Here is a 72,089-nt window from a genome sequence, read left to right as displayed (position 1 = left end):
CGCACAGGTGTATAAGGTACTAGGAGATCAGATATGTAATTGGGAGACAGGCCATGTAGAGCTTTAAAAGTAATCAGAAGAATCATTCCATGTAAATGCACTGTGGTGTAATCCGTGACTAGTGTAAGTCCAGCTGGTAGTGGTGGTGACGTACTCTGTAGAATGCTTGTTCCAGGAGGGATCGCTCAGTGCCTGGTGTGCAGAATCCTTCGGTGATGCCTACACAGCGGAAGCCCAGGGCTTGGTAAAGGCGGTGCGGTGCTGCCGTATATGTCGTGGTACCCAGGACTACTGAGGTAGTAGCTGATGAAGAGGAGTGGGCATGAAGACGGGCAAACCTGAGGACCTGCTGGCCAAGTGCAACCCCAACCCGCTGGCGCTGAAAGTGGGAATCCACAGACATGCGGTTCAGCTCCATATTGCCATCCTGAAGGCAGTGGACTGCAACCAGCCCAACTACTGTCCTTCCGATCTCCGCAACCCAGAGATAGTGCTCTAAGATTTGGGAGAGCAAGTAAGCACATATCATCATGCTTGCACATTCTACTGTATGCCATTTCTCTACTGAAGCGTATTTCCCAACTCTTTATCTTTCAGACATTACTACCCTGTATGTTACATAGGTTTCTATGCTATACAATATACAACATAATGTGTACAGATGTACTGTGAATATCTAGAAGACATACAACAGTTAAATAAGGACAGTTGACAAAGTTATTTCACCGGAGGATTCCATGTAGTTCTGGTCAATGTCATGCATGTCCTGCGCCCGTTCCAGGTACCCATTCACCACTTTCCAACTGTAGTAGTATCGCACACCCAACACTAGTGGCAGTATGCAACAGGCCAACCATATTGATCCAGTGAACACATAAAATGTCACTGAAAATGAAGCAAGACATTGACAGATGAACAAAAATAGAAATAAGAAAGTAGAAGTAAGAAATGTTATTTGAATGAATAATGTTAAAATAAATGACATTACATTATATGAAGTTATTAATTACACGGCTCTTCAGAGTGCTGCAGGAAGTTCCATTCACATGAATGGGCCTTCCCAACAGAGAGGGTTCAAGCGGAGCGAGAGGCGCAAACGTTCGTCAATTTCCGCGTTCGATTATTGCAAGGGGGAGGGGGGAAAATCCCCCTTTATGCAGACCAGAGTAAGCCCTTGCTGCACTAATGTCAATGGAGACTTGTGGAATTTTACCAATAAATTGGTCATTTTGTCTTCTGGATTTGTTGAGGGTTTTTTGGAAAATTGTGTCATAATCTGTAAGTGTTTGGGATCATTTCAAGCCTAATAGTGTATTTTTTTAGTGTTCGGATTTGTAATAAAATAACTTAATATTAGACCATGCTGCTGCCAGTTACTGTCCGGTTGTTAGCATGCTAGCTAGCCTCTTAGCTAAGGTAACATTTTAAACGGAGAAGTGTAATTTCTTTGAAATGACAACTAGCTGAATAACACTACTGACATTAGTTAAAGTGGATAGTTTATACTCAAGCGAATTTGCAACAGTATATTAAGTTTAAGCGAAGTCCTTCAACTACTAGTCACTTGTTAGCGCATAGCTGTATTGCCATAGCTACTACCATCCACTTGTATAGCATTTTAAGCTAGCGTTAGCTAGCTAGCTAGCTCGGTTCACATGACTAATTAAATTATTCATATAATTTCCTTAAGAATGATTCATTGGTATCATACATGATTATGGACAATAATACTGTGAACACAATTATGTTTATCTGTTGTTATTGCTTATTAAGAGAGAAAGTTTATTTAGTGACGTAGGGTGACACTCCCACTTATGCAGACCGGAACTGTCCCGTTTTGCTCCCATAGTAACGAATTACGTTGCTCTATCTTGCTAGTAATCAAGGATCTTTGTTCCCAACGTTCGGGCCTATGTTAAGTAAGGGATAATGTATAGAACGCCGGTCATTATGGGGAAAATAAGTCCCGACAGGGCGAACCGGATCCCGACGCGCCAGCGGAGGGGTCTGTTTCGACCTGAAGGGACTTATTTTCACATAATGGCCGGCGTTCTATACATTATCCCGCTTATTATACGGCTACCTGCCAAAACGAAAAAATAAACTCCACGATATGTCTCTTTACACTTATTTGTTACCGTTTCGTCGTGGCTTTTGCTGAGAAACAAATAGTTCGCAACACACGCTGAACTTGAATCAAACACATCTGATCAACTGTCTGCTTTCACTTTTGAATGAAGTTCCAATGCAAGAAGTGACCGGAATACTTGCGGAGTGGTATGATCAGCAGCACAAAACCCGTTGCCATTGACAGCGGTAATTATGTTTGCAGCGGTAATAGCAAAGATCCTTGATTACTAGCTCCGCTTGAACCCTCTCTGGTAATAGAGTCCCAAAGTGTGACGTAGCGTTTCCATGACGGTAGAATCACTGGATCTAAACAAACCTTCGAAGTGGCATAAATAGCATTGAATGTAGACATGTGGCATCATTTCTAGCTAATAAAAATAAATATATCCATTTAAACGTGTTTTACCTGCTAGGCAGCAGCTTAGCCACATAACACGAATTCCATGGCAGGTGTAATAGAAAGAAAGAAAATTCCAGTGGATATTTCACGTCTTCTCAAAGACTGGCGGCTGTTAAGAGCAACGTTTTTTGCCAAAAAAATAAAGGCAAAACACGTCCGTGAATTTAAGGATTTTAACCGCATGCTGTGAAGTTACATGCAGGTCTCTTTTACGGAGAAAACCCATGCTAAAATAAAACTCTGTAGTCACGAATTTGATCGTGTTGGTATGAATATATGTTGTAGTATGTGATTCCTACAGTGTAAAAAAAATATACTAACGTCTTAGAAACGTTGTAAAATTATTGAAATAGATTAAGAAAGCCACCCTCTTGGTGCTTCTTGATCTGAGTGCAGCATTTGACACCATTGACCATAACATCCTATTAAAACGCTTGGAGGATGAAGTTGGTCTCCAGGGTTCTGTTCTGCAATGGTTCTCTTCTTATCTTAGTGATAGATCATTTTCAGTTAGTTTAGGCAATTTCTCCTCTTCCTCTGCCCTTATAAAGTGTGGTGTTCCTCAGGGTTCCATTTTGATGACTACCGGCGGACAATACATTATCCCTTACTTAACCTTTCTGCCAACAGAAGACTTGAAAGATAAATAACTTAGCCTACCTGTTATAGCAGAGTACAGGAGTTGACTTTCCGGGTGATGCAGTAAGCCACGGAAAGCAGTGTCAGTCACCATTTCCATCATACCCTCATGGAAGATGCGCAGGACTTCTCTATTATCTGAAGGAGTATACCTACGAACAACCACTGTTCTATCCTCTTTCAAGATTGCATAAGGCTCATGTCCCATTGTTTTCTTATCTAAGGCTGTCATGCAGGGGAACTTCTTTTACTAAATGAATGGTTGTCAGATGGATCGCAGATGAAGCAACAATGGGCTAATTGCACAATCAGTCACAATCGCTTCCGCGGTTTTTTTCGGTGTGGGTGTCATGATGAGTATGCTACCTGAGTAGCAATGTAGTAAAGACGGTGTGCTTTATCTAGATTTCATTCACATTAGCTAATAGTGAGGTTAACTTTGACAGTGTTGTCTGTGAACCGTAATGTTATGTCTAACTAACGTTAACTCACGTGAGGTAGTTCAATCGTGTAACGGCTGTTTAGCTTGCTGCTACTTGTAGGATGTGTTGACGTGAATGATGCATAGCAGTTGATACACAGGTTATCACCAATGACCCATAACGCTAACAACTTAATCTGTTATTTTATAGTGTCCAATAAAGACAGGATGACAGGGCAAGTTGGCGTCAGATCATTGTGCTACAGGTCTATGCTGAAGTCTGAGATGCCACATCGTTTAAGTGTAAGCAGGAGCTCCAGCTTTATTCATCCTAACCCTCCCCCATGTTGCCTAATGTTAATGTAATGATAGTTTTGTATGTAATGAATGTAATCAACATTGAATAGGGTGAGAAAGTTTATGGTCTAAGCATTCAGCAGTTTAGGTTTTTGCATATGTTAAATAACACCACGGTTTTCTTTTTTTTTTTTAAAGCAGGCTGACTTCTTTCTTTCTCTTTCTTCTCAGATTACACTTGGTGATTCAACGCCAGTGGTAATGACACAGAAGACATGTTCCTGTGTGGCAGGCACTGCTTTATGCAGCCACATAGTGGCCCTGCTTTATCAAACGGCACACTATTCACAACTTGAAATACCAGTGGTACCCCCTGTTCATAGCTGCACAGAGTCAGAACAGCAATGGCACAAGCCAAGAACTATGGTAATTTTAAGGAGATTGAAGTTTTTTTTCATTGATCATTGCTTTGATTTGAAGTGATCCCACTCTCAGTAATTGTATTTGTCTGATAGGGTGTGAAGCCTGGACCCATCAACGCCATGGTCTTCACCAAGCCAGTACCAAAGCGAAGGGTACAGACTGGAGTAAGGTAATAAGAGATGATTTCCCCCCTAGGAAATAATCCCAGGTCCAGGCATAATTGATCACCACACCTGTAGATATATCTAAATCCCATGTGCCACACCCAGTGCGATACTCCTCCAAGTGGCTTAAATAAGTAATAGCTGAATAAGTCTTAATAAAAGGTAGATATAAATTGCTTGTACAATCAACATTGCTTGATGACATCGGATATTCGCCAATTATGCTTATTGGTCCAATTCTTCATCAATGCGCTCATTAACTCCTTACCAATTTTCTGTGTGGTAAAGGGTAGTCTTTAAGTTTTCATCAACAACACCTTTATTGTCTGAAAACAGTGTAGAATGTCATTTGATAAAGGAAGTTGTTGCCATTTTTTCATTAAGCTGTATTCCTCCCTTATTAACACGATGTATCTATATATTTTTAGGAGTGGATTCTACAGAGGCCTGGTCGGTCCATTACCTGATCCCTGCATGTTCCGAATATCAGAAGCATACAGTCGCTTTAGCCTTGAGGATCAGCCACTTGTAACCACCATGAACATGAGGTCTGACCAGCCCCTTGTGGAAATTGGCATCGGGTTAGTGCAAAAGGGAAGTGTATTGTCCTATCAACAGCCTGCACAGAAGACCCGGTACATCACACATATTCATGACACGCCACCAACACCACACTTGCCGCTGGATGGACATGATTGCACACCATCAGATTGTGCATTTGTATGTACCAAGGAGCAGCAGCTTCACCTAAACAGTTTGTCCGTGTCCATGGAAATGGCAAACAAAATTGAAATAGCTACACGAGAACAAAGTTGTTGCCCTGAATGGTTTGAGCTCCGAAAGCCGCGGGTGACCGCCTCTAGGTTTCGGGAGATCTGCCATGTCAAAGGCCAGAGCTCTGCTGAGTAAGCTTGCAGACCGAATATTTAAGGGAACAAGACAAACGGCAGACATGAAGAGGGGGGCTGAGATGGAGTCAGAAGTGGCAGCTGAATATAGTAAGTTAGTCCATGTCAACTATGCACCCAGTGGTCTAGTTATTCATCCAACCACCCCCTGGCTTGCTGCTTCTCCAGATGGTGTTGTTTATGATCCAAACGCAAACCCCCAATTCGGCCTTGTTGAATTCAAATGCCCTAATGTCAAAAACTTTGTAGACTGCAAATACGTAAAAATTGAAAATGGTTCCCCATCCTCACAGGGATGCAGTGGTGCGATTTTGTTGTGTGGGCACAGGAGGACTATCTTGTGCAACGGATTTACATAGACACTGAGGTGCAAAAATCAATCAGAGAGAAAGCTGATTATTTCTTTTTCTATGTCTACATGCCACGATACCTACAAATGAAAAATGAGCTCTAAAAACATGATCAAAATATAACTTATTCAATCCAATACAAATAATCATCATAAAAAAGAAAAAAAAAATAGACCAATATATTGTAATAGTTGTTCATTTTTACAAATCCAATGTATTATAACTGTTCATTTTTACAAATCTATACAAAGGGGCTTAATGATTGTTGTTCATTTTTACAAATCTATACAAAGGGGTTTAATGACTGTTAATTTTTTACAAATCTATGCATGGCTTACTGTATCCAGCTGCCACTTCTGACTCCATCTGCCACTTCTGAGTTGTTCATTTTTACAAATCTATACAAAGGGGTTTAATGACTGTTCATTTTTACAAATCTATACAAAGGACCCTATTGATTGTTGTAATGTACTGTCACTGCCTCTGTATAATCCACTCCTAAAAAATAACACTAATTATTGAGTCAAAGACATGATGGACAAAAATATGGTTCAAATGTGTTATAGATTTTTTTTGTAAACAATAAATAATGTATATATATTAGGTAGGTAGTTTTGCAATTTCAGAGAAAATTTTTTTTTATTTATGTGATATTCATGCGTAGAGTACCCACTGTTTTACTTTTGAACTAATGTATGTTATACTATTGTGATGTATCTAATTTTACATTAAAATGTATGTACAAGTAATATTATTTCTGTGTTGACATGATATGTAGTTATTTATTTAAGCCAGGCCTTCACTAATGCCTTGTTCTGATAATTAGATAACAGACATGCCACTGTGAACATTTGGCTGATATTTACAGTCTGAGTTAGTGGAATGATGCCATCGAAGAACTTGTTTTCTTTGATCCTCCTGATTACTCTTTCCACGTGTACTCTGAGACGTGCTATGGCTTGTGTTGCAATTACATGATGTGTAGGCATCTGACTCTTCCTGGACAAAAATGGTGGACAGTACACCTTGCAATTCACACAGTCGCTAATTAAGAAACCCTTGTCCACCATCACTGCCATCTCCTCTGTATGTAGCTCTGCTAGCCCTGATCTTTTGAACAACTCTTTATCACTCACTGACCCTGCATATAATGAGGAGACAAAAGTCACTGCACCATGTGGAGCAATGACTTTTGTAGCGTGAGTACATTTCACTCTGCAGCAACAGTGAGGACGGAGTCTGGCATTTAAATTCAGTGCAATCTATGATCACCTGTGTGTCAGGGAAGTCGCTGAAAACTGCTGGGAGATTTGCCTTAACTTCCTCAGGTGACAGCCAAATGCATACAGACCCAAGGAGGGTGTATAGGTAGTTTGTCCATGATGACACTACTCTGCTGACTGTCGAGGAATGAATTCCAAACCGATGTCCTAAGTCTCTCTCCTTCAGACCAACAGAAAGATGGACAAGGAATAGGAAGAACTCATCTATTGGCTGCAGTACCTGCCTCTGTGGATTTGATAGACATATTGTAAATTTGTCTCAATCCACAAACCCAAATGGCTGACTTAACATAATAATAATAATAATAATAATAATAATAATAATAATAATAATACATAGTGTTTATAGCCTAGCTATTAAAGCTAACTCTGACACCTACCCCTGACACACATGAACGGGTCACCTCTTCATTTTTCTTAGCTGCTGCTCTGGCTCTTGTGATTCTAACCATTTTGTGGACTGATGGCTCAGTGAGCCACCAGAAGGCCATTGAATGATCATAACTTGGGAATCTAGTGGAGCAAAAATACATTTGATTGATTTTACATGTAAATATGTACTTTATAATTTTTATAGACGAATAGGCCTAAACTAATTGGCCTAGTGTATGTTTATCCTCTGTTGAGGTTTTTGTAGGGTGGGGGTTAAAGGAAAGGAGGACGTTATTATGCCTGCCATCGGTACCAGAAGACTGAAAATATTTGCAATCTGCATAGCTTCTAGCCTACCTAGTGTAAAACCGTATATCCTCATCGGATCCTGCAAACCGCTGCAGTCCGAAATTTCGCTGCAGCCGTAATTCTTGCAGCTGCTTTTTTAACTCCTCCACTTCACATGCCAAATCCTCGTTTGCCGCACAGCTCAAATCTAAAGACGACGGCTCTGGAATAGCACAGTAATCATGATCGGCTGACACTTCGGTGTCTGACTCTAAAGGAAGAGATAACTCCGGTTCCTCTGGCCTTTCTCTCCTCTCCCACACACTGGGTCGTGTTGTGAGCCTGTAGGCATTCCACTCAAAGAGCATAGGTATTGCTCCTTTAGCCAGACGTCTTCGACCTCCTTCTTTTGGCTCAACTAGGTCGCTTTCCATGAAGTGTCTGCTGCAGACCTTAGTGTGGGATGTTATATTAAAACTATCCCGACGAATGTTTGCCACCCACCTTCGTCGCAGATCGGGCTGGGTTGGGAAACTATGAAAGCTTAAGACGTAAATACGTAACAAAGCCGAGTGCAAGTAGCGAATTCTGAGTTAGAATTGTATCATTTGAAAAAATATTTCATAAAATATTTGAGGAAAATACAGATGCCCTGTTGAAAGAAACTAAGGAAATACTCTGTTATAAATGCAAAGCCAATCAGCATTTCAGCCAAGGTGAGCCAACAGTGCAAGTTTCCATTCCATACTGTCAGAAGAGTGCATTTCTGTTGAAGATTGCCTGGTGCCTGATGCTTTTGGCTGCAGCATGGTAAGCCACACCCCCTGGATATTTCACAGTTTTAAAAATGAACGTTAAGGGTGGTTTAAAGGACATGTTTGTGCATACCCGTAGCCAGCCAGTCAAAGGCGATAGGCCTATAGGCCAATGGAACGGAATTACCCTATAAGGCAGGGGTCTCAAACTCAAATGAGCTGGGGGCCAATTCTACCAACGTCATCTGATTGGAGGGCCGGCTATATCTGAAAATACAATGTTCTTTTTTTCAAATACCACACAAAACTGCAAACAGAAAGTGCAAGTGTTTTTATCTAGTTTTAGACACCTGTGCTAGCAACCTTAGCTTATAAATAAAATAATGATAAAATAAATATTAATACAAATTATAAAATAAATAAAAACATTAAAAAAAATTCCGGAATTGGGCAGGACGCGGGCCGGATTTGGCCCGCGGGCCGGGTGTTTGAGACCCCTGCTATAAGGGCATGAGAGACAGAAGAAGAACCTGAACAACTGGAACAGCAGTCGGGTAAACTTTGTTCAGTTCATTATGTTCTTTGTCCCAAAAGTGCAATTTGTGTACAGCAGGAATGTATCACATAAAAAAGGAACACACACACACACAGACATACACATATTCACACACACACACACACACACACAATATGCACACTAACTCTCACACCCCATGCAGATACACACACACACACCATATACACAGACACACACACATACACATATTCACACACACACACACATATTCACACACACAGACAAACACACAATATGTACACTAACTCTCACACCCCATGCAGATACACGCACACACACCATACTGTTGTGCCTGCCCGGCTCAAGGCAAACACAACATAAAAGGGGAGACCACACGCTGCTCAAAATTAAGAAGATATTTATTAAATAAATGAACTATGTACAAAAGTCAGTGAATGAAGAGTAAAGCAAGACTGTAGTGTATGTCAGCATAGTGAGGTGAAGTGCAAAACCAAAAGAAAAGAACAGGGCGCAACGACAGCACCCCGCAACTCTGGAACCAGCAGTCAGCGGAAGCGGAGAGGGAGAGAGAGAGAGAGAGAGATTGAAGCAGGCTCCCGGGACCCGCTTATATCCTGCCCTAATCGGTTGGCACAATTAGCCCACGCCATTCTCCCTGTAGGCCACACACAGAACAGCAGCAGAGCCAACACAGACAAAGAGCAAGAAGCGCGACAAGATCCAGCACTGACCAGCTGGGGTGTCACAATACACTAACTCTCACAGTTACATGCAAACATACACTCGCGCGTACAGGCATACACCCTCAGGGTTCTATTTTACCGAGCCGAAGCTCCTGGTAAATAAACAATGTTAACATATTTTTCATATTGTTGCCATTGTCTCAGTGTTCATATCAGTGTGGAAAGTCCTGTCAGAATACCCTTATTTTAACAAAAAAACTATTTGAGCAACCTTTAATTGAGTATACGCATATTATCCCCGGTCACAATTGTGACCGATAATAAAACACACTTTTTCCATCTACTTTTCTACATTTTTAAAAAAATAATAATTCTTGATTATTTCAAAGGGTTGCTAATAACACATGATTTGCATATTTGCATGTCTGGGAAAATTATGGGCTTAAATGGGTTAATAATAATAATAATAATAATAATAATAATAATAATAATAAAGATAAATAAAGGGGGGTCACTATATATACATGGGCTATCACCTCCTCTTAGCAGAGACTCTTAGCTGAGTAGGGGCAGCCGTGGCCCACTGGTTAGCACTCTGGACTTGTAACCGGAGGGTTGCCGGTTCGAGCCCCGACCAGTGGGCCGCAGCTGAAGTACCCTTGAGCAAAGCATCTAACCCCTCACTGCTCCCCGAGCGCCACCGTTGAAGCAGGCAGCTCACTGCGCCGGGATTAGTGTGTGCTTCACCTCACTGTGTGTTCACTGTGCTGTTTGTGTAATTCACCGATTGGGTTAAATGCAGAGACCAAATTTCCCTCACAGGATCAAAAAAGTATATATACTTATATATAGTTGATTGCCTGAATAGAAAGAGGAATAAAACAGTTTTTGTATCTGTGTTTAAAACCCTTTAACTGGCATATCATGGTATGTGATGTGATGAATTTTTTTTTTGTTTTATCTTGCTCTATTAGGCTGTAGTATAAAAAAATCTGTGATTTATTTTTTCAAAAGACCCTCCTAGTTAGCTAATGTTAAAGAAGCCCTATGCAGGTCTGGTTATTCCTTTGCTGTTTCTAGGTTTTCGCCTGATTTGGGCTTGCATTTTTCACGACATAGCTCTCCCTGCAGCTTCCTAAACCCCCACTAACTAGCGAGCTAGCCATCAAGAAACCAAGCTAAACACATACAGGGCTCACAATAAAACATTCGAGCAAACACATTGTTCAAGAGACTATCAAACCACATTACAAAAACGAACTTCACCCAAGGGTAGGCTACTTACAATTTCAACAGCAAGTCGGGGTCCGTTTTGCAGTCTTCTTAGAAACTACAATCTGACTACATTTTCGAGGCGAGAATGGATACTTCCGCTGAGTTACATCCGGATGTATTCTGACCGCGACCAGAAAGTTGCATATTCGGTTTTTCCGCGGAGAAGCACTAGGGGGACACGAAGCACCCACCAAACGACCCAAAAGTGTTGTAGAACCATCAGAACGACTCTCAACCTGCATAATTAAGGTAATTTTTGCTAAAATTGTTGCATAGGGCTTCTTTAAGAGCCATGTTCTCCATACAGAGGGTGAGTGGTGTCCTTGCAAACAGACATGGCTTTTTTAAACATCTGTTTGTTTAAAGTAATGCTAATGAACGTGTAGATATACTGGAAGTAAAAATCGGAGCAGCATAAAGTTTATAGCTATTACTACATCTGTGCTGCTCCGAATTTTTACTTCCAGTATATCTACACGGTCCGCTCTTCGTCTGATGCACCAGATGTGATGCTGCAGAAGCGCGGTGGATCCACTCTTTTGTGTAATGCTACTTAACTTCACACCCACTATCTTGCTGGCCATATTTACCATTTTTAAAAGTGCATTTTTGTCCTTGATAGTGAGGTTTCCATATCAGCAGATGATAGAAAATGCCAGGACAGCCTCAATAAAAGCTCTGTAAAACAAAATCATTAATGTTTTGTCCTCGAATTTGGCAAGTTTCCTGAGTGCAAAGAGTCGTTGTTGGTTTCTCTTACACACAGCAGTGTTCAGGTAGAATTTAAGACGGTGCCCAGCTATTTGTAGTATGGCATCATGTCTACGTATGTCCTGGCCCTTGATAACACTACAGGGGGCATTGGGAGGACGTCTGGAATCAATTGACATATCCTTAGTTTTTGTGATGTTAAGATGAAGGAAAGCATTCTCACACCAGGTAATAAAATCATCAATCACTGGACCATGATAATTTTCATGTGCACTGAGTAGGCCAGTGGTCCCCAAACTTTTTCTTCCGAGGGCCAGATTACTATGCCTGGCTCTAAGAGAGGGCCAGAGACTCGGAGTATATCAGTAACCATAAATAGCTTAGTGCTGTGAACAACAGCAGTCTACCTTAGTTGAATATTCCATTACATTTAATCTATAGGCTATTGCAATTTAATACCATTGTTAGCTGTGTTTATATTGCCATCATGCCATATCAGTGTAAAACGTAACTCAAATTAAATAATACTAATAAAAAGACTTTTGCATTCCCCAAAGTATATTTTATTAAAAATGTGTGAACTCTGAAAATGGATTGTGAGCATGCGCGAGTGAGTGAGCAGCAGGTGATGTCGGGTGGCAAACTTTATTAAAATATGGGAGAGTTATAAGTATTTTTTCGCGGATTGAAGGTAGAATTCAATTAAGAAACTTTTGTGATTTTGAATGGGCCAAATTTAAGTTGGCGTCACGCTCCAGTGGCACACTTTGGATCCGATTGTTTGATTGATGGCGTCTGACGCAACAGAGACGCCCGGAGTTTCAAACAAAAAAAAATCTGAGCCCCCAAACAAACGACCTAACTCGGAATTAGACAGCAGTCCGGATAATTCTTTTTCACTTACGCCAGATATGGAGGGAATCTTGAGCGATATAAATGAGAAATTAAAAAAACTTGACAAGTTGGACTCAATGTCGGACGATATCAAAGCTTTAAAAGAGACTGTGATTGCAAATGGGATATCACTGGAGCAGACACGCAAGGATCTTCAGTCTGTGAAAGAAAAGGTTAAGAAGGTGCAGAGGTCTGTCAGAGATGTTACCAGGGAAAACCTCAAGCTGAAGGAGAAAATGCTGGAGATGACCACGCGGTCAATGCGAGACAACTTGATATTCAGCGGTAGCCTATCCCCGAGAAGAAGGATGAGAATGTGAGAGATGTGCTCAAAGCCTTTTTTACCAACGAGCTGGGTATCAAGGAAGAGATTGTTCAGCGGATTGCTTTCCTCAGAGTGCACAGACTCGGACCAGCAAGACCCAAGAAAAGTTCCTATTCGAATGCTGCGGCGGTGGCGGAGCAGGCCAAACCAAGAGCCATCATCGCCTGCTTCGAGCAGTACACGTACAGAGAGATGGTCTTCGGGCTAGGGCCAAAGCTTAAGGGGAAACACTTTGGCATTAACCAGCAGTACCCTGTGGAGATTGTGGACAGACGCAAAGCACTAACTTCCCATATTTAAAGAAGAGAAAAAGGACAAAAAAGAAAAGGGCAGGGTAAGACTTGTTGCTGATACACTCTATATCGACGGCGAATTATACAAAGACATAACAATCACACCTTTTTATTGGAGCCGAATGATGATGATAACTTAGCCTAAATTAAGGTGAATCGAAATTAATTTGAATTGATCTCCCTGGAATAAGTTTTGTTATTGTTGCCACTGACTGACATGGCCTACTCTGTGGTCTTTTAATATGTCAATGGTATGGTATGTTCCTTTTAATTCTTTTTTGTTTTTTCTTGTGTTTTGTTTTCTGTTTGTTTGTGCATACATAACATTTCGTTTTCAGAATAAGGCCACTAAGAATAATAAAACTCTAATGGCAGGAAAGCTAATTAATGATTTAAAGCATTATGAGCCTTGAATCCCTGTGTATTGCCAGCTATAATTGTAATGGACTGGCTAATGACACGAAAAGAAGTGAAATATTTACTTGGTTAGCTGAAAAAAAGGATTTGGATATAATTTGTTTACAAGAATGTCATTCTACTCAGGATGTTGACGAGAGACGAAAATGGAAGGGGTCTATTTACTTTAATCATGGAGCAAGAAACCAAAAAGGAGTATTGATATTGTTTAGAAAGCATCTTGAAACTTGTGTGCATAAAATAGAACGTGATATGGATGGTAGTATAATTATTTTAGATGTTGAAATTGAAAGTAAACGTTTCTGTTTGGCCAATATTTATGCTCCAAATGATAATGATCCAACTTTTTTTGATGTTTATAATATGATTAGAAATTATGATATTCCTGTCATTCAAGCTGGAGACTATAATATTGCCCTCCAACCTTCTAAAGACAGGGCTGGAGAGGGCAGGGACTAGCCTAGAAATCTAGACGCGCCCCTAGCGGCTAGTCTAGCAACTCTCCGTTGGCTTGTTAGCTCCAGAAATCGAAACGTAATCAGGCCAATGAAATCGTGTATAGAGTCGTTAGGTGGGCTTAACATAATGATTGATGGCAGAGTTGCAACGGTTTGGCTTGAATTCCCTGCTACTTGAAAACAAATAAGATGGATGTTGCTGCTGGCGAACAGTGTGACACGAGTTAAGCTTTTATTAAAGTTGGCAAACGTTTGAACTAGCTCCGCTGGTGGGAAACGCATGGGACTCATAGCCCTGCCGCTGTCCTATTGCTTGCAGAGGGAATTTGAAACTGATTATCCCGACCCTCGGACTGAGCACTGCGAACGGTGAGTGCCCAGACCCTACATTTTAATGTGGGTCTGGCTCGTCAGGCTAGACAGGGACTGTTATGGACAGAAAAGACATGCTCTTACATCTATGATGTCTGCAATGGATCTTTTTGATGTTTGGAGATTAAAAAAAATCCAGATTTCATTAGATATACTTGGCGGCTGAATGCTTCTGCAAGTAGAATAGACCTTTTCTTGATTTCTTTCTCTCTTATAGCAAAAGCTATTCAAGTAATAATTGCGGAAAGATTTAGATCTGATCATCATCTTATTATATTAAAATTTAAGTTTGCAGACACTGACAGGGGTAAAAGCTATTGGAAATTTAATCAATCATTGTTAGAAGATGGAAATGTAATTGTTAAAACAAAGCAATTTATCTCAGATTTTTTTCTTTTTAACATTGACTCAGCAAATCCACATATTGTATGGGATACATTCAAATGTGCTTTTCGAGGCCATGCTATAAAGTTCTCCTCATGGAAGTACAAACAAACCTGTAACAGAGAAAGAATTGTATTAAATGAGGTGCAAAACATTAAAAATCGCTTGGATGCAAATAGATCTGATTGCATTGAACAAGATCTCCAAATATTAGACTTAGAATCTCTCTAATTCTTTTTCTATCAGAATAAAATCAAAGGAATTATATATAGAAGTAAAGCTAAATGGATGGAACGGGATGAAAAATGTAATAAGTATTTTCTGCAACTTCAAAATAGAAATTATCCCAGAAAGAATATATCAATCATTTTGAAAGATGATGGAACAAATGTTATTTCAACTAATGGCATCTTGAAAACATTGATGGAGTATTATAATGGGATTTTTAACGAAGAGGCACATCATTCATCTCATCTTTCACTGGCTGAGCATATGGAAATGTATCCCCACCCAGAACTTACCAATGCTCAACAAAAATTATGTGAAGGTCTTATTACTGAGGGAGAGTTATATGATGCCATTTGTTCCTTTCAAAATGGAAAAGCACCAGGTCTAGATGGAATACCAGTGGAGGTATACAAAATATTCTTTATTGAAATTAAAGTCCCTTTGTTGGCATGCTATAACTATTCTTTTGAGATTGATTGTCAATCAAATACTCAGAAAGAAGGTTTAATTTCATTACTTTTGAAACATGATGCAGAGGGCCAGGAAAAAGACCCTGTGAAATTAAAAAATTGGAGACCTCTTACACTCTTATGTTGTGATGCACGTTTTTTGGCCAAATGTTTAGCACTTAGACTAAAGTCATTCAGGACTTAATACATCCTGATTAAACTGTTTTTTTAAAAGGACGCTTTATAGGTGATGACATCAGACGCCTGCTTGAAATAATGGATTATTATGATAAAGAAAAATTGCCCGGCCTGATATTCATAGCTGACTTTGAGAAGGCATTTGATACAATAAATTGGAATTTTATATATCAATGTCTAAATGTGTTTAACTTTGGTGAGCGCTTTATTAAATGGACTCATGTGTTGTATCAAAATCCTTGTAGTAAAATAATTAATAATGGGCACATTTCTGATACAATTATACCCTATCCAAAAGGAGTGAGGCAAGGCTGCCCCCTTTCAGCATATCTATTTATTCTTTCAATTGAAATGCTGGCCATTAGAATAAGAAATAATACAACTATTAAAGGATTAGAAATAAATGGGTTAGAATCAAAGTCTTCCTTTTATGCTGATGATGCTTCATTTTATATTAAACCAGATGTTCTGTCATTAAACTCTCTTATCGCAGAACTGATCCTTTGCTTTACTTTCGGGATTAAAACCAAATTACGACAAATGCTCTATTCTTAGAATTGGATCGCTACAAAATTTAAATCATATTTCCTGTAAGGTGCCTATAAAATGTTCAGATGGATCTTTTAGGGATATATATACCAGAAGATAAAAAACTCCTTGTAAAGATCAATTTTGAGCTAAAATTTCAGAAAATGAATAAGATACTTCAGGCCTGGAGAGGTAAATATCTCTCAATATTTGGAAAGGTAACGGTAATTAATTCATTAATACCGTCACAATTTACATACTTATTGCAAGCCTTACCTTCACCTGATACAATGTTCATAAAAACATACGAAAAAGTAATTTTTAATTTAATCTGGAATGGTAAAACTGATCAAATAAAACGCAAATATGTGTATAATACATGTGACAATGGAGGTTTAGGACTAAAGAACCTTGTGACACTGGATATGGCCTTAAAAGGTGCTTGGATTCAACGATTATATAATAATCAACACTGGTTTTCATCTAAATTATTCATAGCTCAATGTGGCACATCAGTAGGTAAGTTATATCCATTTTTCCAGCTAGGCCAGGAATCAAAAGTAACCCTGAACCAAATTTTCCCTAATCTTTCCCTTTTTTTCAGAAACTCTTTGTCTATGTGGTTTTGCTTTCAGTTCTCTACGCCAAATAACACATTAGCGATTAAACAACAGATATTGTGGCTTAATTCCAATATCTGCATAGATAAAAAACCTGTATATTGGCAGTCATTTTTAGATAATAATGTACTTTTTGTAAATGACCTTTGCTTCAATATATGGAGACTTTTGTCCAAAACTACGGTATCTACAGTTGTTATCAGCAATCCCTTTATCTTGGAAAATAACACTACTTGATTCAAATGCAAACCTAGGTGTCTGCCGTCCGGCTATTAACAATTATAAATGGTTGGGGCATAAAAAAGTAAATTTTGACATGTACCCCTTTTTTTTTTTTTTTTTTTTTTTTTAAATACTGCAATTTCTCCATATTATTTTCAAGACTATTGGGAAAGTATTTTTGATACTCCACTTCCTTGGTTAGATGTCTTTAAGAATCTGTACAAATCATCCTGTTCAACATATGTATGGGCCTTTCAAGTTAAAATTTTCTACAAGATTCTACCAACAAAGAAAATGCTAAAGATTTGGAGAATAAATGAAGACAATATGTGTAGATATCACATATATGGTGAAGAAGAGGAAGACACCATGCATTTGTTTTGGTACTGTCCAGATGTCATGCTTTTCTGGCGCAAGGTGGCAGCTTGGCTGTCTGAGCAAGGAAATGACTTACCAATAACAACAATCAATATAATTTGGGGTTTGCAGGAAGAACAAAATATGCTGTTAAACATTATTGTGCTCCTTGGAAAAATGTTTATTTAAAGAAAAATGCATTACATTGGAACCATTCATCATGTTTCTAAAACACCATTATTTAATGACTAAGAACATGATAAAAAAGAAAAGAAAACCACAATCAGATGATTGGAGAAAATAGCTATCACAAAAAAATGGGATAAAGATCAATCATTTTTTTATTTTCATTTTTTTTTATTCTGATATTTATGGATAAGAATCTATCTGTTGCCACAATGTGTCATACTCTGCTATTTTTCTGTTCTGGCCAGGGACGGATTAAACAAATATGGGCCCCTGTGCACAATATCAAAAAAGGCCCCCCCTCCCCCTGACCGCGACGCACGTTTGCGCGTGCAGCCAGCGCTTCTCTCTTTGCTGTAGCTGTGCAGGCTGGTGCACAGTTGCACACAATGAAAATGTAGTACATTATGTCATATATTATAACTCAGGCACACACAGAAATGAATTCCAGCAGCTGTTTTTATTATTAGGCTGTAATCTCCCTTTGCTGTCCAAACAGTCTACAGCAACATTTTTCACTAAACGGACCGGACACAGTTGTCATATCTGACGGACCGGTAGCAGGGACGTTGATAGTATTTTGTGAGAGGTGGTGCTGATCATATTACAGGGGGTTCGGGGGTGTCTCCCCCTGGAAACTTTCAAAATTCTGGCTGTTAAATACCCTTTTAACGCAGTTTGGAAGGGGCATACAAACTTTAACAGAGCAAGCAGGGCCCGTTTTCTGTCTGACTCAGGTGACGTGAACATTGGCTACCTGCATGATAAGGTTTTCACTTCACTGCTGCTTGACACTACCTTGCATGGAGACATATTTCACGTTAACAGTGGAGATGTTGGCAAAACTATAGCGTTTGGTAAATGGAGATGCAGATCATCTCCCTAATTAATTTCTTTGCGCAACAGCCCACATTATGCGCTCACTCCAGCGAGACGAGTGAAATAAGTGTAGGCCTATCTGTCATCGGCATCGCCATAGGCTATTTGCTACGATATAAGCTACTGTTAGGCCTACAACAAGTCGCGATTTATTAGGCTATCCAATCGCTATGCTGTTTTCATGAACATTGCAGGAATCCACTTCATTCACCTACCCACGAGTGGGTCAGTTTCACTTTCGCAAACACGCATACACATTAAAATGAGCACTCATAGACTACCACTTCCACCTAATCTTACGCCTCTATATTTTATGAATTAAGAAGTATTTATTGATCAGGAAAACATTTAGTTTATTTTTCTTTCGGTCCGCGGTTCCATAACACCATTCAGTTGTGCCGCAAATTAACAGACAGAAGCACCAGGCATAATCTAGCCTAAATTCATGGGATTTTTTTTTTAATCCGAGGGCCCCCATTGGCTGAGGGCCCCTGTGCACGTGTGCACGTGCACACTTGGCACAAGCCATGATCCGTCGCTGGTTCTGGCTGTCATGGAGTTAATTTACAGCTTAAATATGAAAATGACTGGGTTATATAGCTAAAATATGTATGCTTTTTTGTTTGTTTGTGTATGATTTTAGTTGTTTGTTTGTTTGTTTTCATTACCGTTGTTTACTTGTCTGTCTTCTATGTTGTAAACACCAATTTAAAAAAAAAAAAAAAACTCTGAAAATGTAAAGTTCTCAAACTATGAGAATTTTATTAAGCGCTGAAGTGGTCTGAAATGACCACCATTCTAACTTGACCTGACACACTCACCTGAACTTGTGACCTCTTTGTAGGCCTATGAACATTTGAACGAGTGAATACAAAATAGAAACTAGATGTACCGCATAGCAGTACAAAATATGACCGCCGCTCAGTCCTGTACATCCGTTCCACGAAAATAAATCACACTTCAATTTGTCTCCATATTTTACTCCATCCCCCACTCTTGAAACTTGTGTGTATGCTTGTTTGGCATGCCTGAGTGTGTGTGTGTGGCTACACAGAAAGTAGCCTACTGGTGCTGAAAAGGTGAATAGATTTTAATGGGCCAAGAGCTGTTGTCCGTTATTGTTTGTGCAAATATAGGCCGATTCATGTTCCCTTGCATTGTGTAACTGAGGTCCATGGCTAGTCTGGCTTTCACCAGACCAAGCTTAATCTTTTAAGAAATCAAAAAATAAATAGCGGGCAGATCAGGCTGGGTTTACCCAGCCTAGTCCATAGGCACCCGATATTGTTTAATTTTCCGACTGAGATATCCACGCTCTGGCTATTCTAAATGCAAAAATGCATCAGGGAGTTATGACAAAACTGTAACTAACAAACTAGATCCTAATGGAAAGCTGTTAGCTTCCCTAAGCTACAGGTAGGCTTATAAGGTAGGCCTATTTACAACATAAATTGTCAATAGGCTATGCTGGCGACACAAATAAAATCTCCTTTGGAAACCAATGGCTTACGCTTTACAGTATCAATGGGACTTAAACTGCCATATCATTGGCGAAAAGTTGTAATAAAATTCACGCAGCTCCATGAGTCAAGGAAAGCGAATGAAGTAGCCACTTCTAAATGGGACCCACTACACAGTAGCTTAAGGTGTGTTGCTAAAGCAGCCATAATGAAATGAAGGTGTCATTGTTTGGATACTTCACACTGCGTTTTTTTTAATTTCACAGACTACAACTACCAAGCTGGAATCAAAGCACATCGATTCCCCTCTCACACCCTGCTGCACGACTTAAAACAAAAAAACAGGCCTCTCAGTCTCACGCGTATAGGCAAAACTGTATTAGACCCGGTGTAACGTTGGTAAATCTTCCATTGCACAGAATGATTTTTGTAGCACGTGCAACAAATGACAGTCGAAAGATACAATTACAGTGCTGCTATCAATTTGCTTGGTATAACCGCATTTATAGGTTTCTACAAATGCAATCAATCAAATTGGCCTCCATCACTCAACCAACGCTAACGGTAACATTACCTAGGTCCTTATTGATATTATAAGATTAACATACCTGCAGTAAAAACCAAGCATGTCCGATAAACATCCTCAGATTTATTTCGGCTTCAAGAAGAAATGGGAAGAAATGGGAAATGGGACGTTCTCTGCGGTAAACTATAGTCCTTGTAGGAAGCGTCTATTGTTTTTCCAACCCACTTTTAACTTCCAACAAAATTACGTCTCACTGCAACAATGCGCCATCTAGTGGACAAACGACTACTTATCGCCAATACTGGAAATGCAGCCATGACGATGATGATGAATATTTATTTTTTGGCTTTCTTTTAATCCTACTGAATTTGTAATTATGTATCGGCCGTTCTAATACCGATGTATGTGTATGTGGGTGCCTGTGTGTGTGTGCATGTGTGTATGTGTGCACCGCCATCTACAGGCCAACGAGTGTACAGTCACTAAATGTACACATAACCTAACTTCTTTTAGACCCCCCCATGGATGAAATTCTACGAAACTTGGCATACCCCCAGAGAATGCCAGGTCAATCATACACATAAAATTTGGTGCAGTTCTGAACATCTTAACTGAAGATAGGGCGATTAAACCGAATAATATTGCATTTTCATTTTTTTACGGGGGGTGCAAATCACAAATGAGTGATTATGGGCCAGGGTTGATGTGGGCCCTTGAGACCAACATACCATAAAAGAATCTTCATCCTCAGTGCCCACGGTTCAGGTAGTTATTTAGGAAAAACTGCTTTTTGCGGTTCGGGGGCCCAGCAAGGGGTGAGTGGCCCCGGGGACGAAATTAAATTTTTCCGTGAAAGTCTAGTGGGGCTACATACCCACCAAATTTCATGTGCCCCGGTGGTTCGGTGTCCCGGGTATCGTTGACCAAAAATTCAGGAAGTAGATGACGGAGGGAAAAAAAAAAAAAAAGCTAGCGGGCGGTCATAATAATTATCCCAGAAAGTCCCAGAAATATGACTTGAATAGAAGTTAGTTAGTTATTAACAATTAATTGATAAACTTTTACAATACTTTGAGCACTGATGCAGTCAGCATAGGCCTCTTACATTGTTTGCAGGTAGGCCTACATTTTATTCCGTTTTTGATGGCAAACGCGAAACAGCGCCAAAATAACCACCAGTGGACAAAAAGAGTATTACATGTGTACTGTTAAGACTCGCCATAGAGAATGAATGGGGGAAATTGCAGAGGTTATAGTTTGACGATGTCGTACTCCCGTGCGGGCCGGTTGCTATATACCACGAACATGTTTCCACCCAAAATGAGGTGGCGGGCAGTAGTTTGGGGACCACTGGAGTAGGCTGACAATAACAGAGTCATCTGCAAACTTGATAATGTGCCTATTGTCATGATGGCTACAACAGTTGTTGGTGTATAGGATGTACAACATGGGGACAGGACACATCCCTGTGGGGATCCAGTGGATGATGTCAACAAACATGAAAAATCTGCTGTATAAATAAATAAATAAATAAGGAAAACCTGTATTCATTTATTCACTGTTGTACATAACTAAAGTAGCACTATGCAGGTCTGGTTATTCCTTCGCTGTTTCTGGGTTTTCGCCGGATTTGGGCTCGCATTTTTTACTACACAGCTCCTGCAGCTTCGGTAGCAAGTGACTGCTACGTTAACCCCCACTAGCTAGCGAGCTAGCCATCAAGAATCCAAGCTAAACACATACAGGGCTCACAATAAAACAGTCGAGCAAACACATTGTTCAAGAGACTATCAAACCACATTACAAAGACGAAGTTCACCCAAGGGTAGGCTACTTATAACTTCACCAGCAACAAAGCCAAGTTGGCGTCCGTTTTGCAGTCTTCAGAGTATCTCACTTGACGCCATTCCTCAAAAGCTCGCCCTATGTTCACTCGAAACTACAATCTGACTACATTTTCGAGGCACGATTGGATACTTCCGCTGAGTCACATCCGGATTTACCCAGACCGGGTCCAGAAAGTTGCATATTCGTTTTTTCTGCGGAGAAGCGATATGGGGAGACGAAGCACTCACCAAATGACCCAGAAAGTGTTGTAGAACCATCCGACTCTCAACCTGCCAAACCAAAAGTGCTTCTTTTATCTCTATTGTCTACATAACTGCACAGAATACTATACTCAACCTGCACTTTGGTATTTAATGCTTCTTTTTCACTTCTGGTTGGATGTCAGCTGCATTTCATTGGCTCTATACTTGTATTCTGCTAAATGACAATAAAGTTAAATTTAATCTAATCTTGAATCTAAAAAAAAAAACTTACTTTAAAAGAAATGGTTACATTTTGGCCCAGAGTTCAGGTTGGAGGGCCCCTTAGCAGGCCCACTGCATAAACTCCTCAAAGGCAAACATTGAGCTCAGCACCCAATGTTTTGGTGCAGAGATTCTCATAGTCTGGTCAGTTTAGGGCAAATGGCTGCAAAAAAATGATTAACATTTGAGCCAATGTTTTTCTGTTCATTTAGGCCCTAAAAAACAAAAAAAATGCAAGGAGCCCAAAAAATTAGGTGGGGGAAGGCCCTGAAATGCCCACGCCCACTTTTTAGACCCATAAAACCGATAAACGCCATTTTTTAAAAAAAATGAGTTTGTCACGTAATTTTGCTGTGTAGTGAACCTATTTACTGCTCCTTTAATGTTTCATGCCAGATCGCTATATTTCCTTTTTTAAAATGTACTGCAAGATGCAGCTCTTTTCCAAACTGCGATAAGCAATCTAACATGGCGGCGCTCTGAACAGAGCTTTATTTATGTTCATTCATTCATCGAGATGAGTGCTTTAAACCGTATCAACACTTTCGATGGCCTTGATGAGCCAGTGAGACCTACACCTGGGGGTAGAAAACGCCGACTGGAAAAAGAAAATCACAAAAAATAACAAAAAAAGGCTTGTCACTCAGGTGGGGCGTTAATACCAACAGTGGGATGTCAACACTCAAAGGCCGATGGTTTCTGTCAGGCCGAGAAGCTGTCGCCGGATGATCTAATTAAAAATTTCGACTATTTGTATGAAAAAACAAACAAGGTTGACCAGGACCAGGCCATACTCCATCTCCTGGACATCACACAAGTAAAAAGGAAGCGTCCAAAAGTCCAGGACATAAACAAGCAAAAAGACCGGAACTTATCTGTCAAGTACAATCTTCTGTGCAAGTCACCCGGAGAAAGTGCCCGTTTGCAAGGCGACCTTCATCAGAGTGTTTGGTGAGTAGGACTTTTTTTGTTGATTTTAAATGAAAACAGATGCTGTTTGTTTAACCCAGCAGTGTTTTGTGTTAAAATATGTTATAGGATTCACGATTTTAGCACTGTTACATTCATGACGCTATACTGTTACAACTGTTCCGCACTTTTTTATGGCTGCGTCAAGTTTGTAACTAGGGTTGCAAAATTCCGGGAATTTTCAAAGTTGGAAACTTTCCATGGGAATTAATGGGAATATATGGGAATTAACAGGAATAAACGGGAATTAATGGGAATAAACTGGGAATTTTTAATATGGCTAGTTAGTCTATAACAGGGAACTTAATGTAGTGGACAAAACCCCATCTTGCAGTCTAATATTAGTTAAAACAACCTGATTTAATACAATTTCAGTCAAATTTCTACCCTGCACATATGTCAATCACATGCACACAGCAATCGGCATAGGCTGCTAGACATAAAGGAAACCTATGGTGCGTTCATATGCATGGGGACATTTTTTTCAAACCAATCGGATTTTGTTGATGAGTGGTGTGGTGTGGTGTGGTGTGTCTTGGGCAGTTCAGTTTTGCTAGTTTAGCACGCTAGTAAACCATAGGCAGAGAATGGGATTTCCGCTAGCATGCTAGCTAGCTTTGTATGCTAAGCTAAGCGAAAAATACCAACATACAAATCATATTGCTTATTACGAAACAAAATGTTAATGTTTGTATGCAAAACAGTTTGTATGAATTACTCAAAATTCCCAGTTAATTCCCGTAAATTCCCATTAATCCCCATAATTTCCTTTAATTCCATGAAAGTTTCCAATTTTGAATATTTCCAAAATTTCCCAACTTAACTTCCCATGGTAAGTTTCGGAACTTACTGGAAATTTTCCGCCCCTTTGCAACCCTATTTGTAACAAAGGTAGGCTACATGTCGCTGTTAAGTTAAATTACTGACAAACTACAGTATCACATATTTTTTAAATTCTAAGTTTCAACGTTCATGGAGTAGACATGTACGACTCTGTTCTGGTCAAATTTCACATCTCTCAAGTCTATCGTCTTAAATCGAGTTTGAATTGGAAAAATAAAAAAGTGTTACAATTATGCCGCGGTTCTCCCCTACAACTTAGCCTACGTTAGTTACCGTTTTGTAGGTTTTCCCCTCGCGATAACTATATTTACAGTAAAGATTGACCATGACAAGGTCTTATTAGATTGTGTGAAGTGATGCAAAAGTACAAAATCTACAAATTAATTTGGATGACATAGTAGCCTAATATGAAGGGTGCATAAGGGTAGGAAACCACCTCAAAATAAAAGAACCTAGTTACAGCATGATATGTGCGAAAGGTGGTATGTTAAGCAAAAGAGATTCCTAACTCCTGCTAAGGAAAAACTGAAATGGGGGAGGGGGTAATACTCCAATGTATATGACAATCTAAATAATTTACTTTCACAGGCATCAGTAAAGACCGTGTGTCCCGAGTGGCTCAATATTATGCCAAGACTGCTGAGGTTCGCCCAGAGAGAAGAGGTGGTGCACGACACAGTGAGGAGCATACAAGGAGAAGGCAACTCATTGTGGAGCACATACAGTCTTTCACCTGCAGGGCCAGCCATTATGGTCGGAGAGGAGCACCAGGCCGCAAGTATCTCCCTAGTGACCTGAATGTGCACAAGATGCATGAGCTCTTTGAGGCTCAGAGCCATGCTCAAACAAGCTATTCCCTCTATTATTCTGTTTTCCAAGGAATTCAATCTTGGCTTTGGTCACCCAGCTACAGATGCATGCGCTGATTGTGCCAAGTACAAGATCAGGATTACAGACCCAAACCTTACTGACACAGAGAAGAGGATGGAATCGGCATCATTCATCTTGCATCGTCGCAGAGTGTGTGTGTTTTATGAAATGTTAGGCAGGGTTGTTGAAGGTCATTTGACCCTGTGTTTTGATATGATTCAAAACTTGGTCCTTCCAAAAACTGCAATAGGACAGGCCTATTACTCACGACAGATGTATCTGTACCTGTTTGGTGTGGTTGTGCACCAAGGCGAGAACAGTTGCCAGTCAAAAGATGATGTTCATCTGTATGTGTGGCAGGAGAATGAGGCTAGCAAAGACAGCAATATGATTGCTTCTGCGCTTAATGACTGCCTCAAGGTTCAACTTCAGGGCAAAGTCAGCAGATCCAGGGGGCTTCGGCTGTTCAGCGACTCTTGTTTTGGGCAGAACAAGAACATGAGCATGGTGTCCATGTTGATGGAACTTCGGCAGCTTTTCCCCAATCTTGGCATAGAGCACACCTTTCCAGTAAGGGGGCACAGTTATCTCCCTGCAGACAGAGTCTTTGGTAGAATTGAACAGAAGATCAGGAAAATGGACACAATTCTGCTACCACAGGAATACCACGCCATCCTGCAGCAATTCGGCAACGTTCATGTTTATGGCACAGACTGGGACGTGTTTGATTACAGGGAAGCCTCAAAAGACTATGTTAAGGCTCAGAGGAGCTTTAAAATCAGTGAAGCACGAATGCTTGACTTGAGTACCAACAAGGTGTGTAAAGATTACTTACAATGGGGAGTATTGTTTTCATAGTGTGTTAAAGCGGGGCAAGTGGTGGGCTGAAACCCAGAGTACTTCCAAAGCAGACCTCTGTTAAGGCCGCAAAAAAGAGAGATGTGCTGGCACTATTAGGAGCAATGGGTGTGTCTGATGCTGTGAGGGCTTTTTATGATGATGCACTGTATCAGGTGACTGACAATGCAGGCCTGAGTGATGAAGAGTGATCGGTGATCTCACTCACTCACTCACTCACACACACACACACACACACACACACACACAAACACGCTCTCTCTCTCACTCACACACACACACACACACACACACAAACACGCTCTCTCTCTCACTCACACACACACACACAAACACGCTCTCTCTCTCAATTAATTATTTAACATTGAAAATGTTAAATAATTCATTCTTTCATACATATGTGGTGAACAAATTTGTTCTTGTTGACACTTTACTAGAAAATGACTTTGAATGTATTACTAAACTTATTTGCGTATTGAATATTGTTATCATTACTATCATTAGGCCTACTTTTTATGTGAGTGATGAAGATTATCTATCTCTCTCGCTGTCTCTCTGTTCTTTCACACACTCAAAGCATATCTCACACACACTGTGATTTATTTTATGTATAGTGGACAATGGTCCTACTGTTTTACAGGTTTGACTCTTAATTGTATGCCTTACTGAATGTATGCACTATTGAATGCATTGTTGAATATTTAATATTGTTTTTAATGGATATTTGTTGGACAAATTGGTTACTTGTTACAGGTACTGTATGACACTTTACTAAAAATGACTCTGAATGTATTACTAAATAACTTATTGAATATTACTATCATTACTTTTTTTTAGGTTTGGCACTGAATGACTATTACTGTAGCCTAAATGTGTTGATTTATAGCGTTTTGAAAAAAAATTGATGGATTTATAGCGTTTTGGAAAAAAATGGATGGATTTATAGCGTTTTGAAAAAAAATAAAATTAACTTTGAATTTATAACCAACAGTATTGTTGTTTGATTTAATAACAGTTGTTCAACATGTTCAGACTGAGCCACAAAACATTTTAATAGGAGAAATTGAATATTCACAAAATTTGTAAAAAGGTAAAAAATGCAATTTTCCTGAAAACTATTAAAATGGATTTATAGCGTTTTGGAAAAGAGCTCCTCAACTGAATCCATGCATTTCCACTGAATTATTTTTGGAATCTGATCCCTTATCATACCTGTTCGTTCGTACTCGTCGCTCGACTTATCGTGACTAAATGCAAGATGGTGTCGAACGGTAAAATTCCTTAAGGTACTGTCTGTATAAATCGTCTTGTAAATAAACTACCAGTGCTTTTTCAAAGTTCTCAATGTCTCGTTTTAAATGTCAAGGCCCTCGGAAGTCTACCAATGAAGTATGGAGCTACTTTGAGCCAAAGCCTTTTATTTCCATGGCTAAGCCGATGCCCGAGGCACCCCCAACGAAAAACTGTTGGTAGCATTGTGAGTGCAGGGGACAAGCCGAGATGAGCTATGAGACATACATTCATACTCGGTATCATGTTTCAACACACTTTAGGTCAAAATCACACCGGAATTCTCCTTTAAGAGAAACATACACTATAACCAGTGGCACAAAAAGTGGGTATGCGGCGCGTTATATGCGGTGCATAGGGGCGCAGCACCGTGGGTGCGCCAAAGCGATGGTAAAAATAATAATAATAATATCCTCATTTGCATTTCCTCAATTTTAAATAACATTTTAGAGGACTAACAGGCTAGAGTAGGCCCTATCTCATAAGATTCCATCATAGAATTTTGACATAGAAGAGGGAGTGGGGGCGCTGTGAGCGCTGAGTGAGCAGGTAGCCTACGAGTATTGAGTTTTCGTCTATTGAAAAAGATGGATAATGCTTAAAAGCTGTCGGGGGCTAAAAATAGAAAAAGAAAGGGAAAATGAGATGGCATGTCAAGGGATGCGACAGTAGTTAAATAAGTGGATGGTGAAAAGCAACAGTAAAGTGTGACGTCTGTGCTTGGAGGCACATGTTTCATGTTCATGTTATTCATGTTACCAGACTAACTAGTGCTTGCTAAGCCATTGCCGACTGAAACAACCTATTCCATTAAGATAGCTAGGTGGCTACCATGCTCATACTGAACTTTTAATGGCAAACTGCAAACAGAAATGTCACGCTAGCAACAACTAATTTACATGTTTCCATTTCCTAACAAACATATTAATAGCTTAATATTGTGCTGTCAATGTGGCAAACAAAGGCTAGAGTTGGATCAGCCTTATCCTTTGTAAGCAACAGCTGGTAAAAGGACGTTATGAGAACCATTTAGACTCTCTTAAAGTGACAATGCCCCATTTAACAATACTTAGGTTAAGTTCAAATTGGTAGAATTTCTTAAAAAAATAATAATTAACACTAATAGTGTAAATTATTGGCCTTTTGTTTAACTTAACTTGTTTGTGGTTTTTTTGGGGGGGGTGGGGGGGCGGCAATTTGTTGTTGCAGTAGAAGATAGGCTACTAAATCAAGGATCCACGTGAAATGTACGAAGGATATATAAGCATGAGGCTCTTGCGTGAGAGGGCAGGGACTGACCCTGTGTTTCAAATGCAGTGGTAATGTGCTCTATGAGATGTGTGTCATGGTGGTAGTGCAAATAAGTCCAACAGTGCAGGGATAAAGTCTAGAGCAGTCCTCTCAAGTCTCACGCATTGAGCGTGAGACACACGCATTTCAATGACACGCTCACACGCCACACATGGCATTGACATTTCTCACTCCGAGAAATTGTTAACTTGCCCGCACAGAAATTTCTAAGGGTTATAGCCTATTTTACAAACGTGTCACACAACGTTGCTGTCTGTGCGCTCATTCAGCTCAGAGAGCTGCTGTTCAGTTACTAACCTATCGGCCAATCAGAAAAAAGGATTTCTCAACCAATCAGGAATTAGTTTTGTTTTGATGTGGGTCCGCAATAGACCTCTCCAGAATAAGTCCCGCCTCCTAACTTCCGTATCCATCCAACCTTCGGTCGTCAAATGTCTATGGGAAATAACATGTACATTTTTTGATTTTCGGTGCCGTTTAAGTAGTATAGTATTAAGTATACTACTTAAACGGCACCGACAATCAAAAAATCCAGTGGAAACTAGATGGCAGAAGTGTGTAGGCCAATCTGCCCACCAGCTTTTTCTACTTCGCTACCTACAGATGTTTTACCGGTATGATATTTCGAAACGCCATGTTATTTCCCATAGACAATCGACGCCAGGAAGTTGGATGGATACGGAAGTTACGGAGGCGGGACTTATTCTGGAGAGGTCAATGTGGAGACTGCTGGTCCGCGGAGTCGTGGAATGAAATTAGGCCCGGTGCTTCGTCTGATAATTTGCTGCGCAGTTTATCAAGATACCGCGGACCGACAAAAAAAAGAAAACAAACGTTCTGCTATCGATTTCATTAAACATGGAGCCATAGCTGCAATAAAGTGGTGGGATGAGTGTTCATTCAATGCAGGCGTCTGCGCGAGAGAAACTGAAACTAATCGATAACGTTGGTACCAAAGCTCCGCTTCAACCTGTTGAATGCTATTTAATTGTTAAACGACACTTAATAGAACAACGTTGATTTTTGGAACTTCCATAGAAACAGAGCAGAGACTGTATAATACACTGTATAGCACTGAGTACTGTATAGTCAAATTTGAATATAACGTGGCCAAAAGGTATTGTAGCCTTCTTTCTATCTGTTAAAGATCAACAGATCAGTGATTTACGCCTATCTACGCCAAAAAAATCCTTACATTCAGGCATTCAAATTAAACTTCATTAAAAAACATGTATTTTTTTTCTCCATTTCCTACCAATGTATGATGCTTGCATGAGGGAAGAAACATCCCAAAACAATAACACATATAATTGTTGCTGTTTTGAGAAGTACTTCTTTTCTTATGCAAGCATCATGCAACCATGCAAAAGCAATGAAACTAATTATATCTTACATTAGTAAAGCAGTCCTCTGATGTGCATGTCACAAAACATTTAAGTGAAAGTGCATGTATAACAATATAGGCATAATAATGTGTGATAATGATAATGACAATTTGATTTGGAGGGAGTGGGGTTGGGTACGTGTACTGTAGATGAGCCCTATGACCCCAAAGTCTGCCATAACTGGGCCTCAGGTCAAAGAAGTTTGAGAAAGGCTGGTCTACATAACCAGCATCAGATTGAGGTTTGCAGTGATGCGCCTGAAGGCACGGGTTGAGGACCCAGTCAGTTACGTCATAATGAACCACAGTGCTTTAAATGGGAGCCCCCAGTATCAGTCATCAAAGGCATCAAAATCTGCCACAAACACTTACAACACACATCACTCATAAACACACAGACACACACACACGGACAGAACCACCACTGTTCAAGATACCATTTTGGGACTAAATGTTCTTTTTCTCATTGGGTTGTTTTCTGTTTGTTTAGAGCAGAATGAGCCACTGCTGTTCAAAGGGCCCATTTGGGTGAAATTATTATTATCATTTATGTTATTATTATTATTTACTATAGGGTTCTAGAATAAATAAAACGGTGTGTTTGAAATAATGGAATTTGTGCTCCCTCATGAAACTGGGTCGATGGGACATGGGGAGGGTGGGTCTTCTGATGGGGGGGAGGGGGTGTGGCACCACGAGTAGTTCAAGCAGACGTAGGACTTTCATGTACTTCGATCAGGGGGGAGGGGGCGTGGCAGTGTGCCAATGCCACAACCCCTCCCCCCTGAGAAACAAAGTCTCACTCCTTGCAAACTTCAAAACTTGAGAGCCCTGGTCTAGAGACCAGCAATAAAAATGGACAATATAAGAGAAAAATGTAAGCATAGTAATATAACAGTTATAGTATAATTTAGTGCTGTCAAACGATTAAAATGTTTAATCACGATTAATCGCTGAATTTCTATAGTTAATCACGATTAATCACATATTTTATCATATGATTAAAATTCTATTATTTTACATTTCTGAACTTTCCAGGAGTCCATATTAACAATAAAGCAATTATGGTTTATCTTGATTGGGATTCAAATGAAAGCAAAGCAAGTTACTTTATTAACTGAACTTTAAGACATAGGTCTATTTGATTATTTCAAATCAAATTTCAAAAGATGTGCAGCAGACCTGAGGCAACACAATATATTCTTCAGAAATATAGCTGATATAAACTGAAATAAATGCTACTGCAGAAGTGCATGCACAAAATGTAGGCCTACACACATTATAAAGGGCATAACAAACAGAAAATATTATATTCATACTATATTCATTATCTTTGAGTTCAGTTGAAAATAAGGAACTTTTCAACATGAGTGCCATTTTGCCATTTTATAGGCCTACAGTCTATGGTGCACTGTCACTTGCCACACACATCAACGGCGAAGTTTTTAACAGGCAAACACTGGATGAACAATGGATTTTATGGAGCAGCGACCAAATATAACTGAACCGTGATTTACACGGCTGCAAAGTGCGATGCTGGTGTGCGGAGTTGTATTGAAAAGAATGGAATCTAATGTAAATGAATGTCGAAAGCAGAGTGCATCATAAATAGTAGCAGCCAAAGAGGAATGTTGAATACAGAACAAGTGACGGTGAAAAAATCTTTGGCGGCACACAACTAATGAGTCATCCTAGGCTACTACTCTTTGGCCGGCTCGTTAGCCCAACCAAGTGTGTGCAGCATGCCTTTACGTAGCCTACTAACGGCGCATCATCATAAAGATACATTTGATCTGCATCACGCCCCATTTTAGCGGAAAACATGTTAACATTATATCATTGAAAGACAGCTATAATCACACGTTGACGTTACATCTAGTTATTAATTCACAGGAATCATTTTACTAACACGGCAGTTATGAAGAATTGTGTTTATGTAACTTACTCATGTCGAAACGATGTCAAAGTCAAAGTCAAAGTCTGCTTTATTGTCAATTTCTTCACATGTCAAGACATACAAAGAGATCGAAATTGCGTTTCCTACTATCCCACGGTGGAGACAAGACATATTTTACCAATTAGGTCCACAGACAAACATAACATTCAAGTAAACAATATAAAAAGTAAAAAATAAGAAGGCACATACAATGAAGAAATAAGAGCAGCAAAATTGCATCACTCACAATTTTGGTCGCCTTGCGGGTGAGGTGGGAGGTGTAAATGTCCTTCAGGGAGGGGAGAGAAGCACCAATAATCCTTCCAGCTGTGTTCACTAAGAGCTGCAGGGCTTTCCTGTTGTATTCAGTGCAGCTTCCGCCCCACACAGCGATACAGCTGGAGAGGATGCTCTCAATGGTGCCTGGTAGAATGTGGTCATGATGGCTGGTGGAGCACTTGCTCGCCTGAGTTTCCGCTTGGGAAGTACAGGCGGCGGCTGAGCTTTCTTCGCCAGTGATGCAGTGTTGGTGGTCCAGGAGAGGTCTTCACTGATGTGCACCCCCAGGAATTTGGTGCTGCTCACTCTCTCCACCACAGCACCGTCAATGGTCAGTGGCAGGTGTTGGGTGTGACCTCTACGGAAGTCAACAACAATCTCCTTGGTCTTGCTGGCGTTCAGCAGGAGGTTGTTGTCCCTGCACCACGTGGTCAGAAGGTCGAGCCTCCAACCTGTATTGAGTCTCGTCGCCCTTGGTGATGAGACCCACCAGAGATGTGTCGTCAGCAAATTTCACTATGTGGTTGTTGCTGTAGGTTGCAGTGCAGTCATCGCCAGCAGGGTGAAGAGCAGCGGACTGAGCACGCAGGCCTTGGGGCCCCCCGTGCTCAGTGTGATGCTGCTTGAGATATTGTTGCCAACACGTACTACTTGAGGCCTCTGACAGAGGAAGTCCAGTAGCCAGTTGCAGAGGTAGGTACTGAGTCCCAGTTTGTCAAGTTTGCAGATGAGTTGTTGTGGTATTATGGTGTTGAATGCAGAACTGAAGTCTATAAACAGCAATCTCACATATGAGTCTCTTTTTTCCAGGTGGGTGAGGGCTGGGTGGAGGGCAGAGCAGATTGCATCCTCTGTGGACCGTTTGGCTCGGTATGCAAACTGGAAGGGGTCCAGGGTGGGGGGGAGAATGGATTTGATGTGTGACATGACAAGCCGCTCAAAGCACTTCATGATGATGGGTGTCAGTGCCACGGGGCGGTAGTCATTGAAGCAGGATGGAGCAGTTTTCTTCGGCAGGTATGATGGTGGCAGCTTTGAAACATGATGGGATGATGGCTTGCTTCAGGGAAGTGTTAAAGATGTCTGTGAAGACATCCTTAAGCTCCTCAGCGCAGTCCTTCAGCGCACGACCTGGGATGTTGTCTGGGCCTGCTGCCTTCACGGGTGTTGATAGCAGCAAGTGTCCTCTTCACGCTGTCGGCAGAGAGGCACAGGGGCTGCTCGTGTGGAGGGGGAGGGGTCTTCTGTGGGCAAGTGCTGTTTTGTGCAGAGGGATGTTGAGCAGAGGGATGTTGCTCTCACAGCTCTGTGGCGAGGGCTTGTAGTCCGTGATGGCCTGAATGCCCTGCCATAGGCTTTGTGCGTTCCTGCGGTCTTTGAAGTGGGTGGTTATCTTGTGAGTGTATTCCTTTTTTGCTTCCTTGATGCCACGGGACAGGTTGGCTCTCGCTGTTCTCATGCCAGCTTCATCCCCAGCTCTGTAGGCTTTGTCTCTGGCCCTCAGCAGCCTGAGGACATCCCCTGTCAGCCACGAATTAGGTTGGTAATGATGTACATTACCAACCTAATTCGTTTGCAATACCCCATGTATTATACAAATTTAGCATGTACACTTACCATAATATCCCATGCAAAACGGTCAGCTTGCTAGCTAGCTAACTGTGGAACTTCAGTATAACAGCCAATTATCTCACCTAGTTGTAGGAAATAGGCTACGTTCATATTACAAGTGATAGAATGAATGTGTGACTTATGTTTAGTTGATGTTATGACATGTAAAGTTAAGCTTGCAGAACTTAATTATAGTCAGCCACGGGCAGTTTGACTGCGCCTATTGATACATTCGTGACCCTGTTAGTAAACTGGAGAGAGCAAACAGGAACATGGTCACATTAATCCCATAAAACACACAGACAACTCACACCAACCTTATTTTGTGCCTTTTATTCATGTTTGTTTCAAGATTTAGTAAGTTTACTATACGCACGTTCAGGCGCGCGGGAACCTATTTTTGACCAGGGGTGCTGAATAACAAAAATAATGGATGTCCGACGATCGCCGCCCCGCCAGACATGTTTAGGATTTTGACTGCTAAATACGTCATTTTAGTGCGGTGTGCGAGTGATAGCGAGAAGTTTTAGAAAAGTCCTGGGCAGCCACAAATTCCAATGTTCCGCGACAGCACTCCAAGTCCACTGCGCCCACCCTAACCAAGTATGTGTCCTAATAATTTCTCTCTTAGCGACTAGGATAGTGAAATGATTTCACTAGCTATGTGTGGCAGTATGGGACGAATAGGGGTATAAACCCATGGACATTGCGACTACGCCACCCTGGGGATTTCACCAAGGGAAATATGAGTACCAGATTCAGACAGAAAGCACTCAAGTTCGTTGACTGATGGCAAGAGACGTGGTTTCATTCGTTAAAATTAATTTATTAACAAAAGATAAAAACAAACAATCACCACAATTCCCATTCACACTTGACATACAATAAAGGAAGGAGGAGGATAGGGTCCACTGGAGCTGAGGCCTACCTATGGAGAGGTATAGAGAGGTCACACCACAGCACACGTGTCCACACGCACACAAAATGGTTCACACACAGCACCCGTGTTGTAAAGCGGCACGGCACACAAGACACAGCACCCAAAGAGAGCAACCCCTCCACCATAGGCACTCAGCTCCTGGAAGGGACAAGGAAATTTGTACAGAGAGGGTTAACAACACCACAGTCAAACAAAACTAAATACACAGAATAACAGAAAGTTCATAAAGTAACAAATACAGGGCACTGGTTATCCGCAGTCCTAAGAAGGGCCTCCTGCCAGTGATAAATCAGGACAGAAATCGACAAAACACGACTAACAGGGGATGGGTAAACAGCTGAAAAGAAATAAAATCACTCGACTCTCATTCATCCGACACACAGACAAAAACAATAGCGCTCGTCACAGACCTTTTGCTTGTACAGGTTAGCCAGCTAGGAGTACAGCTGGCTAGCTTTTATAGTCACTTTATATCAGTTCAGATCATCGTCATATGCGCCGCTAACGCAACTCAAACAGTACAAGCAGTAAGTAGCGCTACAGGCGAAACAATAAAAGAGTAGCAGCAATAAGGAACTGGTGTTGGTGAGACGTGAGGGCAGTTACAGGCCCAATATAGGCAAACTTCGGTAGGCAAAGCAGCAGCGTTCACACAGAAGCTGTAGTTGTTCCCCGTCCAGCTGTTAGCTGCAATCAACTACAGTCTCTGTAATATAATAAAATATTAAGTTAGGGCTAAAATTGATGAATAAAGTGGGACTGAACACTCGAAGGGCTACATACCAGTAGATAGAAGTTGCCTCCTACTATCCAGACAAACGCTGAGGAACATAGCAGCTGCTACCTACAGTGAAAACAGGCTACGTTTACTACATGCAACAGTGAATGAAAGAACATCGCGATGTGAAATGAAACCTACCATCAACAAGCATTGGGCAGACAAAGGGGGAGAATCCACAGGCAAGCTGTGTGAGTGGCGGAAATCAGGTGAGCAGAAACCAGCTAGTCAGAAAGGCTGTCACCAAGCTTATGTACAAAACCACTAATGGGCTGGCCAATTATCTGCTAGCTTTGGTGGGAGCCCTAACTGGGCGGAAATATTCCATTCTGCTACATATGCATTTATTATTTTTGCAAAACTGTAAAACACAATTAAAGTTTCTTTCAGCTTATCCAGGGTTTTTTGAACGTGTAAATCGCATAGAATATGTAGGCCTATATCAACTGTGGCCTACACACTTGATCGCTATCACATAGATTAAAACCACGCTACGGTTCTTACAGTAACTGACCCACGTTCACGTTGATCTCTATAACTGTTCATTTTTAGTAGCCTATTTTCGAACCTATCCATAACCCTTTTTTGCTATTTGACTCATCATTTCACATACAAAAATATAAATAATGTCAGACAGCGAATTAGTAATTATTTAAAAAAAAAAATATATAATATTTTTTAAAAATCTATCTCCTGCCAGCAGGGGGTGCTGCAGCACCCTCACCCCCCTTCCCGCGCCCTTGAGCACGTTTCGCTCTCCACTTTGATGCAGCATAGATTTCCATTATATCAGTCATCTTCCCCCTAAAAGGGGGCGTGTTTGCAGCACATACAACGTTCCATTCCATTCGTCAGTGCGTATTGTTTAGTTTCCGGTCTGGCTAGATCGGTGTGGTGTTGTAGTTGGGGGCCAAGCAGCGAAGCTGCGAGGACCTCATTGTGTTTCTACGTTTTCCTATTATTAGGGGTCCGAGCAGCGTAGCTATTGCGTAGCAGCGTAGAAACACCTATTGTTTCTGTACCGTTCATTTTTGGCCAAAATTCTGTAAAAGTCATACTGCAGCCTAAACCGTAACTCCAAAACTCTTCAAATTTTCAGGTATGGTTACAAGTACCCCCCTCTGCCCATAACCCAAAATTTGGGGTACTGCACCCAAAGGTGGGGCTATTGGGGAAAAAAGTTAATTATGCTAATTTCTCCTTATCAGATTGACCTAGACTCAAAATTCTTTCATATTAATCTCTAAACTCAGATGCATCTTTTTGGCCCTGCTCTTATGGTCTAAAAATGTTTGGCTTTTCCATGAAATTGTGTCAAAAGTAAACATTATAAAAAGTTTCACACTCTTCAAAAATAATCAAATCTTCACCAAAATTCTCACAGACAATGTTTAGACCAAGCCTCACAAAAGTTATCGTTCAAAATTTTGATATTTTGTTCCATTTCAGAGATATAGGCCAATAAAGTTAGACCACTTAGGCCATTTTTCCTAGATCACCTATATTCCTATAAACCGTAAGTCCTAGAAACTTCACATGTTCAAGTATTGTTACCAGTACCCCCCACTAACCATAACCCAAAATTTGGGGTACTGCACCCAAAGGTGGCGCTCTTGTCAAAAATGCTTATTTCTCCTTACCAGATTGACCTAGACTCAAAATTCTTTCATCATATTAATCTCTACATTCAGATGCATCTTTTTCATCCTGGTCTTATGCTCTAAAAATGTTTACTTTTGCCACAATTTCAGAGAAAAGCTAAACATCATAAAAAGTTTCACAGGCTTCAAAAATGATCCAATCTTCACCAAAATTCTCACAGACAATGTTTAGACAAAGCCTCACAAAAGTTATCAAAAGAATTTGGATAGGTTGTTCCATTTCAGAGATATAGACCAATAAAGTTCGACCACTCAGCCCATTTCTCCTATATCACCTATATTCCTATATGAGTATTTTTTTTCGTGGAGAACAACCATACAACCATAATTATGTGGATACCATTAACAGTGCACATTTTCAGATCTGTACTCTTTTTTATAAAGCCCTTAATTCTATTGTCAAATGTATGCTAGGAATTTTCTTTATGTTGTGTGTTTGCCAACACACATTTTCACCATGTGAATGTGACTGTCAAAAATGTAGGATTGTCAGTGGCTCAGTGGGACAATGCCTAGTGCTGGTGTTTGTTAGGTTGAGAGTTCGAATCCCCGGTAGTGCTTTAGGCTCTAGCTCAAATACTATTGGTTATTGAAGATTCACACCATTGAACAGCACCTGAATGACATCAGGCAATCAACATACACAGTCATTAGTTGCCAAGAATCAGAATGCCGAGACACTCTGACATTAAAGGGAACTTCTTTGTTTACTATTTTTCCTTCATCATTAAGTCTATCATATTTATATTTCATCCATTAGTGTTCTTCTCTACAAATGTCTAATTGCCCCAGAATTTCAAAAAGATTTCAGGTGTACTCTTTCAGGAAAGCCCTTTATTTTATTGTCAAATGTATGCTTGGAGTTTTTCTTGTGTGTTTACCAACACACATTTTCACCATGTGAATGTGACTACTCAATGTGTATGATTGTTAGTGGCTCAGTGGGATAATGCCTTGTACTGGTGTTTCTTATGTTGAGTGTTCAAATCCCTGTTAGAACTTTAGGATCAAGCTGCACATGCTATTGGTCATTTAAGATTCACACCATTGAACAGCACCTGAATGACATCAGCCAATCAACATTCACACTCATCAGAATCAGAATGCCGAGACACTCTATGACATTCAGGGGAACTTCTTTGTTTACTATTTTTCCTTCATCATTAAGTCTATCATATTTATATTTCATCTATTAGTGTCTCTACAAATGTCTAATTGCCCCTCCATGCTTGGAGTTTTTCTTGTTGTGTGTTTACCAATACACATTTTCACCATGTGAATGTGACTGGCCAACATGTAGGATTGACAGTGGCTCAGTGGGATAATGCCTTGTACTGGTGATCCTTAGGTTGAGAGTTCAAATCCCACTTGAAGCAATAGTGTTAGAATACTGTTGGGTTGTGGATGTCAGCATACTACGATAGAATGCTGTACAGTTGTGGAGGTTAGCACACTATAACATTACAGCTACTTGTCAATATGGACTTGTAATGCAAGGCAAGTATAACTGTATAATTATAGGCTGTCTATCTTATTGACTCCGACACAGCTGTAGCCTATAATTATTTGTTATTCTTATAATATTTGTCATTTCTTATACATATTTAGTTGGCTCTTCCACTTGACAGAACAACTCTATATGTCATTAGGATGTCACGCATGAAACAATGCTGCAGAAACACGAAAATACGACTTTGAGTTTAGTAGGCTATAATTTTCAGTTCCAGTTTATCTATTGCACGATGGGTAATGATTTAAAGGAATCGTGTTGCAGTCTTGTAAATAGTGACCCTGCAAGATCCCTAGTCATTGCAAAATCATAGTCTGTGACTTAAAACTCTACTACTTGTCTTTAGATGTGAGAGGGTCTGAGACTGTCTTTCAAAAATCTTTTCCAAATCTTTGCAAATCTTTCCAAAGTCTGTCAGTGTAAGGAGGGCTTGAGGTGAAAGTGCTGTGGAGAAATTGCATGATTGTTTGGCTCTGCCACCTAACCACACCCAGTTTACCTGCTGGGAAACCCTGTAGCTCCGGAGCAGGGGCTCAGACCAGGATAAATTGTTTGCTCGCCCTCAGTTCACTCTTTTGTTCATCTCAACCCAGCACTCCAGTGTGTCCTGCTCTGTGTCCGTCTTTGAGTTAACGTAAGTCATCACTTTAATGACCCTCACTATGACTTTTGTGATGTTTATCATTTTGTAGAGTGGCTCTGCCATCATGTGTAAAGTTAAGGTCTTTGTTTGTTGGTTTGGTGTGTTGGAGTCCCATGTGAGAGATGATTAGGTGATGTTGGTTGACTTGGGATGTCAAGTATTGTTTAGTTGTACCTTATATAGCCATATGATTTCAGTTTATTGTTCAAATGTCAATTGGTTTGTTTGTGAGTTGGGATCTGTACTGATTTACCCCATTTCACTGATTACTCCATTTTCTGTTTGTTTCCTCTTTGATGCAGCACACATACAAGTAAAGAACAAAAGAACAGATGAATTGAAACTCAAATAAAGTTCACTTGTGTTGCACCGAAACCTGCCATCTCCGTGTCATCACTCCATACCACTGAGCCTTCTGACCGAGGCTCTGCCTGCTCGCCACACACTCACTCTACCTCGACCCACATCGCCCCCTACAGTTCCTTCAGTTGGGTTGTGGAGGTTAGCATACTAGAATAGAATACTGTTAAGAATACTGTTGGGTTGTGGAGGTTAGCACACTATAACGTTACAGCTACTTGTCGTGCAAGGCAAGTATAACTGCATAATTATAGGCTGTTCATCTTATTGACTCCAACACAGAACCCACCCCCCTTCACCTACCACAACAAATACAATTCCATTCTGTGGGAAACACTGCCTTCCATTATTAGACCCTTCATCTTATCCATGACATGCATAGTCCTGTAGAATAGAGTATTGTTAGAATACTATTGAGTTGTAGAGATTAGCGCACTAGAATACTACTGTTAGAATACTGTTGGGTTGTGGAGGTTAGCACACTAGAATTGTCACGACTCCACGAAACCTCACCTCATCACAGCAACCACAACAGCAATCATCAATCAGATCCAATTCCCCTGTTTTCTAATTGGTTCCATGATCCACTTACCCTCATCTGCATTCCAATTATCCTCCACACCTGAAGGCCACTCCCCAGCTGAACTGAATCCTCGTTAGCCAAGCTATTTAAGTTGGACTCAAACTTGCATTCTCTGTCTGGTCTCGTTGGAAGACGCTGTGTTTCTCTGTTACTCCAGAGCTATCGTTGTTTATATGCATTTCGGTTTTTGTTTGCTGAAATCTCCTTGTTTTGAATGTCCAAGTTTGCGGAGAGAATTAAAGACCTTTGACTTCACGATACTTACCTGCCTCCGATCTCCTCCTGTGTCAGACGTAACAGAAGACCAGACCAGGCATGGAGCCTTCAACAACCCAGCAAGCAAATGCCTTCCAGGTGTTGGAGGAAGAATTCCGAAGGCAGAATTCAGTCCCTGTGCCAATGGAGGTTCCTGTGCCAGTTCCCGCTCTCGCTCCAACTCCTGTTCCGGTCAACGCTCCAGCGCAAGCTCCCAATCCCGCACCACAGCTTCCTCAGCTCATCCATGCTGCTCCTGTTGCCAACCCAGCGACCTACTCCGGGTCTCCAGAAAGCTGTAAGGGATTTCTTCTCCAATGCTCGGTATCCCACCGAGAGGTCCAAGATAGCCTACATCATCTCCCTCCTGTCGGGCAGAGCACTTCAGTGGGCCGAGACCATCTGGAATACCCCAGGCCCAGTCACCACTACCGCTCAGCGCTTCATGGATCAAGTCAAAGAAGTCTTCAGTCTGATGGTGATTCGTCCCTGCAGGCCCGACTGTACGCCCTTCGACAGGGAAGACAGCCCATTACTGAGTATGCCCTGCAGTTCCGAACACTGGCCGCAGCAAGCGGATGGAACGAAGTGGCCCTCATCACAGTGTTCCGACAAGGCCTGAATCCCTCCCTACGCCTCCATCTGGCTGCGTATGATGACACCATTGGTCTTGAGCGGTTCATCCAACTCGCAATTCGAGTCTCTCATAGGAGAGAGAGCTGCTTTCTGGGTCCTGGAAGGTCCGCCATTGCGCCGTCCGTGAACAGCCCGGAGCAATCAGAAGAAGCCATGGAGGTGGATACCATTCGACTGTCCCCCACAGAGAGACGCCGGTGCATGGAGAACCAGCTCTGCCTCTACTGTGGAGAGAAGGGTCACATGATCTCACACTGTCCAACTAGACCTCCAAGACTCATGGTGAGCGCAGTCTCTTCTCCTGGCATTCATTTAAAGCCGTTGATGATCTCTGCCCAGCTTTGCATGTCTGACTTAACCCACCTTGTTCATGCCCTCCTCGATTCCGGCTCAGCAATCAGTAATGGGAAAACCTCTCTCTACCAGGCAAGTGACCTCACAGACATCCTCCCTCCAACTTAGGCTAGGGGCCTTACATGTCGAAGACATCTGCTTCCATGTCCTAGAGGAATCCCAGATTGATCTAGTGTTAGGGAGACCATGGCTGATGGTACATGCCCCCATAGTGTCCTTGGGCCTCGGTGAGATCCTGCGCTGGGGTGAAGCCTGCCAAGACCGCTGCTTTCCGCAGCTCCCTCTCACTAGAGTAGTCCCTCTATGTGCAACGTCAGTGGAAAGCCCAAATCAAAACCACCAAGTCCAGATCCCCTCACACTACTCTGGGTTCCAAGATGTGTTCAGCCCACAACGTGCCACTGCACTCCCCCCACATCGTCCCTGGGATTGTGCAATAGATCTTATCCCCGGACAACCCCTGCCGAACGGGAAAATCTACCCACTCTCTCTCCCAGAGCAGGCAGCCATGGAAACCTACATTGAGGAGTCACTGCGCCAAGGCTACATCCAACCTTCAAAGTCCCCAGCTGCCTCGCCATTCTTCTTCATTTCAAAAAAGGATAGAGGTCTACGGCCCTGTGTGGACTACAGAATCCTGAACAAGGCCACCGTCAAGTTCCGCTATCCTCTACCCTTGGTGCCGGCTGCCTTGGAGTCCCTCCAAGGATCCACAATCTTCTCCAAATTAGATCTCAGGAGTGCCTATAACCTAGTGCGCATCCGAAGGGGAGCAGTGGAAGCGCCATTTGTTAAGCCCACTGGCCACTCACGAGTACAAGGTAATGCCATATGGCTAGCCAATCGCCATCCGTGTTCAGGGGTTCATGAATGAAATATTCAGAGATTTCCTCCACAAATTCGTGATCGTGTACATTGACGACATATTGATCCATTCCCCAGACCTGCCCAGCCACACCCACCTTGTCACCCAAGTTCTCACCAGACTCCGAGAACACCAGTTGTTCCTCAAAGCAGAGAAATGTCAGTTTCACCAGTCCACCACCCAGTTCTTGGGCTACAACATCCACTCCCAGGGAGTAAGTATGGATCAAGACAAGGTCAGCCGGTCCAATCCTGGCCTCAACGGAAACAATCAAGCAGCTCAGAGATTCCTTGGATTCACCAACTTCTACAGACGGTTCATTCACAACTTCAGCCAACTAGCTACTCCGCTCACTTCCCTCTTACGCAACAAGCCCAAACACCTGATATGGAACCCCGCCGCTACACACGCCTTCCTCCATCTCAAGAATGCCTTCACAACCGCTCCTCTGCTGTGCCACCCATATCCGGAACTTCCATTCACAGTAGAAGTGGATGCCTCAACTACTGGGGTGGGAGCCGTTCTGTCACAACCACATGGTGAGCCGCCCCGTCTCCGTCCCTGTGCATTCTTTTCAAAGAAGATGAGTCCTGCTGAGAGCAATTACGATATCGGAAATAGAGAACTCTTGGCCATCAAGCTGGCACTAGAGGAGTGGCGCCACTGGCTCGAAGGAGCAAAGTTCCCCTTTACTGTGCTCCCCGATCACAAAAACCTGCAATACCTACGTGAAGCCAAGAGGTTAAACTCCCACCAGGCCAGATGGGCTCTCTTCTTCACTAGATTCCAATTCACCATCCAATATCGCCCCGGCACTCTCAATGGTCGTGCAGACGCTCTTTCCCGTGTTCACTCTCCAGCAAATGCACCAGAAGAACCAGAGAAAATCCTGCCACCCAGTGCAATAGTGAGCCACATCCAGTGGACCCTGGATGAAGAAATCCGTGAAGCCTCAGTAACCGACCCGGCACCAACCAACACTCCTGCCAACCGGACCTATGTTCCGCAAACTATCCGGCCTTCCCTCCTCACCTCTGCACACTCCATACCAGGCACCGGACATCCCGGCGTAAGCGCTACACTGACCCTTCTCTGTGACAGATACTGGTGGCCTGGTATGTCAAGAGATGTCCAACAGTTTGTTCGCAGCTGTGCTGATTGCGCCATGGCAAAGACCCCTCGTCACCTGCCGACAGGGAAACTAGTTCCTCTGCCAATTCCACACAGACCCTGGACACATCTTGGCATAGATTATGCCACTGACCTGCCTTCCTCCAATGGCCACACAAGCATCCTGGTGGTGGTAGACCGCTTCTCGAAGGCATGTAAATTGATCCCCATGAAAGGAGTCCCAACAGCACAGGAGACAGCTGAAGCCCTCTTCACTCAGGTCTTCCGGAACTTTGGATTGCCAGAGGACATCGTTTCGGATCGAGGCCCCCAGTTCATATCCTGGTTTTGGCGTGCTTTCCTTCGTCTACTGGGGGTGACTGTGAGTTTGTCATCCGGCTACCATCCCCAGACCAACGGACAAACCGAGCGCAAAATACAAGAGGTATGTCGCTTTCTCCGCACATACTGCCAGCGCCACCCCGCAAGCTGGAGTCTATTCCTACCCTGGGCGGAATATGCCCAGAATTCCCTCCGGCAACCCTCCACAGGATTGACACCATTCCAGTGTGTGCTCGGCCATCAAACGCCCATGTTTCCATGGTCAGGGGAATCCTCGGAAGTCCCTGCAGTCAACCAGTGGTTCAGAGAGAGTGAGAGAGTGTGGGCCCGAGCCCACCGTCAACTGCAAAGGGCTCTCGGCGCCCGCTGCCACTATGCTGACCCGCCGAACACAGGCCCCTGTCTACATCGTGGGGCAGAAGGTGTGGCTCTCCACACGGGACCTTCGGATGCGGCACTCCTGCAAGAAACTCAGACCTAAATATATAGGCCCCTTCGTAATCTCCCACCAGATCAACCCTTACTTACCGTCTCCAACTCCCACCTGAGTATAAGATTCACCCAGTGTTTCATGTGTCTCTATTGAAACCATGTTACTCACCTGACTCTTTGTCCTCTACAGACCCTGGGGTTGCTGTGCCTCCTCCATCGCCACTCCTCCTGGACGAGGGTCCCATCTATGCTGTCCGCCAGATTCTCAAATCCCGGCGCCGTGGTGGTCGCCTCGAGTACCTGGTTGACTGGGACGGGTACGCTCCTGGGTTCGTCGCCATGACATCTTGGACCCCACCCTGCTCGAAGAATTCCATAGTGCTCACCCCAGTCAATCTGCGCTGCGTCCCCGTGGTCGGCCACCTCGCCGGGCACCCTCGTCCATGGAGATGGTGGCTGGAGGGGGGGAGTACTGTCACGACTCCACGAAACCCCTTGCTCACCTCATCACAGCAACCACAACAGCAATCATCAATCAGATCCAATTCCCCTGTTTTCTAATTGGTTCCATGATCCACTTACCCTCATCTACATTTCAATTATCCTCCACACCTGAAGGCCACTCCCCAGCTGAACTGAATCCTCGTTAGCCAAGCTATTTAAGTTGGACTCAAACTTGCATTCTCTGTCTGGTCTCGTTGGAAGACACCGTGTTTCTCTGTTACTCCAGAGCTATCGTTGTTTATATGCATTTTGGTTTTTGTTTGCTGAAATCTCCTTGTTTTGAATGTCCAACTTTGCGGAGAGAATTAAAGACCTTCGACTTCACGATACTTACCTGCCTCCGATCTCCTCCTGTGTCAGACGTAACAAGAATAGGGTATTGTTAGCATACTATTGGGTTAGCACTAGAGATGCACCGATATGGAATTTTAGGGCCAATAACCGATATTTATTGGTTTGTTGTGGCCGATACCGATACGATAACCGATAATATTACTCTTTTTGTGAAAATTGTGAAAAGTGATTTGGGGAAAGCATTTAATAAGCATAATTTTATTGCAGTAATTTTACCTACCACCAAATGATGGACAGAACTCATAATAGTCCTCAATAGTACGGCAGTCAACAACATAACAGTAGCCTAGCCCTACAGTATGTGTGGCTCCTTTAATTGAACCTGACGTCAGTAAATTGCGAGTGAGTGGCTAGAGAGTTTGAATCGTTTTCATTTAGGACTAAACGCTCATAAACGGCTCAGCTTGGAATAAGCTACAGTATAGCGACCAAATCAGAGTTTGTGAGGGAAACTTAGGTTTAGTTTTAACTGTGGGTAACTGAATAAAGCTGCAACTCCTTAGACTGTATCTTATGTCCGTCTACTCTGTTGCGCACAACCTGCTGCAGCAGAAATGAAAGGAGTTAGCCCCGAAGATTTTAATAACTTATTATGATGACCAGTCTGGAACTGAAGCACGAATGGTTAGCATATTTCTAGGTAATAATACAAAACCCAAGCTAAAGTAATGCAAATATAATACTAGAAACACAACTTAGAACTAGGCCTACTTATGTACTCATTCCACTAACGAGTTTGTTTATTTGTTTCCCCGACCAGCGCGGTAAAGTGCAAACACACCAGCACAAGACGGCTCTAGATAGGGCTGAGCTCCGCTCTGTTAAGGTTAAATGGCGGATCATTCACGAGAGGATTTTGAGATGCACAGATTCCCAAATGAACGCATATCCACAGATTTTGTTTGAGTGGTGAAATACATTCACACTGCTGACATTATATTGAGGAAAAAGTATAGCCAACAAAGCTCAAGTAGCTCAGTGTAGCCAGACGGACCTTACGTAGGCCTAAATTAGGACTTTAAAAAATATCGGCGCAAATTATCGGCCAGAATTCTGTTATCGGACCGATAATAATATTTTCAGTTTTTCACTTATCGGCTAATAATATATCGGAATTAGATTTAGAAGGCCTAAACAGAGCCCAGCCAAAAACTCCAATAAAATTTTGATCAACTTCTTGTGCTTTGGGCTTGTGAACTTTGACAAAAAAAAGAGGCCGAACAAAATCGACACCCCCCTCCCCCTGTAAAACTGGCTGTATCTTGGAAAGTATTGATCTTACATAAAAGTAATTTTACAGTGTGTCTCCTGGGTAACATAGGTACACCTGGTAATTTTTCAGAATTTTTTGAGACATAAGTGCGTGGGCCCTGGTTGAATTGACGTGGAATGACCCATTAACTATATTGAATAGCGAATTACATGTCATAAATATATGGATAACGTTACTTTGTGAAGTTTGACAAGTGTTGACTACAGGGACATTATTAGCCTACTTGAAATGGTTTAGTAGCCTACAGATAACAAAATAAATAGGCTACATAATTTGTGAAAGTAAAATCATGTTTTTTATTATTATTACATTGTAGCTAGCCTATTGTATTGTAGTGAACTAAGCCTAGCTGGTTCATGACTGAATTCCCATAGTGCTGTGCAGTGTATGTGTGTGTGTGTAATGTTGATGTTGGTTTTAGTGAGAGTAATTGCGTTTACCTTGTCATGTATGTGTTAGCTGGTATAGTCTTTCTTTATGTTGTACCTCATGTGTTTACCCCGTGTATCGTATGTGACTACCCTGTTTGTGTATCGTGCTTGTTTAATTGACCTCCCTTGTGTTGCCTGTGTAATGACGTTCGTGTGTTTTGGTGCGTAACCAATAAAACCATTCTGAGACAACTTTGCAGTTTGTTACAGTATGTTGTAGCAATATTGTGTAAGCCATGCATTGTTTGGAAATATTGATATCAATATAACAGACAAGTGGCAGCTTCAGCCATTAGTAGCCATGAAAAGTTTGGCGGCTGCAGCAGCTATTTAGGTTTTGGCTGAGCCGGCTAGCCAGCCAATAACTTCATCAGCCAGCCATTATTCTCAAAACAAATGGATTCGGCGTCTAGCCAGAGCATGAAGATGGGGGATACACAGACTTATGTTAGACATTGTGTAGGGGCAGCTGTGGCCTACTGGTTAGCGCTTCGGACTTAAAACCGGAGGGTTGCCGGTTCGAACCCCGACCAGTAGGCACGGCTGAAGTGCCCCTGAGCAAGGCACCTAACCCCTCACTGCTCCTCGAGCGCCGCTGTTGTTGCAGGCAGCTCACTGCGCCGGGATTAGTGTGTGCTTCACCTCACTGTGTGCCGAGTGTGTTTAACTAATTCACGGGTTGGGAAAAAATGCAGAGACCAAATTTCTCTCACGGAATCAAAAGAGTATATACTCACTACTTATATATAATATATATATACTTGTATATAATTATAATGCATTAACAGTTTACCTATCAGTGATTCTTGAGATCAGGGACAAAACATATCCGCCAGATAAAACAAGGTTTGGGGGTAAAAATATTGATTTCATGTTGCCTCATAAATAGTTTTTGTTCTAAATGATATAGAATGTAGTCAGTGCCTGGAAAACCCCATGTCCGGAAGCAGATTTCCTCATTTCAACATACCATAAAAATATCTAAAAGTAATGCAAAATGTATCATAATGATTATAATGTATATATTTAAGTAAATAATTTCATCAGTATCAAAAGTTAGAAATTGTATATGTTTTAAATGTACTTTTATGTCAGTTGAACTTGTGTCCGGAGTTTTGGTCAACACCGTTAGACTTTTTTGATAATGAAAGAAATCAGGAATAATTGTGGGCAGCTAAAACACAGAGGACCCCTTTAGCACTTCCTAGTTCTTCCTCATGTCATGATACCTTTCTAGTTCTGGTAAGTTTTTCAAATCTCGTGTATTTAATATATTTACTATCCATCTATTAACACCTGGCATGTCACAACCATAATGTGTCCGAAAAGATTTGAGGGGGTCTACATAAGGGTGACATGTAATCGTCATAAGAATGACATGACACATGTCATGTGCATTAATGACACATTATTGATGTTTATGACTGTTGTCATAATGTGTCATTCGGTTTTTGGAATGTCAAGGTGACATTGTTTGGGTGTCATCATTATGACAATTTGACATTAGCCAAGATTACATTATTTGACGGTGTCTTTGTCATGACAACTTGACATTAGCCAAGAAAATGTAACCCGTTTACAATATTTTCATGACAACTTGACATTATCCAAGAAAGAAATGCAAGGTGTTTGGCATGATATTGTCATGACAACTTGACATATGTGTTTGGCCTGACTTATCTTCTAGGTTTGTGAAGTGATTGGCCTGAACAATTGACTGTCATGACGCCATAATAATTGTGTCATGAATACTTTCCTTGGCATGATATTATCATGACAACTTGACATAATTGTTTAATTATTACATGAACAAGTTCATATAACTGTGTTTGGCCTGACCTATCTTCTAGGTTTGTGAAGTGATGGGCCTGAACAATTGGCTGTCATGACACCATTAAATTGGTCATGAATACTTTTCTTGACCTCAACTACAGTGGTACAGTTTTGACTTGTCATTAAGCTGTCACAAAGAACTATTGCACACCAAAATAGTTTCCTGACAGTGTCATGAATACTTACCTTTGACCTAAAGTACAGTGAACCATCTGAGATATTTCCTGAACATGTCATTAAGTGCCATTACACTATCATGTTGGTCCTATTTCTGTACATTTTACATTTCTGGGTCATTGAGTCTAATTTCAACTATAATGACAACAAATACCATACAATACCAAAAAGGGTTTATTTCAGCAATGAATTTTACAAAACCATAATACATGGACATGTGACCATGCCAGCTAACCTAACTGTGCATGTGGAACATGCATTAAACTATTCACATACTTGTCTTTAAGCAACCATTTCATTGCCATCATTTCTGCAGCTTTTTCAAATGCACGAGTCTACCCAACACACCATTACGATGGCGGATTCCTAACTAGTAGTACCATTCAATCATTTTAAGGTGTGTTTTGAGGGACTGAGGGGTTCAATTCCCCCTGAGACGCCATATTTGTTTTTTGTATGTCTGTGTAAGGGGCACTTATTATAATGTAGAATGAAGCGCTGCCTTTCTTAGGAACTTTTCACAAGAGGAGTAGACAAATGAAAGTACCAAAATAGTTTACCCAGAACAGCAGGCATTTATTAAACATCAAACAGTATGACCTTGTTTCTCTTTTCTGTCCTTTTAGTTGTGAAAATCAGTATTTCTCTTAGTTTTCAACACAAGTTTCACAGAAGTTGAGAAAAATCTAAAATAAAATGACCTCAGAGCTCTGCTAAAATAACCCCAAAATAATAAACTAATGTCCATCTACCTGGGTAGTGTATATATATATGTTTATATATATTTTTTAAAGTGTGATGAGATCTCACGCTTATCTGTACAATGAAATTAAGAAATGGTGAGTAGAAGCAGTTTGTGTCACAGGCAAGATGATCATTCGCGCCCTCTGCTTTTATGCCTCCCGTCCCGTGTCCAATGGCAAATTTGTCCAATGGAACTCTCTCAAATCATGCATCCGAACAAAAAACAACCTGCATAGCAGGGCAACAATTCAATTCAATTACTCTCTCGATACATTTTACAATGACAATCAATTATTCCGGCCCACAACTTCACAAACCTAGAAGATGAGTCAGGCCAAACACAGTTATATGTCAATTTTACATTTCTTTCTTGGCTAATGTCAAGTTGCCATGACAATATTGTAAACAGTTTACATTTTCTTGGCTAATGTCAAGTTGTCATGACAGAGACACCCTCAAATAATGTCATTTTGGCTAATGTCAAGTTGTTATAATGATGACACCCAAACAATGTCAACTTGACATTCCAAAAACCGAATGACACATTATGACAACAGTCATAAACATCAATAATGTGTCATTAATGTGCATGACATGTGTCATGTCATTCTTATGACGGTTACATGTCACCCTTGTGTAGCCCCCTTCAAATAAAGTGTTACCCATTTGTGAAACGTTCTGTAATTAAGGCTTAATTTTAAGAAGATTATGAAAGTCACAGGCAACAGATATGCTAAAAAACTGATTCTTGTATAAAATACATGTGATATAAGGAACATTTTGTCAACTCCGTCAGATGTCAACACCATCAGAATTTGTGTCAACATCATCAGTGTTTTGTACATTTGTTTAAATCTGCTTTCACTTTTTTTCAGTTTTTTTGTAAATGATTGTAAAAAAACAAATTAAATTGATAAAGATTTAATTTATAAAGTAAATGGGGAAATATCCAAGGGGGTGAATACTTTTTATAGGCACTGTATATCTGCCAAGGTAATGGATGGATGGTTAAGAGGAACATGTGAGTCGTCTGTTACCTATTCTTGGTATTTGTGAGGGTTCAGTAGTCATTTTGAATGTAAAATATCCCTCTGTTGATATTGTCAACTCCGTCAGATGGACTTTACATTTTTTTTTTTTTAAATAGCTGATCTGGTCCCTCAAGGATATTTGTCCATTAAACCAATACATTTCCAAAGTTCATGTGTAATTTTTATGCTTTTAAATATCACTGTTCATTATGAAGGTTAAAAACAAAACTTTAAAACCTGTACAACCAAAACTGTATGCACTGACCTTTCTGACTTCAAAAATGTGATATAATTAATTTCAAAACGTGTGTGCATTGTTAAGAGACTCAAACTCAAAGTCAAACTATTTGTGGGAAGTTATTCAAAAAATCATTTTATAGACATTTCTATGTGTCTGATAGCCTGGCGAGCCAGACCCACATTAAAATGTAGGGTCTGGGCACTCACCGTTCGCAGTGCTCAGTCCGAGGGGCGGGATAATCAGTTGTCTTTCAAATTCCCTCTGCACGCAATAGGATTTCTAGGCTATGTGTCTGATGGTGTTGACAAAAATCGAGTGCGGGTCCAGCAAACATGTAATTTATTAAAAAAATTTACAACTGGGAGGTTGTACCAAAACATGGTTAGATAGCCAAAGCTACATTTAACAAAGATGTGTTCATAGCTTTTGAAAATCTTCAAAATATTCTTTTAGAAAATGTTTTGTCCCTAATCTCAAGAATCACTGCTATTTGAGTGAGTGCTGTGTTTTGAGACCTGCATGACGTGTCAGTGAGGTAACGAAGCTTCGTTTCAATAGGTCACGTGACAACCTCATTTCAAGATAGGCTCCGGAGCAGTGTTTTGAAGCACTAGTGTTTTGCGAGCTCAAGACGTGTGTCGGGACTGTGTGTCGAGCGACCCATCCCTACAGTATATATAGAGTCGGTTTTAAGGCACTAACACTACTGTTTTGTTTTATTTGTCTTTTTTATTTTGTTTTATTGTGTAAGTAATGGGCAATTCCATGGAAAATTACGTTTTTTCATCCATAACGCCAAATAAATGTGATGGTATGGTATGATATGAATGATTACATTAAATTTGAGCATGTTTTCTTTGGCTGAACAATGTACATGAGAAAAAATACAAAAAATTAATGTTATCATTCACATCATAAAAATGGGCATTTCACTGGCGTTGGATGTGACAAAAAGTCAATTTTCCGTGGAATTGCCCTAATGTATTTAACTATAGGGCTCCAGACACTCCTGTATTTTATCAATTTGCATTTTATTCTATCCTCTGTGTATCGTAACACCCCTAATTATCACCACTTTTGTTTGGAAATTCTAAAACAACAATGTTTTTTAACACTTTAAAATAACATTTGCTAAATGAACCTTGCATTTTTCAGAAGCCATAGGTGTGTAGATTTGAACAAAATCTGGTTTGGTTCTTAACGGGAGCATTTACTGCCTTAAATATCCGATTTTGTTTACCACGCTCGGAGTTATAGTGCTGGCCTGATGGGTCGCCTATTTACGCCGTTTCAACGGCACATGAACGGTTAGACAGAAAATTCTCGTCATGAAATTAAAATTCCACTGGAGCTCCAAGTGGTTGTGTACACGCAGCCTTACAACACTGTTTATAGCTCTTCAAGTCACAGTAAAATGTCATTTTTGATACATAGCTAATTTAGATACACCTATGGTGTGGGTGCTTGCGTTTCTTTAGGAATCCGCCGTCTTGGTTTGTATAGAAATGGATATTAAGTGACATACACGCAAGACGGCGGAAATACGGGACCGACGTTAATAGGGGGAGTTCCGATAGATGTCTTGTGCTGTGTATGCTGTCTTACTGTATGTTTTGTCTGTCTGTACTGTATGAGCCTAAGCACTAAATTCCAGTAAAAAGCAGTAACAAAGCATGTGGAACACACTCCGAGTACACAAGGTGCTAGACTGAACACAGAGCTTCTCAAACGTTCACCATATATTTTTTTTCAAAGTACCTCCCACACTTTAAATGTAAATGAATTAGGCTTCTAACAGACGTGCCATCTGGTGACCTTTTGTTGTCCTATATGATAATTATGTCTCTCCCTTGCCTCGGATGTTTCTCGATGGCCTGCTCTCATGAACATACTTCAATGGATTGATGTCATTTGCACCTCAGTTTGCGTCTTGGCCCTGGGTGAGGCTACATCATGGATCTTTGTTATCTTGATAAGATCACCATATGGGAGATTATGCTGAATCTCATGTTCTCAGACAGAGTATTCTGTAGATCAGTGGTTCTTAACTGCTCTGGCTTTGGGACCCACAATGTCCCATGTTCATGTTCATCAAGTCGCGACCCATTTTTTTCTTTTTTTTAGAGTGCTTGTAGGCCTTGTTGGAACATGCTGATGTTTGGCATTACATTTGTGAAGTCTTCGATTCCTGATGTCACCTTTCAAAGTTGGCTAGGCTACTAGACAGGTTTGTCTTTGACAGGAGTGCTTGGGTTCCATGTAACATTTTAGTTTTGATGGTTTCATGCTCTCATGAATTCATATGGCAGTCATTACCATGGGCATAGATGGACAATGTTTGTGTGACAGGTTATGTTAGATATAATTTTAGCAGTAAACCTTGACCCTGAATATTTGAAGTAGGATATGGATTCACTTAAATTGAGGACCAAATGGGACAGAAACCCCAGTGTGTGGTGTGCAGTGAAGACCTGATGTGCAGTCACCTGACATCACCATCAAATTAGAGGATATTTCAGAACTGTTAACATGGACAGCTCCCCTTAAGAGCATCTTAAGAGCAGTGCACGCACATTCACGCTACGAGCATGTTCGGGAAACAGTCGGAAAAAACAAACGATCATAAGATGAATCGGAGAAAACCCTTGTGTGTGTGTATCCATCGTTATCGGGAAACCGGGCCCTAGACTCCCGATCGTAACTGTAGTGTTCCAGACTATTATCTCCCTGAAAGGAGATCTACTGTGGGTGTGGCCAGGCTACAGATTTAGGGCCAACAACATGTACCTCAGTGTTATTACTGTTCAGCTTCAAACATTGTTTGTTATCCATAAGTTATTTTTTTTATTTTCTAGTTTATAGAGACTGGCAATGACCATGTTGGCAGGGAGAGAGACAGTAGGCTTCATAGACATATAAAGTGTGTGCTGTGTGTGTAAAATGGATGATTATGGAATTCACTATCTTAACACATTGACAGCTATCAGTTTGTAAGTATTTTCCACATATCAATTACATTGTACAAGACCTTTTTATTGATATGGTTACACAAATATAGAATTATACATTATTGATATCACCAAACATACGATTCCATTCCTTCACAAGTTACATTAATTTTGAAAATCCAGAATTTTATGAGCAAAGTTTATTTGACAGTAAACACTGACCAATATTTTGTAACTTAGTGCCATTGTGACATGTCTGTGTCTAAGGTGCTCTGGGGCTGGGTGATACTGAACCTTTGCCTGGGTCCCTCCAGCCTCCAAAGGCTTTCTCTAGATACGTTGCAGTGGCTAAGCAGATTCGGTCCTGCATTTTCCCCGCTACCAACTGCACTCCAAGAGGCAACCCCTCGTTACTGAGCCCCAATGGACACTGGGTCACCGGGAGACCTAGTATGTTGAAGATGCCTGGATGGAAATTGCGTCATGAAATTGAATTAGTTGGCTACATACAATTGAATCCATTATCAATATAACACAATATCATGATTGGTTTGTTTTATTCTATGAGGTTTAAATAAAAAATAAAAAATGGCGATACCAATAAGCAATTCAGCTTTGGAATCTTAAAAAAATGGTTATTGTTTTTTTCTGATATAAATGGTATTTAGTTTATTTAATTTTACTATGAACTCTTAATTACAATGTAATGTTAATGTTTATTGATGTCAATGTAAGTCACTTACACAGTGCTAAATACCATAAACACAAACATAATGCATGGAGTGCATGATGTGAAGGCCCACCAGTGTAGGAGAAGTTGAAAGGTGTGAGGAGTGGGTGGTGGTGCTGTGGAGCTAAGTGGGGGTGCGAGGGGTACAGCAGCACACCATCTGTACCCAGAATCTCCTCCAGGTCCCTCTGCAGCGTCTCCCTCTGCTTCAGAATGAAGGACGATGGCCGCGAGCTCTGGAACATCTCCACTAACGCCAAGCCTGAGCAGAGATGACGTGAAAGAGCGATAGGAGAGTCTTTACTGGAAATACACTGAAACATTTTTTTGGTTTTGTCATTTGTCCTCAGTTTGTTTTATAATTTTAAGTTTTAATATTGTGGTATAATTTTATATAATAGATATAACAAAGTATGATAAGTTTCCCATTTAAAGGGATACCAGGCAACGTTTTCGTGTTAATTACTCATCTTCGTAAGTCGGTATATGGTTAAATGACTCATTACAGGGCGAATGAAGACTCTCTCACCCACCCCTACTGCCCTGTAGGAAGAATATCCCGCTTGCAAGTTCAGTGTATCGTACCCGCCGACTGAAGCAGGATCAGTTTACATCCTGCATCCACAGCAGGCTAACGAAACGCTAGCGATTGTTGCAAACGTGTAATGGCAGAGCCGGCGAAGAAGCAGCGAAAACCCTTGACGGAAGATGCAAAGAAAAGGAAAAGAGCTTCAGACCGAGCGAGGGGGAGTTTCGTAGAGAAAAAGGACCAGGCTTGCCTGGTGTCCCTTTAACGAAGCCCTTAACAGTTTTTTTACCTTAACATACCGTTTCCAAAATCATTTTGATGGCACATAACCTCATAACATGATATACAGCCTTCTCATAGATATTAGAAAGCTGGATACCGCATTGGGATCCAGAACGTACGTACAGTAAATAGCGACGCCATCTTGGTGGGGGCAACAATTACTGGAGGCCAATGGAGAAACATGTGACACTGACTGGAAATCAGACAGGTGTATCTGATTGTCAGCAAGTGTTGCCCATAGACAGTAAAGGTGTTACCCCCAGCAATATGGCAGCCGCGTTTACGATGCTACCTAATTGAACTCGACGGACAATGCGGTATCTAGCTTTCTAATATCTATGGCACTTCTGCCATTGTCTGAGCGGCCCTCTGTTGGCGATTACCGACCTAGCAACTTTCTAGTTTCGGGTAGGAAATCTACTTAGAATAGGGGAGAGTCGGGAGGAAGGAATTTAATTTAACTTTAACTATTGAAAACAAATATCGGCGCAATGTATGATTTCATTCTGTTATTTGCTATTGTTGAACTATTTTTTTTTCAGATACCTCACAACCGCGTATAAACTTCCCCTCAATATTTGAGTCTGAAGCATAGACAGTAAAAGAAGGTCTCGCGGAAAGACTACAACCAAATGTAAACAGACCCCCTTTCTGTTTCTGGTAGCGCAGTAATATCAACGCGTAATGAGTCTTCCAACAGAAATCAATGGGATTTTAAAAAATGCCAAATAAAACATGTCAGAAACTGTATTTCGCTACGCTACTTGTTTTGGAACATCAACGAACATCACTAACCACTCAGTGAGTTGCACAGTTTTAAAACGAATGTTAAAGGTTGTTTTAAGGACATGTTTATGCATGCCCATAGCCAGCCTCTCTGAAACAGTCAAAGGCGATTCAAAACCAGTCAGAAAGTCGAGACCTGACCCATCGTCAACATTTTGTTGTCCACCACTCTAGTTCATCCAAAACAAACCAGAAAAGGGACTCAAAGTGCTAAATACCGGAATTATCCTTTAAGTGTCTTCAACTTGTAAAATAGTTGGCCTACAGTTGAATATTTGCCAAGCTATGATTGCTGAAAAACATGATTTTCATGTTTTTTTCTTGGTTTCCTATGGACATTTGTTATACCATGTGCTGTTTTGTTTACATAGCCATGTGTTGGCTCCTTGTCTCTGTGTCTCCCCCCCTCACCTGAATCTGCTTATTATCGTCATTAATGCCTCACCTGTTCCCTGTCATGTTTATTAAGAGCCACTTTCTTGTTTGCCAATTTTTTCAGTTGTACCTTGTGAATTCAAAGCTCCTATGTGCATATGTATGTGTGTGTACACAGTTAACACTCCACCAGAAATAAATGAGCGTGCAGGAAGAGCCTTTGGTGCACATAGCACCACAGACATCCTCATGGTGACGCCTCTCCATCCCTCCGACCACTTCTTCATCCAGTTCAACTTCAGCCTGACAGAACAGCCTCCAGCTCCTCAGCCAATGGTCACGTTCCGCCGCAACATCCGCAATCTGTCTCCAACCCACTTCTCCTCTGTGGTTGCCTCCGTTCTACAGTGGGCATCGCTTTCAAATGGCCACTTCAGTCGCGCATTACGAGGCTTGAAGCTGCGTGAAGCTTTAGTACCACTTTCAGCCACTGTGCGTCGCTCTGCCACTGTACATCGCTCTGCCTGCCGCCCCTTCTGAAAAAGCTCGATTTACCTCGATTTAGGCTACTTGGGTATGGCTTAAGGCTGTACTACACGGTGGTAACGGAAATCGAAATTTGCTGTCTACATTATTGTCAGTGTTGGGTTAACGCAACTATGCAAATCAAAACAGTGGTGTGATAATTGAGCCAGTAGAGAAATAACTGTTCAGAATTAATCTGTAGCCTTGGGTAGGCTTCTGCGACGTTTTTAACAGGCTACGCTATAGAGGCTTAGACAACTATGACCCACGCTTTGGTTTCAGAATTAATTTGCCCTACTTCTTGACTGCAATGTAGTCAATTGACTGCTTGACATGTCATTTTTATTTTTCTGTACAATAAACAAATACATCTGCTTTATGCCACAGAATTACATTCATATTTGGAACTTACATAGTCCAATGCATCGTTACACTACGTTAGTGTTTACCAAAACCATAGTAGCAACTTAACGTTCAAGAACCACTATCGTAAAGTTGTGTAGTTACAACTACACCTCTCAATCTGTGGTAGAATGCTAGTAGAAGCATAGTTCCAGGGATCTTCATGTCAAAGACGTCACTGACGCCAGTTATTTGTTTGCAAATTAATAGGTTTAGGTATTTAAATATATTTCTAATTGATATTTACACTTCTAGCCACCATACATCCATATTTTAAAATGCCCAAGGCAGAAAATACATAAATTAAAAGTCAATTTGCAGCCATGTGCACGTAAAGTAAAATTCACACACCTGCAGATAATAATAAGGTGGTGCGACTTTTGACGAGTCAGCTGAGAATATGTAGCCTTTGATTTTCATGGAGGGGGGTCCTTGTTAGTTTACGCAAACCAAGCCAAGAAGGCTGATTCTGATTTTGATAATATGATCTGCACAAAAGATAAAATTAGGTAAACAACGATGTCAATATTGTTGTCAAAATCTTAACCCAGATTCAAACTCTTGGACAGGGGACTGGTAACTGCTGTGCAACGGCGGCTGTCATCTGCCGGCCTTAATGCGCCACAGAAGTATGACGTTCACGTGCTACTAAACGTCATTAACCACCTTAGTCCAGACTGAAGTTATGACTAAGTTAAGACTGAAAACTATCATGGTCCAAACTTACAGTACTATGTAAGTACGACAGTTTTGGGAAACAGTCGTAACTTACATGTTGGTTAGCTGAACGATGCATCCTGTTAGTAAAAAGCTAACCTCCGTAGTTGTACGGGAAACGCACCCCAGATCAGCTTGTAGGCCATTAGCAATCTGTTTATTTTATTTTATGCCTACACAGTAGATCACATGCCACATTCTCACTTTCAATAAACAGATGCAATAGCCATTGGTCAAGTATTGAGTATAAAGCAATTAAGATAGTACCCTATACAAAAAGTACTTCATACTATCATAAAAATTCGTTAAAACAAATAGCATTTTGCAACTTGACAAAACACTGGATTAAATATCGTAGGCACAGGAGAAAACTTGTACATCCATTGGCCCGTGGGGAGATCACATGCCAGTTGCCTCTCCCTTCAGTGCTATGACTCGTTCGGCTGTGAGCTTGTTTCGCCAAAAAAAAAAACTATTGCAGATATCGTTTAGTTTAGTTTATTAGTTTTGTTTGACAGGGACCATGCATAGAATAGCTTCTATACCAGGGTTAGCTAAATAGCTAATTTGCACCTGTAGTCCCTGGGCAGGATGTTCAAGCACAGTAAAAACATAAACAAACACAGACATGAAAAGACAACAAGATAAACATTACAAATAAAAGAAAAACTAAGTGAAAAACAAAGATCAATGATCACAAGCTTGATTGTCCTTCAGCCATGTCTTCAAAGACTTTTTAAAACTTAAAGAGTCTCTGATATGGAGTGGGATTGAGTTCCATTTTCTAATTGCTTGATATGAAAATGCTGATTGGCCAAAAGTGGTCTTTTTGAATGTAGTGTAACAGTCTCCTCTCATTGCAGCCCTAGATACCCTAACATTGTCTCTACAGAATTACACACATTGCTTAAGTGGTGGTGGTGCAAGATCATGGGTCCATTTGTACATCAGGCACATGTCAGAGAACCATAAAACTGTCAAATGTTAACAGGCTATGTTTTTTTTATAATAGTACAGTGGTGATAATTTCTTGGTTTTTTATCAAGCACTTTCACAGCCTGTTGGTATAGAGTACAAGGGTTTCAGAGTGGTCACACCTGCCTGGGACCAGCTTGTAGCACAATAAGACAAATGGCAGAAAATCATTGAGTGCATAAACAGTTTAGCAGCATGTAAGGGTAATTGATGTCTAATATGTCTAAAAGTAATCAAACTCGCTCTAACATTTCTAGATATCTTCTTAATATGCTTTCTGAAATTTAAATTGGAATGCGTCTTTGTTCATGGGTTTGGCCTCACAGCAGAGGCTTAGACAACTATGACCCACGTTTTGGTTTCGTAATTTGCCCTACTTATTGACTGCAATGTAGTCAATTGACTGCTTGACAGGTTATTTTTATTTTTCTGTACAATAAACAAATACATCTGCTTTATGCCGCAGAATTACGCACTTGGCCAGCCTATAGAACGGGCACATTTTGGAGAGAATAGAGAATGTACGCACGCAAGAATCTGTAGGCTATTTGTGGCTGGTTACCAGCAAACAATGTTTAATGCATTAACTCAAGACGTCAAACATTTTCTAAACAATACAAACAGAAAGGATGCAGCAGGCAGCAAATGTATGTCATTTCCAGTGGAAGAACAAAATGCTGAATGAAGCCCAAAGATATGAAGGCATATCTGGCAAGTTGTTCTTTTTTGAAGACGTAAATGGTTGGGCTATAGGCCTAGTTTGCTAGCCTGGCGGGCCATCATTGAAATGTATAGTCTGGAATCGAACCATTCACCTCGCTTAATCCAAGGGGCGGGCAGAGAATTGTCTTTCAAACTGCCTAGGCCAGCGCTACGACCATATCCGTATCCGGTCGGCAAAACGGCAAATACATCCTTCTTCGAAAGGAATGACTTAAGTGCATTGTGTTGCTCAACTTTCAAAGAAAAGCACAAGTCCAACTCCTCCAAAGTTGACGCTAACGCCGATTCAAACAACCACTCTTCGTTCGCCATAGCTACCTTCCTTGTTGTTCACCATCGCACGACTGTCGTTATCCTGTTAAGCCCGCCTTAAGACTCTCTAACAAAATAGAGCGCTGTGATTGGATGATGTCCACGGTGTCAGCCAATAGAAATCCCTATGGTTTGATACTAGACTTACAGGCTGAGCAAATTAATTTGCCGCCGCTAGGGTGCGTCTAGACTTCTAGGCTACTAGTTTGCAAGAAGGAGACATAAAGCGTGAGCATGCCACACTATCCACAGCTGTGGTAGCGGGGCGGTAGGAGGATTACTGTTAGCGCAGGATTTATATATAATTCTTCAACAGAAGGCCTGCCGCGAATGCAGGCTTGCCCAAAAAAAGGCCTGTGGTTTGCGCAGCCTACAGTAAGTAGGTCTTAGTGAGTTAGGAGTCGGCTAGACTTCTTTTCAGCTGTCTCAGAGGTGGAAAGTTGCGTTCGTTGGGGGCCCCCCCCTGCCCCCCAGCCAACGTGAATCGGGCGGTCAGTTAATAGGCCTATCGTGAAGATTTGTATTGCCATTTAAGGCACGAGCGCATCTGTGAGGCCAAGCCTCACCAAGTAGCCCATTTGTTTACAACTAACATTACATTTAATTAAACTGCTTATAGGCTATGCCGAAATAGTTTCAACATTTTGAATATCAGTGTCGGGTGAATTAGGAAATGCCTTATGGCTGAAAGCTGCTTGGGATCCCCCCTGTCAAGCAATAACCATACAAAAAGTTAAAAACAGACGACATGATGCGCGTCACTGACATAATGCGCAAATAATATAGCCTAGATATTCCAATCTATTCGAATACATGTGTTTATTTTAGAGGGGATATTCGAACGTCATTTTTGAGCAATTTTGACAGCCCTAGTCCACTGTAGGCTATGCCAATCGTCTATTAACACCTTCCACCTAACCCCGGTGAGTGGGGGTCGCTATAATGTGTGTGAAATAGCACCATTGAGTAGCCTATGCGAAATAGCCTTAAAATCGTTCCGGTGTTGTGTGCCTTCTGGTTTCTCCACCTACTGGTTTTTCTTGCGCGTGCATGCGCTGCAGCAGTTGTCAGACATTCACAAACAAGTTGTTTTAGGCGGTTTGAAGTCGCCATAACGACATGAGCCGGGCTACATTACAACCACTCGGACAAAAGACATGTAAAAATATATGTTTTGAAAACTAGCATTAAACTGGATTTGATCCCGCAAAAGCAACACACACGTGACTCTCTCCATCCTGATTCCCTACTCTTTGAGCCAACTAATATGTTACGCGAATCAATTAACTATTGTAGGCTACTATTAATTAATAACGTAGGCAACACCCAGGTAGCCTGAACAACATGTTATCTGAAACAAGGGGTTGCCTCTCATCTACAACAACTGGTTACCTTGGGCTGCTACAGTCGTCAGTGCACTGTGCACAGTAGGTCTATGCTACTCTTTGTGGTTGATCAACTAAAAATAAAAGATGTATTTGGTGATGACATTATTGTAGGCCTAGTAGACCTAAATTCTGAGAAATTAAATGGTACGAGAAACAATCTACATAGCGCACCAGACCACATGTCTTCAAGGGTTGAATGAAGGGAGTTTGCAAAAATTTGTGTATTTTTCAAGTCAATAAACATTCTTAATTTTTGAATGTCTTTGTCAGGGAACATCTGACTGGTAGTCGCTCAGACAAGGCGTTATAAGATAAAGGCAATACCATTTGTGTCACCTAATGCAGTTCAGTGAATTAGCAAGATACCATCAGAAGGCAACAATCTTCTGCGCGCGCACTCTCTCCCCTGCGCATAAAGCTGTCTGCGTGTTGTAGGCTAGATTTTGCTCTCATTGGTGGTTAGTATATGAAGTAGGGAATTGACAGCAACATATCCAATCACATTATGAGAGATGCTGAATTTAACATAAACTGCGATGTTTGATTTTAAATGAATGTAAATTTAGCCGGGACTGTAAGCTGGCACACGTGGGTGCTCGATGTTTTCAGTGGGTGCCCGAGAGACGGAGCACCCACGGTATCGGGCCTATGACAAGCGTGATCTCTCGGGTTGCATCCATTACAAACAAACATGCAATGTGAACATCTGGGATTGGGGGAGAGCACTAAATGCTCTTCTGAATAAGCACTAAGTCAAGCCTTTAAATGAAAACACTCTTTAATAATCAAAGAAATAAACGCTAATGAAGTAAACTTGTGACCATCAAAAGTAGTTTATCGTCTGTAACTCTGTGATAACAGGACGTAACAGGAAGGCATTTGGCTGAGCAACGGAGGTTAATATGCTCTTTATTTTGTCCAAATGATGTCTGTCTATCATCGTTGCACTTTCGGAGAAAAACAGAATGTTTAATTTGTCCCATGCGTTTCTTTCACGGCTGCAAACGGGATTCGCTGTTAACCAAATATTTCTTTATTAGGGCAGGGCAGGCATATTTCTGGCTATTAAATTATTTCTAAACCAGTCTGCTAAAGTCTGTAGTGAAGTCTGTGTAGGGTTTTCCAGCTCCATTTCTTTTTACGAGACACCCTGCTCACTTGAGACCTCTGCCGGTCGTTGCAGCGTCGTTAACGCCACTGAAAAATACAAATTAAAGTCGTGATGCCGCAGGATCATCATGGCTGACCCTTTGAGGGAAGCTGGCCAAGTCGAAGCACTGCCCACTGTACCTCCACTCAGCAGCTTCTCCTCTCTGGAGGTTAATGATGCCACAGACTCGCTCTGCTCCACACTGAGCTCGTGTCTTGACGAACTGTGCCCTCTTACAAGGCCAGCTCGATCCAAACACTCTCATCCATGGCTAAATGATACCCTCCGATCGCAGCGCACCAAACTCAGAGCCACAGAGAGGAAATGGCACAAATCTAAACCTCTGTTGTGAAGCAAAAACAGAGCATACTTATGCATGACTGCGCAAAGGCTCGAGGAGCCTGCTCAATTTTTGGAGGGTATGTCTCCAATCTGCGTTTGACTATTGGTGGCTACACTTTACGGTCAATATAGAGATGTACTGATGTAACTGATGACCTCAAAAACTACCAGACACTCCTATCCTCCTTTTCAGCCAACATCACTGCTGCTAAGACAGCTTTGACAAAATCAACACAGCCACAGACACTCAAAAATTTTCTCAACCTTCAAATCGCTACTCAACCCTTTAGCCGCCTCCTCCTCCGTCCAGCCTTACTGCGGATACCCTTGCATCATTTTTTACAAACAAAGTGGCGGCAACCCTCAGTCAATTCTCTACATGCCCACAGGACACAACAGACTCAGATATTGCACTCCTACAACCTCTAGCGCAGGGGTCTCAAACTCAAATGAGCTGGGGGCCACTTCTGCCAACATCATCAATAATACAATAATACAAAATAACATAGATAGATAGATAGATAGATACTTTATTGATCCCCAGGGGAAATTCAAGGTCTCAGCTGCATACAGCCAACACATACACATTCTTTAACAGCAGAAAAAGTAATTAAAGTATATACTGTAATATAAAAACACAACTAAGCAATAAGGACAGTAGAAGATAAAGAATATACTAAATATACTAAAATACAAATTATACTAACTAACACTTAATCTAAATCAATTCTAAAAACAGTATCCACATAGTGGTGATTAATCAATCAGAGGGCTTTGCAATGACTGAGGCAGGGACTGAGCCTGTGATTCTCTGTGCATAGTAAGGTAAGGTAAGGTGCTCTGTGTGAATGAGTGTCATGATGATAGTGCAATGGTGATAGTGGTCATGGTGATAGTGCAAATGAGTAAGTCCAACAGTGCAACAATGCAGAAGTAAAGTCTATATATCTATATATTTAACTATACAGAAATATATATCTTATACATACAGAATAATACAAAAGAAGAACGGCTATATCTGCAAATGCAATGCTTTTTTTTTCAAATACACAAAACTGCAAACAGAAAGTGCAAGTCTTTTTATGTCTTTTTATACACCTGTGCTAGCAACCTTAGCTTATAAATAAAATAATGATAAAATAAATATTAATACAAATGATAAAAGCAAACAAAAAGCATTAAAACAGGTATGCGTGTGTTTCACACCAAATAAATAAACCCCTTCTCTTTGCCATCTAGACCACCTCTTTGGGACAGATTATCCGTTCGCATGGCTTCTCATACCACTACTATGCAGACGACACACAGCTCTATCCGTCCTTTCCACCTGATGACCCCCTGGTCTTGGCACGGATCTCGGATTGCTTCTCAGACATATCTACATGGATGAAGGCACATCATCTCCAGCTAATCCTCTCAAAAACTGAACTGCTGGTCCTGCCAGCTAAACCTACCATAAATCATGACATCAACATCATAATTGCCTCCCTGTCTGTTGCACCTAGCAGTAGTGATGGGCAAATGAAGCTTTGGTGAACCACTGAACCACAGCAGTGTGAACCTAGCGACACTAGCTATAAAGCAAAAAGATGGCCGCCACACATACATTTTCAACATAAAAGTCCTTAGCAAACCAATATTTTTGGTTACATATACTGGTTTGGGTAAGGACTTTTATGTTGAAAAATCTACATGTGGAAGCCATATTGGATTTTTTCATTAGTGTTGCTAGCTTCACACTGCTGTGGTTTAGTGGTTCACCAAAGCTTCATTTGCCCATCACTACCTACCAGGGCTGCAAGAAACTTAGGAGTCTTTCTTGACAACCAGCTAACCTTCTCCGATCATGTTGCCTCGGTCGCCCGGTCGTGCCGTTTCACACATTACAACATACCGAAAATCAGGACTTACTTGACTCAAGATGCTACCTCCTGGTACAGGCAATAGTCATCCACGACTTGACTACTGTAACTCCCTCCTGACAGGTCTCCCAGCCTGCACAGTGAAACCCCTTCAGATGATTCAGAATGTGGCAGCGCGCCTGGTCTACAACCAACCCAAAAGGGCACATGTTACCCGCTGCTCATCCAGCTACACTGACTACCTATGGCTGCTCACATCAAATTTAAGTCTCTAACGCTTGCCTACAAAGTAGTCTCTGGTTCTGCTCCCACTTACTTGAATGCCTTCCTACAGGCACTCCAGACCATTGCGCTCCACAGACGGACGGATTCTATTTCCACTGAATTATTTTTAGAATCTGATCCCTTATCATACCTGTTAATTGGTACTCGTCGGTACTTATCATGACTAAATTCAAGATGACGGCGAACGGTAAACTTCCTGAAGGTATTGTCTGTATAAATCGTCTTGTAAATAAACTACCAGTGCTTTTTCAAAGTTCTCAATGTCTCGTTTTAAATGTCAGGGCCCTCGGAAGTCTACCAATGAAGTGTGGAGCTACTTTGAGGCTCGTGAATGGTTTAAAAAAGTGATTTATTTGCATGGCTAGGTCTATGCCCGACTCGAGGCACCCCCTTTGAAAACCTGTTGGTAGCATCGGCTAACTAGCGCCAGATTTCGGAGTGCAGGGGATAAGCCGAGATGAGCTATGAGACATAAGTTCACACTCGGTATCATGTTTCAACATACTTTAGGTCAATATCACACCAAACTTCTCCTTTAAGTTCCAGTGTTGCTAAGCATACTGCATTACACCTTGGTTCTATTTCACTTTTGTTAAGAATCACAAAAACATGCACACACACTGACACTGACACAGACACACAGACACACACACACAGTGTTACCTATGGCAGCCATGGTGTGAGAGGACAGTCCAAGCATCCACTTGAAGAGCTCCCACAAAGGCCATACTCTACTACCTCTGTCTGCCATGAGTTCAGCAAAGGCGGTTGGTGTCTGTTTGAAACACATAACTTTAAATTACACTCTGTCACCCTTAGACAAGCCTACCAAAGCCAAATGTTTACTCAATTCTTATCTGTCTTAATAGAATTATGCAAGGACCATATGGGTATAAAACCACATGAAGAATGCATATAGTATTCATGTAGGAACAATCATTTATGTCCTCCCATAAAACTAAAACTTTAGGGCCCCAAGTTTGGCGGCGATGTATCAGCGGTGAATATGGTAGAGCATGTGCAGAATTGCACGAGAAAATTGGCAGTGGGAAGGTGTGATCAAATGCAATAAGTGTGTTGAGCCAGGTTGGATTCAATTAATGAGAGGTTTGGCTAAAGCTGACCAATAGCAGTGTTGAGTAATACCAAAGATCCTTGATTACTAGCTCCGCTTTAACCCTCTCTGGTAATACCTTTAAATGGAATGTGTCAGACAAGATTACAATATCTTATGAAATCTCAATACTGCGCATCTGAATAGTTTTTCGAAGAATAACATGTAGGTCTAGCAGTTCTAATGTACCTGTCATCTAGACTGTGCGTTTGGAATTCTGATTGCTGTCTATCTTGCCTATTGCCTAATTGTGTGAATGACCTGGATTGTGTATTTTGACCTTTGCTGCTAGAGTTAATGTTACCTGGATACTTCTGCCTGTTTAGCCTCTCTGTGTTTGTGCTTGGATTACGTTTACTGGACTTCCCTCGCCTGAATTAAAAACATTCTTACACTCTGCGTTTGAGTCTCCTCTGTAGTAATAACACTGCAACTATTGTACCTCTGTACTCCTCTCCTTAGAGGTTACACCCTTCATATAGCAAACACTGACACAGCATGTGTATACACACACTGCACACTGACCTTTCCATCTTTTCCAGGACATGACATCATCGCACCCCAGATCTGAAAGGAGTATTTCAGCTGAGGGATACATATTTTTTGAACTTTGACCCCCAACTCAGCCTCGAGGTGCTCTACTACCTGAGAAAGCAATACATTATTATAAGAAACTGCTTAATTAACTTAATAGACTTACAAACATAATATGCACACAGTCCAATGCAAACACTTACTCTCCTCTGCACTTGAACAAGTTGTGGATCCACTGGAGACACCAAGGGAGAACCGCCGTTGTGTGGGACTGAAAAGAATCTTAAGGTCTTCAGATCAACCTCAGATGACAAACACAGCCTAAAGATGTGTGTGAGAGAGACGACATATTTATTTACAAGAAATTCACTACGTTTAGTGGTCATCTGATGGTGGTGCCTCCACTAATTGAGGCGACATAATGAAAGAATCGATATCTATGCCCCTTGACATCAACATTCAATACCATTTAGTGCCAAGATGGTACCCAATTACCAGTAGTCAAAAACCAAATAAAAGGGTTATGATCATATCCGATCAACAACAACGTTTAATAGTGCAATGTCAAGAGACTTCATTCTCCATGTAAGTCAGTGTAGCATCAGAATGAGTTTGAAGGTGTTGTTTTAAGGTGAAAGAACTGCATTGTGTTGCTTTAAATGGCTCTGCACTTCGCTCAGTGATTCAAACTGCACTGTGGCCAGCCAGCTACCTCTCTGTGTTGGAGCCTCCCATGATCTTCAGCATGGGTATCAGATCATCAGCATAGCGGCACATGGGGCCGGTGCAGAGAAACCCCAGCTGCTGCCCAGAGGCAGGCGGGTACTGCCCCTCATTGGGAACGATTCCTAAAAGGAAAGAGAGGGAGGATGTGATTAAGACAGAAAAGGTTATTGTGGTCTCATTCATTAGTGTCGATGGCACAGAGCCATACAGGTATACTTGTTTGGTTAGAGCAATGTTAAAACTGCGTTCTTAACTGAACCTGACCCACCTGGCTGGCCCGGACCTTCTCACTCAACATCGATGGCATCTATGTATCTTGAGTGTTTTCTGCTATGTAATGTATACACATGTATGTATGTATCTATCCATCTATGTGTAGTGTAAAGCATCTTTGAGTGTCTTAAAAAGGTGTAACTATAATAATAACAGTAGTAATAATAATAATAATAATAATAATAATAATAATAATACATTATTGTCGTTATTGCTGTTGTTGTTGCTATCATTACCACTCTATTACCCCTGCTCTCCTCCATGGGGTGGACGACCCTTTCTCTCCAGCCTCAACATAAAGGTGTCGCATCATCATAGTACACTATTAAGTTGGCCTGTTTTTCATTTCAAACCCCCACTGGTTCTCCCACATACCTGGGGTAGGTTTGTGCCCAAAGATGCCATTGAAAAAAGACGGCATGCGTATGCTTCCCCCAATATCTGAACCAAGACCAATAACAGAGCCACCAGCCCCCAAAATACTTCCTTCTCCTCCTGCACAATAAACACATAGAGGGAAAAACACAAAAGTTATTCTTTCATAAGTCAACAGATCTACAAACAAATGAGAGAACATGTGTATGTATGTTTATCACCAGTGTTAAGTGTACTGGTAGGATCAGTACATGATAGGACTTTTACTTCCTGAAGCCTGACTTACAACTCTTGTTTTTCTGACATATTGTTGAATTATCAAAGTGTAATATTACATGTAAAACGAGATTGTTGACTGACCAGAGCTTCCTCCAGCTATCCTCCCTAAGTCGTAGGGGTTTCGGGTGATACCATACAGGTGGTTGTGAGACTCTAGCCACATGCATAGCTCACTACAGTTGGTCACACCCAGGGGGATGGCTCCAGCTCTCTTCAGCAGGGCCACAGTCGGAGCGTCATTGGGCGAAATTACATCTTTCCTGGAGACCAGCCCTGTGGAATTTGGCATACCTGGAAAGGAGAAGGTAGAATGTACTTTAACTAGAGGGGCAATGTGACATGTATTCATTGTAACATAAGGGGTATTATATGACATATGGCATGTATTCACTGTAACATAAAATCATTGCAACGCATATAGTTTTAAAAGGGCATGGCACAAATGGAATGAAAGCAGATGGCTAAAAGACCATTATAGGCTAACAGCCCAAAGCAATACAGTTTTTCACAATCGCTAAAACACAAAACCTTCCACCCTTTTCTCAAAACTGTAAGCACAAACCCCAAATCTTAAACTATATTCACAAAATCTCAAACTACCTCTGCAAAACTGACTCAAAACAGTTGTACCTGTGCTGAAAAACAACCTTCTTCAACCAAGTCTTCAGATAATTCAAAAAGCAGTCAAAATGAAAACACCACCGAGCAGTCATTACACACTACATCAAAAAATGGAAAACATAGTGTTCAGGGTAGGGCATATAGCTCCAGGAGAATTGTTCATTGTTTATAATATAGTACTGTAAATGCATTTTGCATCTAAAAAACAAACAAAACAAAGCAAAAAAGACTACATAACTTAAATAATAAACTATTGCATGCTGAACTAGCTTATATTAGTTGTGTGTCACATCATTTGAAACAAGGGTGATCAATTTTGATTTGTTGTGTTTAATGACAGCTGAGTTTTGCAAAAAGAGTCTATAAGATCTGCAAAATGTGTTTAAGGTTTTGCCGAAAGAGTGATCGATTCAATAAATGTGTTCAGGCAACTGCACATTTGGTTCAGAGAATGGGGTTGAGTGTTTTAGCAATTGTAAAAAACTGTAATATGCCAAAAGCTGTGTAGTAGGCCTACCCTGTAAAGCAAAAGCCTCTTTGACAGTAAATGGAACTCCCAGCAGGGGGAGTCGGTCCTCTAGCACCTCCTCTCCTCCGGTCTCCTCCTCAATGAGCTTGTCCACTTGAGAGGCCTCCTGTAATGCAGCCGAAAAGCTGAGGGGGGAAAAATCACCCCAATTTTTGGGGTGGGTCACCACAATTTTTTATAAATTAAAGTTACGTAATGTGTTGTGGTGGCCTAGTGTTTTGATGAGTAGCGTATTGATGACAAGTATTCCAAACAGGAAAGAGGATACAATTGTAGTACAGTCTCTATCTAACAGGCACACACACACACACACACACACTGACCGGTCCTTCACCAAAGCGTTTATTATAGGGTTGACTTCCTGGATTCGGTCAATGTAGGCCTGCACCACCTCCACGCTTGTGACCTAGGGCCAAATAGTGACAACATACTCAGCACCCCAATAAACTTAATAATGCTGAACTGACTAATTACTCAAAATATTCAGATACTGGAACCTTTAGACAATTATCCATCACAATTTGAGTGTTTATTAAATAAATGGAGAACCCGAGTAGGTCTAAATGCTGGTTTTGACCTTTGAACAAGTTTTGCAGGATGTGGCATTGCGCCACTATTGTAAGTTTCTAGCATACTGTTTCTCTGTTGAGAATGTGGTAGGCTATTAAAGCTACAAGGACACTTGAAGAGAGGACATTTCAACGGCTTTTATTATACAATAAAATGTATATGCCCGAACGTTTAAAACCCCAGTGCCCATAATGCAACACATTTGTAGGTGTTCCTCTTCCTTAATATTTAACATTGAAGTGAACCAAAAGAACCAAAATAAGGGCTTCGTCATTCGCAATGAACAGGAGTGACTTAAAAACACAGACTACGTTATTGTGGGCGGAACTGATACAGAGTGTATCAGTTCGGTTAAGGATAGCATTAATTCCCTACCTCTTTACGACGAATCTTGCGAGCGAGTTGCATCGCCGTTGCCGTCAAAAGTGGGTTGGTGATTGTTGGGAGTCGCGCAGACCCGTCAGACTTTCGATGGGACGTAGTTAGCATTAAAACCCCATTGAGCATCCTTACAATTGTGCGCAGTATCCATGATTGTAAACGTTCGAACAGAGTTAACGCCATTCTGAACAATACAGGCTTCAATTACCTCAGACCGACAGAAAAATACCCGGCATAACACAGGAATTGCAGGTTCACTTTGCCCAGCATGCAACGCGGTGCGATTGAAGCAGCAGCCTGCTGGTCACTGTGACAATCGGACTAAACCTCACGTTATGTAGGCTATGATTAGTTTTATAGGAAACGTCACCATTTAAAGTAGGCTAGTCCTGTCATATCATGAATTCAGTTTGACAATTATTAGTTCACTTATTACTTCAAACCTATCCTTGCACAGCTATTTATGTTATGTTTACATGTTTCCCTTAATGCTGGTCTCTAGACTGTCCCTTGCACTGTTGGACTTAGCCTGCACCCTATTACTTCAAACCTATAGCCTTGCACTGCTATAATTCTTATATTACTATGTTTACAGTTTTCTCTTATATTGTCCGTATTTAATGCTGGTCTCTAGACTTTATCCCTGCACCCTTGGACTTATTTGCACTACCACTTGTGACACACTCAGATCACCTTACCACTGCATACTGAATCACAGGGTTAATTCCTGCCCTGTCACTGCAAGCGACTCATGCTTATATGCAAATGCATTTTGGCCCTAGGCCAGTGTTTCTTAAACTTTTTCAGACGACGGACCACTTAGCTAAAAAAAAAAGATTAGACCTACTTCAACCTAACCTAACAATAGGCCCACTCACTAAACCACCTTGCTTATTGTCTTTGCACTTTGCTTATTGTGTCAGAGGATTCATATGATTTAAACTACATAGACAGTGTTGCAGAACTGTTTGGATTTACATACAAGTTGGTTCAGTATTGCAAACAACTCATCTATATTATATTTTATATTTACTAATTTATATTAGTCTGCTCGCGGACCACTTGGGATAGCTTGCGGACCACCAGTGGTCCCTGGACCACACTTTGAGAAACACTGTCCTAGGCCATCATCAGTGAAGCAAAACGCATCTGTTAAAATATGTTGTTCCCTTTAAGTCTTACGAATAACAAAGAGAGCGTAGG

The 72,089-nt window shown here is 41.2% G+C and overlaps 4 protein-coding genes across 5 annotated transcripts in view; 1 reads left to right on the top strand and 3 right to left on the bottom strand.

Moving 5' to 3' along the window:
- The window catches only part of LOC125301446 (N-acetylaspartate synthetase-like), a 3,675-nt gene extending 288 nt beyond the window's left edge, over positions 1–3,387 (bottom strand). Inside the window, exons 1-3 of the mRNA XM_048253848.1 lie at positions 3,191–3,387; positions 727–885; positions 1–495 (exon numbers count right to left, since the gene is read on the bottom strand). The exon at positions 1–495 is cut by the window's left edge and continues 288 nt beyond it. Of these exons, the coding sequence (XP_048109805.1) occupies positions 119–495; positions 727–885; positions 3,191–3,377 (723 nt within the window). The 5' untranslated portion in view covers positions 3,378–3,387 and the 3' untranslated portion in view covers positions 1–118. The remainder of the gene's footprint in view (positions 496–726; positions 886–3,190) is intronic.
- On the top strand, positions 3,387–5,383 carry LOC125295862. The gene is made up of 5 exons (XM_048245451.1): positions 3,387–3,559; positions 3,802–3,893; positions 4,119–4,313; positions 4,403–4,479; positions 4,903–5,383. The coding sequence occupies exons 2-5, from the start codon at positions 3,819–3,821 to the stop codon at positions 5,381–5,383; spliced, it is 828 nt and encodes a 275-aa protein (XP_048101408.1). The 5' UTR covers positions 3,387–3,559; positions 3,802–3,818.
- Positions 5,384–6,860: 1,477 nt separating this feature from the next.
- LOC125295790 lies at positions 6,861–8,195 on the bottom strand. Its single transcript, XM_048245322.1, has 4 exons — positions 7,745–8,195; positions 7,396–7,528; positions 7,084–7,241; positions 6,861–6,873 (listed from the first exon to the last, which is right to left on the bottom strand). Exons 1-4 carry the CDS (start codon positions 8,107–8,109, stop codon positions 6,861–6,863), a joined length of 669 nt encoding a protein of 222 aa, XP_048101279.1. The 5' UTR covers positions 8,110–8,195.
- Positions 8,196–54,165: 45,970 nt separating this feature from the next.
- On the bottom strand, positions 54,166–71,830 carry LOC125301500 (fatty-acid amide hydrolase 2-A-like). Of its 2 annotated transcripts, none has more exons than XM_048253978.1 (11): positions 70,881–71,830; positions 70,259–70,341; positions 69,924–70,060; positions 68,867–69,076; positions 68,507–68,626; positions 67,845–67,980; positions 67,336–67,453; positions 67,124–67,243; positions 66,148–66,259; positions 54,845–55,093; positions 54,166–54,566 (listed from the first exon to the last, which is right to left on the bottom strand). In XM_048253978.1, exons 1-11 carry the CDS (start codon positions 71,067–71,069, stop codon positions 54,364–54,366), a joined length of 1,677 nt encoding a protein of 558 aa, XP_048109935.1. In that variant the 5' UTR covers positions 71,070–71,830; the 3' UTR covers positions 54,166–54,363. The 2 variants fall into 2 exon arrangements, with proteins under 2 accessions (XP_048109935.1, XP_048109944.1); XM_048253987.1 differs by having other exon boundaries at positions 54,905–55,093; positions 70,881–71,825.
- Between the last annotated feature and the right edge of the window lie 259 nt (positions 71,831–72,089).

This window comes from Alosa alosa, chromosome 1, assembly GCF_017589495.1.
Source record: "Alosa alosa isolate M-15738 ecotype Scorff River chromosome 1, AALO_Geno_1.1, whole genome shotgun sequence".
NCBI classification, from domain to species: domain Eukaryota; kingdom Metazoa; phylum Chordata; class Actinopteri; order Clupeiformes; family Clupeidae; genus Alosa; species Alosa alosa.
This window is presented reverse-complemented; position numbering and strand designations above follow the sequence as displayed.

Bases quoted from the DNA above. Each gene is read 5' to 3' on its own strand.
- LOC125295862 (XM_048245451.1), top strand. From the start codon at position 3,819: ATGACAGGGCAAGTTGGCGTCAGATCATTGTGCTACAGGTCTATGCTG. The intron at 3,894-4,118 runs GTAAGCAGGAGC...CTTTCTTCTCAG, and splicing joins AGATGCCACATCGTTTAAGT to ATTACACTTGGTGATTCAAC. The intron at 4,480-4,902 runs GTAATAAGAGAT...ATATATTTTTAG, and splicing joins AGGGTACAGACTGGAGTAAG to GAGTGGATTCTACAGAGGCC.
- LOC125295790 (XM_048245322.1), bottom strand. From the start codon at position 8,109: ATGGAAAGCGACCTAGTTGAGCCAAAAGAAGGAGGTCGAAGACGTCTG. The intron at 7,529-7,744 runs GTAGGCTAGAAG...TTGCTCCACTAG, and splicing joins GATATACGGTTTTACACTAG to ATTCCCAAGTTATGATCATT. The intron at 7,242-7,395 runs GTAGGTGTCAGA...TCAAATCCACAG, and splicing joins CCCGTTCATGTGTGTCAGGG to AGGCAGGTACTGCAGCCAAT.
- LOC125301500 (XM_048253978.1), bottom strand. From the start codon at position 71,069: ATGGCGTTAACTCTGTTCGAACGTTTACAATCATGGATACTGCGCACA. The intron at 66,260-67,123 runs GTCAGTGTGCAG...TGTTTCAAACAG, and splicing joins GTCCTGGAAAAGATGGAAAG to ACACCAACCGCCTTTGCTGA. The intron at 55,094-66,147 runs GTAACACTGTGT...ATCTCTGCTCAG, and splicing joins TCACACCATGGCTGCCATAG to GCTTGGCGTTAGTGGAGATG.